The 52,500-nt window shown below is 42.3% G+C and overlaps 3 protein-coding genes across 3 annotated transcripts in view; 2 read left to right on the forward strand and 1 right to left on the reverse strand.

Moving 5' to 3' along the window:
* Window positions 1-18,403: 18,403 nt before the first annotated feature.
* Window positions 18,404-20,718, forward strand: irx5b (iroquois homeobox 5b; the record flags this gene model as incomplete). Its single annotated transcript, XM_080544932.1, has 3 exons — window positions 18,404-18,649; window positions 19,280-19,688; window positions 20,024-20,718. The coding sequence occupies 3 exons, from the start codon at window positions 18,404-18,406 to the stop codon at window positions 20,716-20,718; spliced, it is 1,350 nt and encodes a 449-aa protein (XP_080401058.1).
* An 8,447-nt stretch (window positions 20,719-29,165) lies between these two features.
* On the reverse strand, window positions 29,166-37,476 carry adpgk (ADP-dependent glucokinase). Its single transcript, XM_080545098.1, has 8 exons — window positions 37,355-37,476; window positions 35,382-35,619; window positions 34,920-35,145; window positions 33,714-33,776; window positions 33,484-33,604; window positions 32,968-33,164; window positions 32,166-32,264; window positions 29,166-31,578 (listed from the first exon to the last, which is right to left on the reverse strand). Exons 2-8 carry the CDS (start codon window positions 35,600-35,602, stop codon window positions 31,018-31,020), a joined length of 1,488 nt encoding a protein of 495 aa, XP_080401224.1. The 5' UTR covers window positions 35,603-35,619; window positions 37,355-37,476; the 3' UTR covers window positions 29,166-31,017.
* Window positions 37,477-52,319: 14,843 nt separating this feature from the next.
* oaz2a (ornithine decarboxylase antizyme 2a) overlaps window positions 52,320-52,500 on the forward strand; it is a gene marked incomplete at its 5' end in the record, with an annotated part of 21,397 nt that continues 21,216 nt past the window's right edge. Inside the window, one exon of the mRNA XM_080544750.1 lies at window positions 52,320-52,500. This exon is cut by the window's right edge and continues 128 nt beyond it. Within this exon, the coding sequence (XP_080400876.1) occupies window positions 52,320-52,500 (181 nt within the window).

Raw genomic sequence — 52,500 nt, forward strand, 5'->3', positions numbered from 1 at the left:
CCCACCCTGGCAGGCATACACACACACACACGCACACACGCACACACGCACACACACACACACACACACACACATGCACAAACATACACACACACATGCACACACACAGGCATAGGCTCAAACACACACACACACACACACACACACACATACACACACACAGACACATGCACAAACGCACACACAGACACACACACACACATACACACACACATGCACATGCACACACACAGGCATAGGCTCAAACACACACACACACACACACACACACACACACACACACAGACACACACATACATGCACACAGACACACACAGGCACAGGCTCAAACACACAGGCACGGACACACACACACACACACAAGCAAACACTTTTTTTGAGTAATGTGAAGACTGTAGTTACTTTCTCAAAGCAGGAAGCACATAGCATACCGTACTTAGCATAGCAGGAAGCACATAGCATACCGTACTTAGCATAGCAGGAAGCACATAGCATACCGTGACAGAGGACGCGGTGACACTCCTGGTATCATCCTCTTGGCCCTCTCCATCACTCTACAACAGAAGAAGTATCGTTAGCATTATGATAGCATCAACGATGGACAACAAATAACATTGACAAATTCAGTCAGTGCTGGATGTATTGTGATAAATTACCGTAAACTGTTTTCCCATTGTCAATGACAAGGACTTTTCAACAATAGATCTCGCTACTGCAATTGTTCAAACTAATACATTATTAAATAAGAAGACTGAGTGTGAGTCTCTCTCCGGGAGAAGCAAAGGTCGACATTTAATGAATCCATGAAAATCCTAAAAAGACTAAATTCTCAAAGGCTTCCCCTAAAACCCACTTCAGAGGCCTCCCGAGATGAAGCTCGATCCTTTCATCTGAGAACTGACATCTTTATTTACAGTCTATTGTCAGACGAGGAGATGGTAAAGGTCTTTTCTTCTCTCAACTTTAATTAATGAGGAAGCTTGATTTCCTGGTTTAATTCTTTCATTTTCTATACCAGGCGGATGAATAAATCATTTTAATGTTTGGTTTCCATTGATCGTCTCGTGATTCCGACTTTCAAGCTCTCTCCTCTCGCAATTAGTATTTGGTGTGATTTCCTCACCAACATAAACAAAGTAGGACACAAACACGTGCTTTGTTTGGGTTATGTGAGCTGTGGATTGAAGTGGCAGGTTTTGTTTTGCTCACAACAGAGATGACTCCTTACAGCTCCAGTGAGCACAGAGGTATAAGGAGGTGAAAAGCCCCCAGGGGGATGGGAATCCAACATTTCTTCAATTGCCCCTTTTTCTCTAACACCCCCTCCCCTGTTTTCCACAGTAAGGGAGCATCATTGTAGAGACCCCTGGTGTTATGATGGACACTGCTTTGTCAGAGAAGGGGGTAACATTATATATATATATATATCATATGAAGGGACAAAAGAAAGGAGGGCCGTTATTTTTGAACTCATTAGCAATCTGAGTGTGAACATGTAATATTTCAGAGACCTATTAAAGGTAAACAAAGCTTGAAATAACATCAACATTATAGCTTAATTAATTAATTAACACTCACACACACAAATCAGAAAATGGAAAGTTCTAAATAATGTTCAATGTTCAAAGAGAGATGTTTTTAAATGAAAGAAATCTTATTATTTCAGCTGTCCTGTAGAAGAATGACACAGAAGAATGTCTTGAATTTGGCTTTTTCAAGGTGATGGGTTGTCAGGGGTACCATTGGACACCACCTCAAAGCAAAGGGAGATACTGTATTCACTGAGTTAAAGAATGTGGATATAACCCACTCAACATGACCTCTACCCCTCTCCTCCGTATACATCACCATCCAGCCTCTTCTCACCACCCAGCAAAGGAAAGCAATGAGATAATAAAATCAACTTTCTGTGTTGTTGAAGAGCCATGAATGGGCTACTCTACCCCCTCGAACAAAGTGGCCGGCTGTTAGCATAACAAAAGCATTTCCCAGCCTGCCTTGCACTTCCACTCCTCTATCTGTTCATCCTGTCAAAACACAGGCGGTTCGTTTTCCCCCTCTTTCTCCTCCCTCGCTTCAAACACAATGAGAACCCTTCAGATGCGCTGACAGCTCGAGAGGCGGGGAGGGCAGAGCTGATCTCCCCGCCATTCAGGAGTGGCCCTTTTGTATTTCAATCGCCCGTCCTAATTGGTTGTATTTACGGGCCACTCCGTCAAACCAACGGCGATGAAATTCTACATCCTGGTTGAGCAATTATGAGATATGCGTATGAAAGGAGGAACTTTGTGGAATACATAAGAAAGAAGAATAGTTGAATAGACCAAGAGCCTCGGCCCTTCATGTGTAAAAGTGGGGGTTATTAGAGTATGCGGTGTGCCCCAAAGCGAACATAGACATGACGTAAATTTGCACCTTTTTCTACAACAAAACCCTTCATCTACCCACTGAGGTCAGATCTCTGCTAACTGTAAGCTTTCTGACTTGGCCTCTTGTCAAAAACTGGTAGTAAATGCACACACTGTTTAAAATGTGCATACCATAATATATTTTATTGTTGGAAATGACTGGACAATCTTAAAGATTGTGACTATAAAGCCTGGTACACACATAAAGATAATCTGGCCGATTTTGGCCCGATTTTCCGACCAAGGACAGCAAATGCCTGATTATCGGATGGCTCTAAAGATTATCCTTCAAGATTATCCTGTGGTGTGCGGTGTGTTAGGAGTCAATTTCTCCCGACAATCTGCTCGGAAAATGGTCGGGCCGACGATCGTAAATATGTTGAATATTTACGATCAAAAATCCTCTTGTGTGTGGGCAACTCCTGAGTCCGATTGTGACGTGGATGGAATGTAGCCAATCAAAAAGCGAGCTGACTTTTCGTTCTTCAGAACTTTATTTGCCCTGTTGCACATGGCTGCCTCGTACAGGTCAGTCAGGGTACTACGTTAGGTCACGTTTGATCATGAGAGATTTCTGGCTAGGGGGACGAGACTCTAGACTGTTGTAGGACAGATCTTTATGTATGTGGTGTGCTGTATTGGGAATATCGGAGCACACCACACACAATATGATCAAAGAGAACGAGACTGCAGGGACAGAAAGTGGTCAGTATTAGCTCCAAACGCCTCAGATATCTGGGTTGGGGAAGTCACACTTTCAGCAATGACTGAAAAGGACAATATAGCATTCACAGGAATGTAATGGTAGTAAAAGAGATGGGTAAATGCTGGACACCAGAGAAAATGATTGTCATTAAAACATTAAAATCTGCAAATGTTTGCAAATGCGTTTCCTCTCCACTACATCTCTGAACATGATACAAATATTCATAAATGAAACCGCTATTGAGGAAAATTGAGTAGCGCTGTAAAACAGCCTTGAAGATCAATGTCAGGTCATTAGAGAGTTAATGACTGAGACGTCCATCCTCTGCTTATGAAAACAAAAGACAGACTCAATGAGATAATAATAATAATAATTCATTATATTTATATAGCGCTTTTCCGAGGCTCAAAGACGCTGACAATATGGGGAAAACAGAAAACACAGAAACAACAAGCAACAGATAACATGAGCACATAGAACACAGAGTGAACAAACGGGGAGGGCGGTGGCAGGGTTAGGGGAGATGGTTAGGGGCAGGGTTCGAGTTATGTGGGAGCCAATGGGAGCTGAGCTCCCATAAGGAAGGTCTGAGCTCCCATGAAAGCAGTAAAATCGTACATCTGTGGGGGTCGCTAATAATACATTACCACAACCATTATTTGATCAAAAATGTCAATGTAATGAGTATTATTTATATTTATTTATATGATAAATATTCTAAAATAAACACGTTTTCCAAAAGAACTACGCGCACCAGCATTAACCTCCTGTGAATGACAGTATGCCTTTGACTGCCTGCACTTTACCACCAAGACACTATGGGGCGCAGTAGAATATTGTGCAACAGCAGAATATGATCGTTGAGAGCTTGCGAACGTGATTATTGAGAAGAAAACATTCAGTAGCTAGCTATCATGCCGCCCCAAAAAAGGCCACTGCTGCCGACCGAGTCGACAAGCCTGGAAAGTTTCGGGTTTTCAACCAAGAAACCAAACTTGAATTCAGCTGCACCTGTTATGACACCTAACGTTGAAACTGTTGAAATAGCAGAGCTCAAACAAAAGCAAGTGCTTCCGAAGAAAGTAGCAGAACTCACCTCCAGTATGTATAAGGAGACAGCTAGTTCGTTCAGGGCAGCCTATACTGTCGCTAAAGAAAGGATGCCTTATACAAAACTGAATCCAATTATGAAACTTAATGAGATGAATGGCGCGACAGTTGGCCCCTGCTCACCGATCCGATCATTCATGTGCCCAGATTGTAGAGCACATTGCACAAGAGATGAAACAAATTAATTTCTAATGTCAAATCACTTGACTCACGTAGTAGCATAACATTAGATGAAAGCACAATTCATGGACGAGCATATACGAGCATAGCCTATGGCTAATTAAAACTTGTAAGTCCCATCGCTGTGTGGGCATGATTCGCGCGCGTGCATGAGAACATTTCGCACTGTTATTTTGGAGACCCCCACAAAGCTCAGCTTATAACTCGAACCCTGGTTAGGGGTAGGGGAGGTTGTATGCATGTCCAGGGGGGGAGGGGGGGTGGCAGGGTTAGGGGAGATGGTTAGGGGTAGGGGAGGTTGTATGCATGTCCAGGGGGGGAGGGGGGGTGGCAGGGTTAGGGGAGATGGTTAGGGGTAGGGGAGGTTGTATGCATGGGAGAACAGGTAGGTTTTGAGGTGGGATTTAAAAGTGGAGAGTGAGGGTGAGTCTCTGAGTGGTTGAGGGAGAGAGTTCCAATGAGACTCAAGGCACCTCCCTGCTCGTCTATGCAACAGTCGAAGAGAATCAAAGGGTTTATGGCAGTCAATAATTTAGGTTCCCCAAAGTTCACGTTACACAGAGAGCCTCAAAAGACAAGCCTTTGATCGTCCAATCAATTCGATAAGCCGTCTTATCAATTAAAGCGTTTCCGGCCGCTTTTGATTAAGGTTATTAACGACATTAATGGAAAAGTAATTCTGAGATAAAAATTAAGTCAGTTGTGCTATTGTGTGTGTCTCCTATAATCTATAAGCCTTTGTAGCCTTTGTTCCCCGTCTAAGGGATTTACATAGGAAAGATCTCCAGCGATAAATGATCCAAACGCAGAAGCCCATGAGGACAGTAAACGTCCCTTTAATTACTCTTCTCAAATCAAATGTTAGCCCTGCAGTCATGATTCAATAATTCAGGCTGGAAATTAAATGTTCCTAAACAGTCTAGTGAGATGGAAAGAAGTGTATTAAGATCAAGCAAGGAGAACTGGAGGGTCTGATAGCTGACAGTTGCTGACGTCAATTTTACTCAGGCATAATAATAATAATAATAATAATAATAATAATAATAATTCATTGTTTTTATATAGCGCTTTTGCAAGGCTCAAAGACGCTGACAATATGGGGGAAACTGAAAACACAGAAACAACAAGCAACAGATAACATGAGCACATAGAACACAGAGTTAACGAACGGGGAACACAGTAACGCAGCAATGTCCAGGGGGGGAGGGGGGGTGGCAGGGTTAGGGGGAGATGGTTAGGGGTAGGGGAGGTTGTATGCATGGGAGAAGAGGAAGGTTTTGAGATGGGATTTAAAAGTGGAGAGTGAGGGTGAGTCTCTGAGTGGTTAAGGGAGAATTCAAGCCTCAAGTGATTCCTCGAATGAGAATGATTCACTTACTTAGACAGATGTATTTATTGTAAATCGATTTGCATGAAGGCGTCGGTTAAATGTCAAGAAAATAAACATTAAATTAAAATCAAACCAGCAACCTTCTGATTGCAAGCTGGCTGCCTTAACCCCTGTGCCAGACAAACTACTGCTACTTCAGATGCAAGCTGATACACATACCTATCTTTTTATACCATTTTATTTATCAAACTATCTATCTATCTATCTATCTATTAAAATATCAAATTATCTATCTGCAGTATCTCGTAAAAGTTGGGAACTAATATTTCCAAAAAGACACTCGACGGAACTGTCGTTCGGGATTTAGTTTCCACCTGTTAGACATTTTTGACACACTTCTTACTTAAACCAGACCGTAAAACCTGGTCGCTACCAGGCTTGTTCTGAAGGATTGGTTGCATAGCAACCAAGCAGCGAATTATTTGAGCCACATTCATGGAACGGAACTCGAGCTGAAATGATGGCGAATTATCAAAATGAGTCTAGCTTAGCTCTAATCGCGCTTCGAGGAACAGGCCCAAGGGGGTGAGAGAGCAGAGTTTTGGATTGACAGGAGTTTTGTCAACAGCGGTAGCAGAGTGTTTGATTGACGGGGGGTAGCTTGCGCTACATCGACGGCAAAAGTGTGGCCCCCTCTAGTGGTTGTGGCCCTAAACAACAGCATAGACTGTTTCTGCCAGAGGCCGACCCTGGCACCAAGAAACGCTATGACAACAAAACACCAAAAATAGCAAAAAAAACTCTCTCAAAATGACACTAATACGTCTCCTGATAATGGAAATATCTAGCAGACATTAACATATTAATTGAGATTTCTACAACAGAGAGCACATTCAAATCAAGCTTCCGGTACAATGTAATCGGGGGGGGGGGGGGGGGGAATAACAGCTTTGTCAGGACTTACACTAGGGTCGTCCGCTTTTGGAGTAAAAGCACTTATCTCACCCAGACTACCCTGGGCTTATGTAATCTGCCCTCCTATTCAGAGGCTCTAGCGTATGATTGTTTGATAAATGAAAAAGCCATTTTGGCGAAGGCGGCAGGCGTGAAAGTGATCGCCTGTTCTGTAGCAGGCCCCGCGTTGTCGAAGGCTCCGAGGGTCACCAGAGGTCTAGGGAATTATGAATCGACAAGCGGTTGGGCTACCCGTTGTCTGAAACAACTATACAGCCTCCACGCTCATTTGAGAGGTTCCATATTCCCACCTGACCTCCTGATAAAAGCGGCCCTTTTTTGGCTGTAATGAAAGTCGATAGCTCTGGGGTTGAAACATGAACGTTTTGTTAAAGAGACGAATATCTGTGGTCGTTCAGTTATGGAAGGACACCTTGGGAAGATGGGGTGTTTTTGTGTAACAGCCTCACTTAACTCGTGTAGCTTTCTCCTCGCCGTGATTAGGCCAAATGGAGCCGAGAGTGAGAACCGAGCTTGTAAACATTCTTTCAGACCGATGTGGGTTGAGTCAAGCACTAAAGAGCATGAGATAGAACAGTAATGACAAGGGATTGTGGCCAACTTGTTCTTGTTCAAATACTGTATGTAGCATCAAGATTGTTAGCCTACTTTGAAGATTGAATGAATACTTCTTCCAAAGCAGAATGTTGACTTGCTACTCTTTTCTCTGTGTTGACATACACGATTTGGGGTCTTGATTTCCCAAATATTTCTTATGACATCCAGCCCCAAATCCGTAAGAGAGTAACAATTGCAAAATCAATGTTCAGTAGTCAATCTTCTGTACTTAAACTAACACATTTCATTGGATGAAAAACTTTGCTGGTATCGGGAAGAAGTAAGTCTGAAAAGGAAACTAAACTAAATTAAATCATTCGGAAAAAGCATAGTACACACCTTATATATATGCCTGTGTGCATGTGTGTGTGAGGGTGTGTGTGTGTGTGTGTGTGTGTGTGTGTGTGCGTGTGTGTGTGTGTGTGTGTGTGTGTGTGTGTATGTGTGTGTGTGTGTGTGTGTGTGTAGGACCACTCACCCTTACAGAGATGGCTGTCTCGCTGGCCATAGACATAGTGTCACTCCTCAGGGACAGATCCAAGCATCCCATATCGACTCCTTCACTGGGGCTGGAGGTGGGGCTGGGGCTGGAGGTAGGGCTGGGGCTGGGGCTGGGGCTGGGGCTGGGGCTGGGGCTGAGGCTGGGGTCTGTAGCCACTGGCATGGCTGGTGGAATCACCAGCTCTTGTGGTCTCTCTGACACCTCTGGTTTGGCTGGTTCCTCCAGGCTCTCTGCTGAGGAGGTCTCTCCTGGCTGGGGGTCCACTGGCCCCCGGGTCTAGACACACACCACAAATACAACCATGGTCACATGAGCACATGAACACACCGGAATGTGGGTTCAGATGACGTCTTTCTAGGATGTCCAGATGACGTCTTTCTAGGATGTCCAGATGACGTCTTTCTAGGATGTCCAGATGACTGACAGATTGGAAAAAGGAAGGGTGTGCTCTCTCGCTGGCTATCGTTATTCTGGCCTTGACACAGACAACGCTGGTTTGGAAAGGACTGGTGTTGTTTAGACCTTGTCGGACTGGCAATGCAGGGCTTAAGTCCCGTCAGAAGTTTAATTGTGTATAATGTTAACCACCTTAAGGGTGCAAGAGCAGGGTTTGGAGGACACATGCTGGCATAGAGTATTTCAATCTATGTTAGCACGACCATGACCCAATCAGTTTGCGAATACTAGGCTACATAGCCTATGTTTCTCCAACCAAGCTGTGGTAGTTTAAGGGCTGACGATAGGCAGGTTACTTACTATTTAGAGATCATTTTATACAAATATTCTAATCCTTCTGAGATTATTTGTGAGGCTAAGCAATACACAACGAGCTAACCATTATTGTGTTTCACTTGAATGAAGGCAAAGCTCCTAGAAAAAATCATTAACCAAAAATAAACAACAGACACCTCCAAGAGTCAGCACTCAACATGATATGAGCTACTTGCATCAGTTCCAATAAGAGTCACACGTTTCAAATGGCCTTAGCGTGTCACCGAATTACCATATAAGAGAGTGTTTACAACTCAACAAAATGTCCGTCAGCTTCTGTTGAAAGCCGTGTTCATACAGTATCTGTGTAGGTACAAAATGAAAACACCTGCCTTTGCCTGTTGCGTACCATTAGGCCTGACAAACGACAGCAGCAGTTTAACATCTCATAGAGCTGTGATTGTCCTTTAACTGTTTAAGACTGACGTCCCCTGAGACCTAATTATGCAGGCTCTGTTGTGTCGCACCCACACGCTCAGAACACACACACACACACACACACACACACACACACACACACACACACACACACACACATATGCTCACACCAACACATCCTTCAAGTGTGGCATAAATGCAAAGAGACACGATAAAGGAAAACACTCCAATCAGTTTGATTTCAGTAAATTATTATTAAGTGCTGCAGTGCCATAATGTGTGATAATTATGACACCATTTTACACGTTATTAAAGGAGAGGCCTCTGTCTGCCTGCTAATTCACATCTTATAAGCACATTAGGTAGAACAAACGCCGATTTCTAGGTTCCTATGTCAGGGAAACGGAACACAGTGGGAACACATCCACACTCAGTGACCTGGAGATATCCCGTAGAACTTTCTAGGGCTCAATAAACAATGGGAATTAATGTAGTGATGAGGCACACAAATATAACACTGTTGTCCATACTGTCTGTTATGAAAAGGGAATGGTAGGTAATGACTTTCACTTTGATCCAGTAGAGTTGTATGAAGAGGATGGAGGTGTCACTAGAAAAGAAAGATACTTCAACATGCGGTATATGACACAGGGGGGGACTGTAATTGGTGGAGACGACCGTCAAAGGTTTTCCATCAAAGTTGTGCTTAAAGTAGGAAACATCAGATGAGAGGGCAGTGTGGTGATAGAGCCGAAGGAGGAAGGAGACAGTTGTGTCAACCCAGTTGTAAACATAAGTCCCAAATGCGAGGAACAGAGAGCAATGGTGTGGCTCTGGCTTGACAGGCTGCTAGCATACAGAGAAAGAGAACTCACTGTGACAACATCACAAGCCCTTTCAGGTTTTGTGTGCATATCTCTCCTGCATATATTTTTACTTTCATTTTAATCACTTACATCTGTCTTTTCTATGTGTGCTGATAAAAAAAAGAATACATACATTTAAGGAGAAGCATCAGGAGAAGCATTAATGTCAGTAATTCTGTGTGTTGAAAACACCTTTGCTAAATTTGAGTTGACGCTTACAGTTGCTCTGTTTGAGACAACATTGAGGTTGCTGAAGACTTTTTGAAGTGTTTACTTTAAAAAACACATCACACACAATGCAAACATACGACTTTCACAACAAAACCAACTATTTTGTGTTCTTAGAAATAGTCATGATCATAATATGTCAACTATGCCTCGAACAGCTCATTTAAATATTACATACTTACTTACTATATACTTACATACTACATTTATGACACGGTCTGGTGAAAAGATCTGCATGCCGGCAATTCTCAAGTCATATTACTAAAGTTTTAGAGCCCACTCAATATAACAAACAACAGTTTTAAGATCACTAAATACTTTTTGTGAAGTGGATTCACTGTATCGTCCTGCTTCAGGCTACTGGGTTAGTGGTACATGGCTGCTTGTAAACGAACATACATTTTAGGACGTATTCAAAAGCAAGGACTGTGTGATCATCTAATGTGTTTTTATCAGCATGATGTGATGTGCTAAACATGCAGTTAGATGGTTATAGCGATGTTCCTTCTTAGCTGCTAACTAGCCACCAATGCGATGGTAGCAAACGCGTCTGTTGATTCAGAGCGAGTTTCTCCGGTATTTGGTTTGAGGTGTACCAACATTCAGATAAGCATATCTTCTTCAGCTATTTTCCGATTTCAATGAATGACACATAAATTGCACTTTCGCTGCACTTTCATAATCTGGAAAAAACTGAAAAATGACATCGCCCTACTTGGGGACTTTTTCATCAGACCCAGTCATATCTCCTATACGCATATACATTTTATATACATTTTTCATACATTTTTCATATATTTTTCATACATTATTCATATATTTCATATGTCATCTAGACAGACAATCCAACAACCATCTGTATCCGTATGTTTACTGTTTACTTGACATATATAGAATATCATTTAAACAATAGAATGTTAGGCCAAATTAGTGAATATCTAGTGTTGAGTCAAAATAGCACATAGCCTACTGGCAGAATGACAAGTGTAAATATTGCATACTAAAACGTACCAGTGTGGTCAGGGCTAATGATGCCAGGAGCTTAGGGGTTAATGGAGATAAGCAGAGGGAACGCTGGAATGGTCTCTCTCTCTCTCTCTCTCTTCTCAGTCTCTCTCTCTCTCTCTGTCTCTCTCTCTCTCTCTCTCTCACTCTCTCTCTCTCTCTCACTCTCTCTCTCTCTCTCTCTCTCTCTTCTCAGTCTCTCTCTCTCTCTCTCTCTTCTCAGTCTCTCTCACTCTCTCTCTCTCTCTTCTCAGTCTCTCTCCCTCTCTCTCTCTCTCTCTCTTCTCAGTCTCTCTCTCTCTCTTCTCAGTCTCTCTCTCTCTCTCTCTCTCTTCTCAGTCTCTCTCCCTCTCTCTCTCTCTCTTCTCAGTCTCTCTCTCTCGCTCTCTCTCTTCTCAGTCTCTCTCTCTCTCTCTTCTCAGTCTCTCTCTCTCGCTCTCTCTCTTCTCAGTCTCTCTCTCTCTCTCTTCTCAGTCTCTCTCTCTCTCTTCTCAGTCTCTCTCTCTCTCTCTTCTCAGTCTCTCTCTCTCGCTCTCGCTCTCTCTCTTCTCAGTCTCTCTCTCTCTCTCTTCTCAGTCTCTCTCTCTCTCTCCCTCTCTCTCTCTCTCTCTCCTCAGTCTCTCTCTCTCTCTCTCTCTCTCTTCTCAGTCTCTCTTCCTTTCTCTCTCTCTCTCTCTCTCTCTCTCTTCTCAGTCTCTCTCTCTCTCTCTCTCTCTCTCTCTCTCTCTCTCGATTGGCATCTTCCCATTTCCCGTGTGTGTATACCCCAGTGAACAGTGAGGCCTGTAAATTGTTTATCAGACACTAATGCAGGAGCCTAATCCTATTTGCATTCATATTAGTTCCCCCCATATCACGATCTGAAGGAATTACTTATTCGAATTCTTCTGAGGGGTAAATAACTTTATGCATGATATCGGTATCTTCATAATTCAGATCGGTAAAGTCAATTTGGTTTAAGTGCTCCTCCACCGCGTGTGAGAGCAGTTCTGAGGAAACATATTTGGAGGCTGCTCGGATCAGTAAACATGTACACACGAGGGCGGGTAATAGAAACCTTCATAGGAGAGCTGTAAGAGAGTTAAAGTCTCTCATGTTTACCCCCCTGGAATGCTACAGCATGGCTTAAATTCCTCTCAGATTCACAACTTCAGTATATGCAGTAAGTGCTTTGTGCCAGTGTGGATACCCATTTAAAAAGAAACTACCTCGACTCATTTGCACATTAATGTTTTTTTTTTTCTCCAAAATAATTATTACGTTATTATTAAATAATAATGCATTTACTGTATTCTGTATTGAGGATGCTGAAATAAATCTATTGAAATGTGGTGTTTTCATTTATGAATGTTCTTGAAAAGTGTTATAATATATCACAATTTAGTATAGATTCAAGTATAGCTGCCATTCATGTTTTTTGTAGAAAAGGCAGAGGACATTTTTCATATGGCAGGTTCATTTTGATGAATGTTGATGTAATACAAGTTCAAGTGATGTGAAGAATCTGTCTGCTTCCACCCCAGTAGATGGAATTGTGTTTTAATCTCACAATTCCTTTTCGTTAACTCAACCTAAACACACACCTATTAGCAGGGGCTTTGCGATTCTGTACACATTGGAATAGCAGGAACGGCTTATTTGTTTGCACATTGAGATCATCTCTAATCAACATTGTGATGTATGAAACTGGGACATGAATGCATAATTACCAACCTAAACCTATAAAACCCAGTAAAATATTAAAATTGAAATACACATTTTAGTGGAAAAATTGTTTGATGAAACAGAAAGTAAAGGGAAAAAAAAGAGAGAAAAGAAAGCTGTCAGGAAAGCTGGGCTTTGAACATGATCAGAGACATCGTTTAAAAAAGAACAAAGCCCGCAAATATCGAGAAGAAAGCGGTACCTGTGAATTGGCAAACAGAGGGGGCTGAGGAAAAGAAGACATTTGACAGTGCGAGCGCTGAGCGCTGAGTGGTGCAGAACAGTTGAAATCATGAATATAGATGAGGGAGAAAAGTACATATTTCCTATCAAGGCATTGTCTCTTACTCACCTCATCTGCCTGAGTGATCACCACCTCGGGGATGACACTGCCTCTTCGCTCCCCAATGGATTCTCCACAAGCCTCTTTTGTGACTTGATCTTGGTTTGGGTTGGGTGGGATGTATGGGAATGGGGTCCGGTCATGGTCCTGATCTGATCCCTGCTGTTGGTCTTGGTCTATGGAGACTGGTAGGTAGTCATGGTTTCCAGCTAGATCCTGTTCTGAGCCTTGCGTTGTGGTCGTGTGGTTCTCTGTTGACTCCAGCAGTCTGTTGACATCGTGAAGAATGTTCTGGACTTGTCTGTGAAGTTCTGAGTCCTGGCTTACACCGCCTAGCCTGTTCTTATTTTTGTGGCCTGGATTATGAACCCTGCATTGTTCCTGGGCTAGGTCCCCAACTTCATTACACTGGTTTCCCTGGTTTTCTGATGGATCGAGCTTGAAATCTTGGTCTAATTGTTGGAATTGGTCAGCGACCATGGAGCTACGTAGAGAATCCTGTCCCTCCAATGTGAGCTTATCTTGGCCTTGTGATTGGTCCTGGTCCTGAGATGAGAGGGTTTGATGTGAGTCATGTAAATCTACTTGGTCTTGTATTGGACTCTGGTCTGGACCATGCAGTCTCTCTGGGTCTTGTACTAGACTCTGGTCTGGACCATGCAGCCTGACTTGTAGCTCTTCCTTAGTGGAGTGCTGAGGCTGCCTGTCTAGAAGCTGTGACTCCCCTTCGGAGGCCGGCTGTGACTCTCGGAGAAGGGCTGAGGACTCTGTCATAGTGCACTGTGTTACCTGCCGATGGAGAAGAAACATGCAGGGGTTAACACAAGCACACACATGCCTGCTTTTCTGTAGCCAATTAAGAGAAAAAGCAACTTAAGTTACGCATACTTGCTGTTTATTTGACAAGATGTTCTGTGTGATCCAACAAATGGAGATACAATTAAAATTGAGTATGTTTCATTTGACTGATTTCAGCCATCTTACTCAGTCATTACTTCAAAGGCAACTCCTAAACTCCTATTTCAATTACAATCTGAATAAACAATAAACTAATCTCTTTTTAGAAGGCTTTGGCATTGGTATGCTGACTGTAACAGTCCAAATAAAATGATATGACGCACAATGTTGTCAAAGGTGGTTTGTTTTTTAATCAAAGCTAAAAGCCCTTTTCTTGAACACTGTCAGTAATGTCTTGGCATTTGAAGTCCTGTCGTCTCCTACTTGCTGGACTATGTTCTCCACTGGTGCGTCTCACTGATATATTGCATAGCACTCTTTTCTTGGCAATGCTGTCGTCATAACCATTAGCCCTCGCAGTGAAGTCCTTTCATTAGCAAAGAAAGTGCAGTGACATTTCTAATGTTTAGTATTTAACTCCCATGGGTGGTCATTATGTTTGAGTGCTGGTAACAAGGATGATTACATTTAATACTTAGATAACAACAATTAAAAAGGAGTACATTTTCGATCAAATAAGCACACTGTCTACAACTGACCTCTGGTCATTTGCTCTCAAGGCTAAGCTAATTTGTGGAAACAGTGTGGGGAGGGGGGGGGGAGAAAGGAGCATTGCTTTCATCTGCAAAGTTGTCTTCAAAAAAGAACATGTACCACAGAGATTATGGAGGAATTAGAAGATCAAATGGAACTGTTCATCTCAAACCCTGGCCTTTCAAGATGTTAAAACAGTACCGTGACAAAACATAAACACTATTGAGTGTAGTGTAGCATGTAATTTTAATGGCCATACAATCACCTGTGTATTGTAGCATTTGTTCCCATTTGTATGTTTAACTGCATTTTGCAGTAGCGTGGTTGTAGTTTAACTAAATACTAGTAGCGTTTATAGTAGTTAACTACATGAGTATATAGTGGTGCATTCGTTAAATGTTTCTAAAATAAAATAAAGAAAAGCCGTAGGAACTGTTATTCCAGCCCCCGTACATAAAATGGCCCTACTATTTCTCCCCCCGCTGCCTCTCCTCTCTCCACTTTCCTCCACCAGTTTCTTCTCTCAGTGATTTCAGAATGACTGGCCATCTTTCACTGACTGACTGTCATGTCCTGGATGAAGTTTCGATGTAGTGTATACTACGTTTTCCAACTATATTTCTCTCAAAGGGAGTAGTTCAACTTCTTCCTTTGTAAAGTAATTGCTACTTTAGTTAAATACATTTTTAGAGTCGCTTTCCCAACACTGTTATGACCCTCAAAAGAATTAAGAAGTGTCAGTGACAAACATGCTTGCATAAGCTGTGATATAAGTACCACACCGAGTGCTTTAATAAGGATGCTTAAAAGCATGAAAGTGCCATCTCTAATCTACTCAACACATCTCTAGTGTGAACGCTAAGAAACTGCATATGATCCACAAGCAATCTGCCCATCAACTGCACCATTTCACCCCAGCAGCAATAAGGAGTGCAGTCATGCTTATGATGTGCTTAGAGAGACTCCTTAAGGAGAGCGTTTTCACATTACTCAGGCTTCATTATGTCCAATCAATATTCGTTTAGCGGCGGAGATTATTGACTTCTGCTCAAGTAAAGGTACTCTCCTCTGCGCCCGCGTACTGCTTGGGTAATTTGTTGTGTCATTGAGAAGTGAATACCTCTCTCAGGCGTGAAGCGTCTACTGTAATTCATTTTATCATACAACGCTGCATGTTCTTTTACATATATAAAAGTTCTTATATCACTATTTACACTTCTGGTTAGATGCTAAACTGCATTTTGTTGTCTACTTGTACACTCTGCAATAACAATAAAGTTGAATCTAATCTAATCTAATCTAATCTAAAAAATAAAAAAAGATCAACTGAATCCCAAGGATCTGTCATCAATACATTAATGGGAGACAACTGAACCTTGGTTTGAAATATCAGAATAGAACCCCAATATCCTGTAAAACAGAGGGATGTCAATTCACAGTTAAAACAGTGTCTAGTGAGTTAATGCTGATATATACACTTGACAGTAGTATTACTAATGTTGTTATTATAGTCATTACTGCTGCTACTTACACTACACCCTTATAGACTACTACTGTCACTGTTTGTTATACTATATTTAAGCAATATCACAAGAGAGGGAGTGCTGTTATATGGCTGTGATTCGGCGGTAGGTACGAGACGCAGGCCTCAGTATAACAGCACAACCTTGTGTGTGATATTGCTTTTATACAACAGTTCTACAGCGCCATTTATTAGTTAACAGTAATAAGCGACAACAGATTATGATTTGTTTGTTTATTTAATCATTTCTTTTGGCTCCGCCAACAAAAAATAGGTCTGCAACTGAACTTCAACTGGACTGTTGCCTAGTAACCCGAACACAAACCTCCGCAGGCTAGCTACTTTGTATTAACGGTCATTTAATAGAACACCTGTGCGGCGGAGTGATACATATAGTTAAAAGTCCCAGTGCTGTTATACTGTATATTGGCACTCATGGAATGCCTCTTGTCCAATCAAATGACTTGGTCGGAACTAACTGTTGTATAATAGACTGTATTGAGCAAGATTCCAAAGAATGTCACTATACGTATCAGTTACAGCTGTAGGCTATGTGGTGTAGGTGACAGATAACTTTTGATTTGATTTGATTTGGTGTTGTTAAATGCTAGACATGACACAACAGGTGGTCATCGATTAAGCTCTCGACACCTGCTACTATCACCAACATAGTTTGTCCGTCTACTGGTTTCCACTTTTGGATCTCTGATCTTATTGTCACAAGGTGGAAGTTTAATGTGGCTGTCATCTAAAGAGAAACAGGTATCTCACATTTCAAGATCATGACTTATTATCAGGTCCAAATACATCTTTGGTTTGATCTAAGACGGTTTCCTAAATGATGTCTGACAACAGCAGATGCATCAGGGGAAAGACTGAAAGTGGTGTCAGTCTCTTAGGCAACATCTAATAATAGGAACCTCAAAGAGGCTTAGTTGTCCTGTCCACGAGCAGAGCTGTAAGTAGGGTTGTAGTGTGCAGTAGCCTGCCCTATACAGTAAAATGGCACTGGCCTTCTAAACTTACTGCGAATACCATGTTGAATACCATAAATACATGTTGGCCATTGCCTAAAAATATGTTCTATATTTTCTGTTGATATGGCATATGGATTCAATTCTGGTTCCACCGTTTTAGACGATGAACACTGTTTCGTTTCATTATCGAATTCAATTTCCATCTCAACATAAAAGTGGATGCCTTACCTGCTTCTTCACAATTACCAATCTGGTTTATTTTCTTGTCTCAGAAAAAGGCACTCTCCATTTTTTTGCTGATAAATGGATGTCAAACTTCCTCGGGCTCCATTGATGTCGACGTTCGCAACTGCCGTCCGACCTGCACGCTGAGTCTAAGCACAGATCTGCGGAGTGGAAGGATTATCTCACCAGGGTTCACTAGCCTTAATACAGTGTATCCTAATAGTCACAGATCGGTGATTATCGTCTGCCGAGACTGTTCAGATCTTGAAAAAGTGACGTAGGCATTTCAGAACTTGGACAGTTCCCGTGCGTGACATTCACCCGATCACAAGGATCACTCAGACGTTATTATAATGCAAATTATTACACATCAGGCTTCTGCTAGCAGCGTGGAGATTCATAGAAATAAACAAAACCCATGAAATTAAAGTTTATAGTCAATATGGAGAAGAAGATAATCTGTTATCTTAATGAAGAGTTTTACATGACAGTGATCCGAATAATGTCTAAAACAATGTGTGTGCGTGTGTGTGTGTGTGTGTGTGTGTGTGTGTGTGTGTGTGTGTGTGTGTGTGTGCGTGTGTGTGTGCATGTGCATGCGTGTGCGTGTGCGTGTGTGTGCATGTGCGTGCGTGTGCGTGTGTGTGTGCATGTGCATGCGTGTGCGTGTGCGCGCGTGTGTGTGTGTGTGTGCATGCGTGTGTGTGTGTGTGTGTGCATGCGTGTGTGTGTGTGTGTGCGTGTGTGTTTTGACGGGGGTGGAGCTGACAATCAGAGACCGAGGGAGCGCATTCCTCCGTACCTCCCCTTCGCAGGAGCAGCGGCTGGGTGGGTTCAGAACTCTCTGGGCTGCAGAGGTACCAACTATCCCATCCAACTCCCTGCAGCAAGCAAACAAACAAACAAACGCAACAGATTTTGAAATGTTACTACTTCATGGAATATTTCTGAATAAAACGCGCACATTGAGGGAAAAGCACTGATGATCAGATGTGATTTTTGTGCTTTTCTATGCGCGCGTCTTGGGTGAAAGCGCGTCTTGGGTGAAAGCGCACGGGTGAAAGCGCTCACTTTGGGAAGTCACCATGGCGTATCCTCAGGGTTTTTTGTTCCAGCCGTCGGTGTCCTTGGCCCTCCACTCTTGCCCCGCGTTCAGCTCCAGTGTGATATTGGGACCCAGGACGGAGGAACTTGGCCGCTCGTCTTCGGGCTCAGCCTTCGCGCCGTACGCGGGATCAGCGGCGTTCAACGGTTCATCATCTCCTAACTTCAACTCTCACCTCCAGTACGGCGCAGAGTCCAGGGCGGCGGGGACGTTGAACTCGTTTGTGGTGAGTGTGTAATGCAATGATGATGTCTTACAGGGTTGCAAACTTGTCACCTTTTAGCCGTTTTAGCCGTTGTTACCTCAAAATAGGTCAACAATTTTCATAAATGTTCTTTGTTTTCAGGCAACAAAAAAAAAAGTCACCTTTTTGGGCCATCACCAGTTTGCATCCCTGTACTTACCTGAAAGTAAAAACGTTCTGCTTCCACTATTTGGACAAGAACAGACTTAAGTTTGCTGTTGTATTTCCGAGGCGACTAAAGTCAAGAATCCATGCTGTGCGTAGAAGTCAGGTTCTATAGCCTAAAATCAGCTTTAATCATAACAAAATCTACCCATTATTTACATTGTATCTCTGTTTTGGGGGATTAAAATGTCAAATGTACTGTACTGTAAATGTACTGTATTTACTTAGTACATGCAAACAGATTGACGTCCCATAATCGATCATAAACAGATTTTCAACCCTGGGAATGTAAACAAGTTTCGTATCACAAATGTAAAATGTTTCACGAACGATGAATCCACTTTCTAACCCTGAATAATACATGTGGAAATAAAGCTCTAAGATAATCAATGCTTTCCTTAAATTGTGCGGTCCAAATATTAATCGAAGTTCTTATATTCTTTCTAGGGCTCTGCATATGACCCTTCGCCCGGGATCCCTGGCTCGCTGGAGTACCATCCGTTCGGTGGGGCCCTGGGACCCTACGCGTATGGAGACCCTGCCTACCGGAAAAATGCGACTCGGGACGCAACTTCAACTCTAAAAGCGTGGCTCGGCGAACATCGAAAGAACCCTTATCCTACTAAGGGGGAGAAGATCATGCTGGCCATCATCACCAAAATGACCCTCACCCAAGTGTCCACCTGGTTTGCCAACGCGAGAAGGCGGCTGAAGAAAGAGAACAAAATGACCTGGGCCCCCAGGAACAGAAGTGAGGACGAGGAGGAGGAGGACAACATTGACCTTGAGAAGAATGATGACGACGAGGAACCGCTCAAGCCAACAGCAGAAGAAATTGCATCAAAGAATGAGTCAGGTTCGTTTTCAAGTCATTTTTTCTAATTCAGACTATTCAGACTATAGGTCACATTAAAATGACAGCTCAGAAGAAGAATCATCGTTTTAATTTGATAAGATATTTACTTTGTAAAGCTGTCAAATAAAGGTCTATCGATGAAACTGTAGCCTATACAATAAACTGTATGTTTAACAAATATGTTGTTGTTAAACTGTATGTTTAATAAACTGTAACTATAACTTAAACTGTTTTGAGTTATGCCAATTGCAGAAATATCAAACTCTGTTTTACATAATATAGATTGTGGTTGGGTCTTGTTTAACGGTGAACCTTATTTATTTAATCTCCTTTAGCTGGACAGAATCCGAATTCGGTGGAAATCCCTCAGGAGAAATACAAAGACGAAAATTGCAGCAATGACATGGAATCTGTTGTCTTAACGGATCCGGATTTAAAAGACCACGGGGACCGGAGAGTACCCGAGATGACAGGGTCAGGGGCCGCCACCTCGTCTTCCAAACACGGTCACCTTGGAGCGGAGAGGTTCTCAGAGTCGGCGGAGACGCCAAGTCCCCCAACGAGGCGCACGAATGACACCGGTGTCTCCAGCAATGCTACGCCGGTCATCCATTCACCCCTCCCGCCCCCGAAACCCAAACTGTGGTCGCTTGCTGAGATTGCAACTTCTGCGGACAAATGTACTAGGCCTAAAGGATGTATCGAGCATTCCCAGACAGCGGGAATCGGACAGCGCACAGAAAGCTTGGCCCGTGCGCCATCTCCGTCGTTGGCCTTTCCCCACACGGCAGCCCTGTCTAGACATGTCTATTACGCGTCTCAGTTTTTCCCGGGTTACTCGAACTATGGCACTTACGGACACATTCACAATAGCCCCGGATCCAACGTCGGGTCAGCGACGCTAAACGGATTACATCAAACAATGTTACATAGAGCCGAGGCATTGGCCAGAGACAAGGTCAGGAGCCAAACACAACTAGATATTTGTAAAGACTTGTACGAACTAAAGAAAGGTATGACACATGTTTAGACTATTTTGTCCAGCTGTGGGTTATAGACATTTATTTATCATCAATGATTGGTCAAATAAGGGATATTTTCAGAGGGAAATGTTTTTCCCCCTCACATCTTCTGAATTGAAAATAAAAATGAAAACAAACAATTATTTGAAAATATGAATGTCACATTTCGTTTTGCATTTTATAAAGTTTAACCTTTGGATAAAGTAAAGTGCATTATTTTGTCGCAAAGCCTTGTGAATAAATATTCATTAAAGACGTATAGTTTTATAAATAGAAAGTTTATTGTTTTTTTTTTAGAAGAAAAACATGTTACTCTGTTTACTTTAATATTATACTTTTGATACGTTTTGTTATACAAACTGAATTTGTTCTGTGGACTTACCCATCAAATTCAAAAGTCCACATAGCGTCCAGTTATATGCAGTTTACATGTGTGCCTTTCAAATACATTTTCCTCGGTAAACACAAAAATAAATGTACTGGTAAACTCACGAAAAGGAAAACTGAAAAATGCAATGAACATAATAGTAAACACGTCTTACTGATGGTTTTAATCAACATGTTCATTTCAGAAAACATTTCACATTCAGTTTTCCTTATTTCCTTAAATAGGCCTAATGATTATCCCCAAATTACCTGCATGTAATTTCAAGGGTTCTAGCTAAAGAAACTATAGAAAAACGAATCCCCATGTATAGCAGAAAAGCCATGCAAACAGCTACAGTAAGTAAATAGCTGGAGGAAATTACATTTGTTCACACCAAAAACCATTTCCTCATAAATCTATCTGGACGCTTTCAATATAAATGCTTACATTCTCGGAGGTCATCTTTGAGGAATTAAATGTGTAAGTTCAGATCTCTGTTTTCCCCTGAAGGAGGGGGTTCCTCTTGATCCTGTATTTTATCAGGAATAGTAACAGTGAGAGAAGCATGTCAGAGTGTACTAGGCTCTGTGTACTTTGTTTACCATAACTTAAAACACTATGTTATCCTCTAAGAAAGCGTGTATTTTTGTTGTATGGTTCAGAGATCTTTTTATGTAGGACTAATATAGTCTGCCCGACGAAGCTTCTTTGTGTATGAGTAATACATTAATACATTGTGATGCGAACCGCCAGTCCAAACTGAAACATCTCATTATTTAATGCAGTTTGATGCTCCGTAAGTCAAAACACAAGACGGTACTGTTCATACATTTAGATCACTCTATTTGATGCTCCAAAAGCTCCAACATTTTGATCAGCTAGACAAAAATGTATCTCTATGTGATGAAGGACATCCATACAGTATTGGTTGGGCTAAATAATAGTGAAAGTGAGTGGAAACAGTGCAGTATTGATCACCGAAACTCTGCAAATAATTCTGAAGGATGTACTGGGACAACAGAAGAGATGGGACAACAATCAGATGTAATGGTGTAATTTCTGTAGGGTGGTCTTCTCAGTGCCTTGAGATGTCTGACCTTTTTTCTACAGAACAGGAAGTCATATTACAATCTAAAAACAGGGCTATCTCAAATGTTTTAATATATAATATAATGTATAGAATTGTTTAGATAAACAGAAGGTTCCGGCAACAATAACACCACAAAAAACAAAAACTAACTAACAGCTAATAATCCTGAAATAAACACAGTCCAACCTCACCACTCACACAAAAACCTGTGCCATGTTCCTGGATGAGGATATATGTATATATATAGAGAGAGCCAAAGCTAGGGCACCCTCCTTTACAATATACTCAATAAAGGGGGCCCAAAGATTGAAACATGCTGTATCTCCAGGTATGGAGTCCTCACACATTGGATCCACTGTAGCAATTGTGGGAGGCTTCTCATTGATCCACTAATGGCGCTTTTCCATTGACCAGACCGGGACGGCACGGCACGATACGCATTTGTATCTTACCCGTACCATACTTTTTGCGTACATTTGCCGAGAGCGGAATCTGTTGTGGTATTTTAAAATGACAGTTAGCGGTGAACTGGAACCTGGGATGACGTTATTGTGACGATTTCCATTAACCAATCAACGGTCAGCAGCGTCACATCGTAGCACAGATAGTACCTTTCGCTCCGAGTCGGGAAGGGTAGCTAAAATCAGTACGGGTACTACGGCCCGGTACGGCCCAGTTGGTACGGTACGGTACGGTAGTGGAAAAGCACCATAGAGTAAGATACATGGTCTGGCCACAAACAGGAGGACATTCTGTGATTTAGCAAAGTTAGGGTTCAGCTGTGTATAGATCCTAAGTTAGCATGTTATAGGTTTATTATCTAACTTTTCTCCATTATGACATCAGTCTTGTGACAAACATCATTCCAAAAAGCCCTGAGAAGAGGACAATCCTATATAGGCCACAATGGAAATGTATGACGCCCCTCGGAAACCTTACACTTATTACAATACTTTGACAAGTACCATAGATTGAAGAGGAGAGATCTGCATCTCTTTAACTCTGTTAGTAGCGAAACAAAGAGAGACAGCAAAACAAGATCTCAATAGTCACCACAGAGGGATAGATATTATATAGATATTATACCGTATACAATTGTGTTACTGTACCTGTCTGGAAATTCGGGAAAGTCTGTATATTGTTCATATGAGAAATGTGCACATAGAATATAGATAAACTGGCGATGAACCATTTCTGGACAGTGCTGCTAGATTGCACATGCTATATAATTAGAACCACTCCTATCTATTCATCGAAAACATCCGCAACAATGATATCAAATCTGAATTGACTGAGTGATTATCCATCATTCTATGGATGTGTAATAAATTGTCCATTGTTGAAAACATAACTTTCTGTGATTTCCTCTAAGAATAGCAGTTATTGTATATTGCGTTCGAAAGGAAAAACATAAGAACTACATTTATGGTGATCAGTTTTGTTTGACCTGGGCCTGTATGCTGTGCTCTGCCAACTGAGTGTTGGCCTGCCGCTCTACCAGTATGTGGTCTGCTCAGGAACAACCCCTAGGACTCTCATCCATCGGGGGCAGAGCTTTCAGTGTGGCAGCGCTGTCCCACCCTCTGGAACTCTCTCCCCACAGTGATCCGCAACGCCCCCCTACCCTGGACACTTTCAAATCAGCCCTCAAAACCCACCTGTTCTCCAAGGCCTTTGGACCCTAGTTTTGTCACTCTCGTTGTCTTTGTTTCTTTGCTTTGTTTTTCTGTTCTGTCTGTCTGAATGTCTGTCTATGAAATCTGTTAAGCGTCCTTGGGTTTGAGAAAGGTGCTATATATAAATCTAAGCTATTATTATTATTATTATTATTATTATTATTATTATTATCCAGTATGTGGCCCACCCAGAGACAACCCCTAGGACTCATCCAGTATGTGGCCCACCAGGGACAACCCTTAGGACTTCCAGATGTTGGCTGGTGATTTCACCTAACCCCCTGCCATGCAGTCCCTTCACTCTCTTCTCTCCCTCTCAGGATCTGTTCAGAGGAGGAAGACCAGAGTGAACTAACTCTGTCTGGTTGTCTTGGCCTATGGTAATGTGCAGCCTCAAAGCACGCACGCATGCACGCACACACGCACGCACACGCAAACGCACGCACATGCACACGCACACACACACACACACACACACACACCTCCCATACCCACACCAGCCTCAAAACACACACACGCACACCTCCCACACCCATGAGCAAAAGCTTATTTAGCAAAAGTTTTACCTCTACACTATAGCCTAATCTATAAGGGCCTAATCTGTGTGGTCTAATGAGTTAAGAAATCGATTAACATGATCTCATGAACCATACACTTAAGCCAACTTGTATGTAAAGAACAAGGGACAAAAGTGTCATAATGTATGTTAATACAGCATCCAAATCATTTTACAACTAACTGAGTTCTCCCCCCACTAATGGTTAAGGTTAGGATTCAGGGAGGACAAGTTAAACCTGATAAGGGTAACACAAAGACATCAGTCAGACTTTTCACTGGAGGTACAAATGGATGGCACACATTATGAATAGGCTATATCAGTATCAGAGGGAGACCTGGCCGCTTACCTTCACTTGACTCGGAGCGCCCTCTAGTGGAAGTAAAGAGAGCTCTCTCTCTCTGAGGCACCCAAGTTCAAACACACCATACTTCAGTTCCAGCACCTCAGCAAAGTCTGATCATGGATGAGCGGTGGTATTTTCACAAATATTATAATATATATAAAAGGGATGTCTCGTTTGCGTCCATTGCAAGTCCCCTGTCTTGTTTACTTTCGTTTTTCGATGTAGCCTACGCATGCTGGTCGTTACAAATGTTACCAGTGTAAGCACACAGGTATCAGATATGGGTCATTTGGAAAAAGTAGGTGTAAACTATGGAGGCGTTCAAAAAAAATAAAATCGTTTAAAGGCACCAAATCGGAACTAGGCATTACGACCTGCGGTGCTCATTCACCCAGCTAGACACGATATTTCAGGACATGCTGATATTTTCAAATGCCTGCTTCTTGTCGGGGGCATACAACATCACATACCTTTTCAATGCAATTTTCAATAAACTCTTACATGCTGTTGCTATGTCCTCCACTATTATAAAGCTTGCATTCAGCTCCCTCAATGCGTGTAAACATGTTTTGCTGTCCTCCCCCCCTCTGCTCTCTCCTCTCCTCTGCTCTCTGCTCTCCTCCTCTCTCTGTTGAAGGATGCGTTTTAATTCTCGGACTTTTTGTTGAACTAAAAAGCACAATGCCTATTTTGCTTAGACTTGGCATTATAGGCCCTGTTGTTGCATTCAAGTATTGACTGTATGTATTTCGGGACATGCTGATATTTTCAAATGCCTGCTTCTTGTCGGGGCAAACAACATCACAGTGTGAAAACATACTGTTTCCTCCGCTATTATAACGCTTTCCCTCACACAAACTGCTTATGCGAGTAAACATGTTTTGCTGTTGTTGAAGGTTGCGTTTTAATTCTTTGACTTTTTGTTGAACTAAAAAGCATGTAGCCGCCAATTCCACCATGTGAATGAAAACAGTAATAGTCTGGGTTGGATAATCACGCACGCCACGCTTTCCTTGTAAATTGTATACAATGTAAAAATATTAATTGTCCGAAAAGTAATCCAATGTATTCAAACGAAACGAACAGTCATAAAGCCAACGGTAAAGTATGTGATTATAGAAAAGAGTGATCGTGGTCAAAATAATGTTGTTGCCAGTCTAACCTATTTCCATCCACCCAGGTGCTGCTAATTGACTCCATAAATACACCTGTGCCCATCCTATCACCTGACCACGTGACACTCAATTACGACTAAAACATGAATACTTCTATAACCAAAAACATAACGCTATTCTTTACATAAATAACCAAAAACATAAAATAAACATTAATCATGAAATATAAATATAACTCAAAACATTAAACACAAATCATCCAAAATAAAAGCCGACAGTAAAATTGGCCATAACAAAGCACAATGCCTATTTTGCTTAGACTTGGCATTATAGGCCCATTAATTGTGTGAAAAGGGTATTTGTGTACATTTCACCATTTACATGGTCCAAACAACAACACACCTTCCACTATGTTTCACAGATGAGATGGGATGCTGTGAAAATAGTTATTGTTTTCTCAAAAATGTCCTCTTGCATTGCAATCACTCTGGTACATGATGTGTCATCTCTATCCACAACATCTCTTTCTAAAACCCATGACAATGTGAAAATGCTCGCAATGATATATATAATATTGGCTCCGTTAAAGACCAAGTATAAAAATTAGATAAACTTCCATGGACTGACTGGGCCTGTAAAAGTGGTGTGCACGGTTGACAGATGGTGCCGTTTGCTGACAGTCATTCCTCTGGTGACTCTCTCTGTTTAATGTCACACAGCAGGACATCCATGTGTTTTACTGGTGGCATTCTGTCAGGTTAACCTGTTTCACTATATCACTGACTGTTCCCAATCACATTCTTGAGTATCGACTGCTGGGCTTGGCCATAAGCATTTGACAACCAGGGCCGGCCCAATGCATAAACGGATTAAGCGGTCGCTTAGGGCCACAATCACTAAAGGGGGCCACAAAAGATATAATAAAAAATAAAAGTGTAACATCGCTACAAAGGTCTAAACTGTATTTTCACAACATGCTGAGAGAACATAGACATGCTAAAAACACATAACTCCACATAACTAGATGAACACACAGTTCTTGCTTTTGAACACATCCTAAAAGAAAGTATGTTTCCAAGTCATTATCACTTACCGGTAGCCTCCGACAAACGAGAACAGTGAATCCAATCCACAAATTATAAGTATTTAGTGATCGTTAAACTGTTGTTTATTATATCGAGTGGGTACTTTAAAACTTCAAGTTGGTGTTATGAAAAAAAAAAAAAACTAGATATTGTTGACACAATAAGTTTCACTTTCACTTTTTGACCCGTTCAGCATGTTGTTCGCAATTCCACTAGCACCGCTAAGTCATAGTGGAGGTGGATGGGGCTCCGAACACCTCTCTCAGTTTGAATACTTATAAACATCCCAACAACAAATACTACATCCATAGTATGTCTTTGTGGCCTATTCAATATGAAAACACTTAGTTATTTCCACTATTATAAGCATAAATGTATATTATTCAAACTAAGAACACTGATTTGAAACACAATCACTCGGTTTTGGAATAGTTCCAATAGTTGCTGTCAAATTGTCGACGTCTTCACTTACTTTGGATTGATAAAATGTTAGTCACTGCATAAAAACGATATAAAATCAACTTTTTCGGTTGGTGAGCATCTATAATGATAAATTAACTAGATAAAAAGTCAGGAAGGGTTCTCAGCTAGTCCACTTTTATGCTTGTTTATAGTGGAAATAAGTGTTTTCATATTGCATAGGCCACACTATGGCTGTGGAAGGAATTAAACATGCATAGCACATCGTAGCAAACATATGGGGGTGGCCAATTTTGGCTTTGGTGGATATTCCCAAAGATTTCTCCTCCCTGATGGAAGATTTGTTGCGGAAGCCACCGTGGTTGTGCTCACAACAACGGTCCCCCGCTGAGAACCAGACGTCCATAATGGCACCTGCCCTCAGGAAGTGGCCCTCCTGCAGCCCCTACATCCCCTAACCAGACGGCCGTGACTTGCTGCTTCACCTGTTCCAGTCAGGACCACGCTGAGAAGGCCCGAGGTCTGCCCGAAGGCCATGAAACACCAAGGCTCTGACAACATGTTGACAGTGTCGTACACGAACTGCCAGGGCAGTTCCACTCCCCAGAGCCTCCTTGGAGAGGCAGTATCACTGAGGCGGAGGCTCAGCTGTTGTCCCTGCTGGCAATGGTTCTTCTCTAGGCCTTCTTGTCACTTTGGATCTCTCAGGGAGCAAGGGACTGACTGAAAGAGAACATCCTTCTTCCTCCCTCTAGTGGTGGATCCTTAGTCCTGCCTTAATTTAAAGGGTCTGCCAGGGGGTGATTCCACTATATAAAATCAACTTTTTCAGTTGCTGACCATCTACAATGATAATACAGAAATACAACATTGGCTAATATGGCCTTGGGATATGACGTGATTTATCGCGGATTATCCTTACCCTAAAGACAAACACTTTCTTTGCAGCCATATTGGACAATGGTGTAGTTCTGTATTATTATTGTAGGTCATACATGAACTGAGTTCAAAGTGTGTTCTTAGTGAGATTATGTTGTTGCAATGACATGATTAGTGACTATTTTCATAAATCTGACTACAGACAAATTAGGAATAAAAATGAACTAAAATTTCACCCTGGCCACATGTAGTAACAATCACGCTGAAGCCGACTGATAGCAGTTATTATTAGCATGTACGTAGTAATTAGTATGTACTGTAACAGAGCTCACTCCTGCTGTTGTTAGTCCTCCTCTCTGCTGCATTATCTTTAGTCCAGCTAATGCGGTAATCATTGTGGTGTATGTGGTGAGTATACTCACATCTTGTGTCATTTAAGACAGTGTTGCATTTATGTTTAACTACGTATAGGCTAGGTGTTTATCCTTGCATATTGTATGTATTACTCCATTATAATATTGTCTCTTTTTCTCTATTACTTGTAGAACCACAAATTGGTTTTCATTAAAGTACCCCAAGCTCTACAAAGTGTGTGGTTGAGACAAGCTATTTACATCCATACTGTTCAAGCTGGAGGGTATTCATCAACATCACTAAAGGAAAATTCTGGCTTATTTTTTTTATAACTCTCGCGAGTTACTTTTCAGAATAAACCTGGATTTTCCTTTAGCAACGTTGATGGAATAACCCCCTGGACTGCCTGTGGAAATTCAACTATCCAACCTAGCAACATAGTTTCAAGTGATATTGTGTACATGTTTACACCCAGTAATTGTTGAATATAACTTCTAAATACGTAATAAGATGAGCACGACTGTTTTACCCCATCATAACCCAAAATATAAGGTTTTATTACTCCGTTATTTACAAACACAACAACATAAACAAACAATGTATAGCTATAAAATATATAGCTTTAAAACTATCATGTGGATGCCATGGACTGTTAATCCTTAGTTGCATCTGGAGTGCTGCATATTCATTTGAAAGGGGTTACACTTCCCTCTCAGATGGATACCAACACAAGTGGTGGGTTGGTGTTCTGATGAAAATCTAATCCCAGATTGTGTTTTTAAATAGACAATCTGCATTGAATGAATTTCCTACTGTTCAATAGTAGTACAACTAATGACATGTAGCTATTAATTCCCGAAGAATTATAACTGGCTCATGAGCATAGTAAACATCTCACCCCATCAAAAAAATTGAAATATAAGGTTGTTTTTTACTCTATCGTTTGTAAACAATATCTTTGTAAAGAAATCATGTTGTAAACTATCATGTTGATATCATGAACTGTCATTCTTGCATCCATACCACCATTTATTAATTTGAGTGTTTACATGTCATGGTTCCCCCCAGATGGATTGCTGGACCACCAGAGGCCGAGTTCAAGCCTGTTGGTCGTATATTTGGGAAGCTGAAGGAGAACTTATTTGGGCCCAAAGGAGGAAGTGACGGTACCCTTGTTTGCTACTGGACACGTCATCGGCAAAACAAGCTGCAGAACCTGATTAGCACTGAGGTGGGGGTCCCCCAGGGAGCTGCAGAACCTGACTAGCACTGAGGTGGGGGTCCCCCAGGGAGCTGCAGAACCTGACTAGCACTGAGGTGGGGGTCCCCCAGGGTCTGCCCTGGTATCTGGTGGATTGCGTTACCAAAACCAGACTCTCATCCCTAAAGCTTTATAGCATAACATGGAGAGGGGATGCCGTTAGTCTCATAACTAATCAAAGAGCCACAGCTTTAAACGGTAGACTCAGGATATCTAGACTGTCAATTCACTCGTCAGCCTTTTCGCCACGTAGCTATCACGTTGATTGCTGAGCTTGTGCAGAATCTGGCTTTGGCAAAACTGAAACATTTCTAAAGGTCACTCCTGTCCACTTCCCATGGTAACACCAAATCACGTATACATCTTTAAATTCCATTTCCCATTCGGTTATGATTTGATTGTCAGTAAATCAGATGTTGATTGACAAACAGTCTGGTTGCCAGAAATCAGGCCAGTCTGTTTGTCAAACACTGCATATGTATGACTCAGATCATATTCTAAATCAACTATTCTATTCCCCAATGCTGTGCAAGGAAATGTTTCAGAATTGTGGGGAAATATATTCTTTTCAACTAGGTTCCATTTGTTCACATTTTTTTCAAACTAACAAGTAGCCTTTTTTACACACACAAATATTTACATTGCATTTTCACACCTAAATTAGACATAATCCAGCACAATTTGTTGGAGTTCATGGAAATGGCTTAAAACCTGTGCCTAGTGCATAATAGAGTTAAGAGCGACCAAGAATCTGGATTTTAACCCCAGAAAAAGTCACTGTACAGATGAAGACATCACTGGTGGGGGTAGGTGTCACACACCACCTCCAATTAAGAGAAAGGGCTCCAATTTGCCTGAGCAAAAACATGCCAAAAAGTGAGCAAAGTCAGCCATCTTAACGGTAACATTTCTAATAGACATGATGGACGTAATCCAGTTGTGAGTTTTGAATATTGCAACTAGGCATGCATGATTCACTAAAAACAAATTGAATGATCACAGTTTCTCCCCCCAAAACATTGTTAGAGACGAGGTACAATAACAACCATGCTGTATTCGTTATTCGGTATCGTTAGGTCTGATTTTGCTCAGTTCAGCACCGTTTTTTTCTCAAACAAAATGGAGCCCGACAGTGGAGGAGTTCCACATAGGAGGAGTTCACAGCTCTTGTGGCCTGAGCTCTGAGTAGAGAAGTCCTTCTGCCGAGATGGCGTCCCCGAGCCCTACTGTCCGCAGCGGCTGCTTACACACCAGCACGGGCGTGAGGTGGAAGGTCACGTTGCCGCGGTGCCACACCGTGACGGGCTCGGCCGGGTTAATCGCCAGCCTCTCGTTGGGCTCCTGGTGGGAGCTGCGGAACTCCAGTGGGAGTCTGAGGGCCACCTTGCTGGGGTCGACGGTCTGGAGGCCGCAGGCCTGGGTGCTGGCCACCCGCGCCCCCGCCGCCACCGCCGCCGCCTGGTTGGCCCAGTGGCCGTCCACCGTGGCCAGGACGTGGTAGGCCAGGGTGTGGAAGTGGATCCTGGTGAGGTCCGCCTCGGACTCGGGGTCGCTGCGTCCGTGCCGCTCCAGGATCCAGAGGAGGATGTCGCTGACGCGGCCCACGTCGGGCATCCCCTCCCAGGAGGCCAGCTCCCCGTGAGGCCCGGCGCCGGCCTGGGAGAGGAACAGCAGCTCCTGCTCGTTCAGACCGATGGAGTTGACAATGGGCATGACCTGCTGAACAGAACACAAACAGGGAAAAACTGGGAATGATGCTGATGATGCATACATGATAGAAAACACAAGACCGGGTCAGAGACCCGACGTTCCACGACCATAGAAATACTTTAAGCCGGCTGGGGGGGAGCAAAGAACACAAAGGAGCACGAGCGAAAGAACACAAAGTAGCATGTGCACGTCAGAATGTCTCTCTGTCATGTAACAGCAGATAAACGTGTACATAGCCTTTATTTATGTAAACCAGCTCTTTTCCCTTCTTGTTTTTAGTTTTTTTTTTCCCTAGCACCAGGGGAGCCCCCCCTCCCAAATTTCGTTGTATGGTACCTGTACTATATCAATGAAAATAAAGACCATTCATTCATTCATTCATTCATTCATTCGATAATACAAAAACAGTCTAATTCTGAATTTGAGCCTGGCAGAACATCAAAACTTGATCATCATTGAATAATCTAAAAACAAGTGTATTCCACTAAGTAAAGCTTTAGCGCCTTTCGTACATGAAATGCAACTCAAAGCACTTTGAGTTGACAACAGATTATGCAAGACATAATTGTTGTCTTCTGTTGGACATACACTTATACCTCTTGCATGATGCTGTTCATGTAGTCTTTGTCCGTCATGCTGGCCAGTTCCAGGTGGATGGGGACCTCGTTGCGGATGTCGGAGATGACCGCCACTGCCTGAAGAAAGTCAAACAAACCAGTTGTTAGTTGCACATAATGTGTTTCGTCTCTGCTGGCAAGTCTTAACAGTGATAAGTAAAAGAACCATGCATCAATAGACCTATCGCTAAGCCACGCCCTGTTTGAAAACTTGGACAAACAAACAGCGCTCGGTCAAATTCTTCACTGACAGTGACTGACTGACCTACCGTGACTGAATGACATTCAATGACTTACAATGGCGGGAGTTCACATTTCTGATTTACAAGTAATAGACATGTTTTTTTAAAGACAAAAATGTTTAGTTTAGAAGCTTTTCACCATCAGATATTAGCGAGTTGTTTGTCCGTGTTTTCTGCCTGTAGTGACTTTTGCTGTGATATGATTGGACAATTTCTATTTTGGGGCGTGGCTTAACGGTCCATTTCAAGCACAATGTCACTTGGATGAACTATGGATGACGTCGGCTCTGAACCCTGAATGTACACAGTGTTTCCCACATAGACGAGACTGTGGCAATGCCGCCATAGTCAAGCTCGTCCCGCCACAGTCTCATAATGAACCGAAAGTATTTTTAGCTCCGTTTAATTTATTTAACATTTTTTCTCCACATTTTTTCAGCACTGCTGCTCGCACGGAAAGTGTTCCCGTCTCACAAAACCCTGTGGGGAAACACTGTGTATGTATGTACGGTGTTCTGGTTTGGCCTTGGGAAACGGACCTCTTTGAGCCTCTCCTCCCACATCTGCCTCCCCTGGCCCTCCATCATGTGCAGGCCGGACAGGACCACGAGGTCCGGCTGGAACTGGTCCAGGCTGGCGACGAAGGTCTCTAGCGCACTCATCCCCCCGTTGGACACGTCGTGGGAGAAGATGAAGCGGTTGGCTTGAGGCGCCTGTGTGGGACCCCACTGCTCACCTGGAGGGAGAGCGAGAGGAAGACACTGGGGATGTATTCAGGGTTCCCACACCTTCTGAAACATCAAATTCAAGCACCTTTCAAGGACTTTCAAGACTCAATTCCCTCAAATTTCAAGGACCCAACATGACATAGTTTGAGACAGATCTAGATGAGAATTTATATAATCGGAACTATCCGCTCACAGACACAACAATTAGAGGGTTGAATGTGTGAACACTAGATGGTCTCTTGCCTTCTCTACCACAGCACAGCAAAACAATATATTGTGAAATATGTGTAACACTGGCTGTCTGGGAGCTGCAAACCTGCTTCTTACCTGCTTGGTACTCCAGAATGAGGTGATACTCATCCGTCTCCTGTAGGGACTCAGGAGGGACCACGATCTGCTCATCCAGCATCTCATGCAGTTTAGGTCCAACAGGGCCACACAGTAGAACCTATGACAGAAGCCTCAATGGTCAAGTTCCAGAAAGGAAGACATGTAAAAATGTTGCGCATATTGTCATAGATTTCATTTAGGAGTGTGCACAACGGACATCAACTTACCATCACCTGAGGATAGGTGGCGAGTTTCTGGCCAATGAGAGCAGCGTTTCCTCCAACATAAAGCTAAAAGCAAAAGTGAAGTTAGAGTGCATTCGCATGGATAATGTATGTATACTAACTGTCAAAGTCGTTTTGTGAGTTTCAACCATTACCATTAGTGAGGAGCACACATGGCAGTCAAATACATTATACATTTTCATATCAGTTTTATAGCTCTAAATGCTGGTGTGTGCGTGTGTCTCCAAAATAGCAAATGGCATTCTATTGTACCAGCGTATTGCACCAAGGCGTACTCCAGAAATGAAGTAAATTAATTACTGTGGATCATGTTGAATTAACTTTGACACAGACACTCAATCCTCCCTGGATGCAACCTTTATTTAAAATGAAAACTGGCTCCTCTTCAGGGGGTGAAGTCAATTACCAGAGATGCCAGAATTAAATGTCTTTAATGAAAGCTGTACTATGAGCGAGAGACTATCAACTCACAAAACCTGTTCAACTTTTCTTGTTCAATCTTTCCATAGATCAGAAAATAACTACACCTAAGAATTTAAAAGGAGACTTATCTCACCCTGTGACGGCACGCAATAAGGCTACCACTTGGCAGTCATGGGACAAAATGGGCAAAATGGAGACTAGTGACAACATACCAGGGTTCCCACACCTTCTGAAACATCAAATTCAAGCATCTTTCAAGGACTTTCAAGACTCAATTCCCTCAAATTCAAGGACCCAACACGGCATAGTTTGAGACAAATCTAGATGAGAATTTATATAATAGGAACTATCCGCTCACAGACAACAATTAAAAAGAGAGGCTTGAATGTGTGAACACTAGATGGTCTCTTGCCTTCTCTACCACAGCACAGCAAAATAATATATTGTGAAATATGTGCCAAGTTAAGAAATACAGAGACTTATTTACTAGCTGACGAGTTACTAGTTGACGAGTCAAAGTAAAACATTTTTTAATATGTTATATATTCAATGGATTTTATATATATGTTTAGAGAGAGAGAGAGAGAGAGAGAGAGAGAGAGAGAGAGAGAGAGAGAGAGAGATAGAGAGAGAGAGGGGGGAATCCAAGCACTTTCAATGACCCATGTCTATTTCCAAAAACTTTTAAGATCTTGATTTCTTTTTCTCAAATTCACAAACTTTCAAGGATCTCAAGGACCCGTGGGAACCCTGGAGGTAACTCACCTGAGCACCGGGGTACTCTGCGGCAGCCCGCGCTATCCTCTGGAAGACCGCCTTGTCGCTGAAGAACCGCTCCGCAGCCGCTCCCTTCTCCATGTAGTGGATAAACGCTTCCTTCAGGTCCTCTTTAGAGTGCAGCACTTCATGGTCATATCCCAGCCCAGGGTCCACAGCTAACGCCTGCAGCAGCCCTACCCCCGACACCACAACGTCCACACAGGCATTTACCCTAAGGGGGGGACAGAAAGGCCACAAAGTCACACACAATAAGCAGTAAAACTTGTCTTGAACGACACCGCACCCCCCTTTCCAGGACTGTTTCTCCATGCAACCATGGTGGATGTGTGATCACCAGGCCAGCCCAGTACAAAGTTGTGTGTAAATAGCAGCTTGTGCATTGTTAAGAGGCGGCTCTTTTAGTAGGGAAAAGGGCACGGCTGTAGCTAAGTGATCGCTGAAACTCACCCAACTGCCACTCTGCCCCACTGGCGAGCTGGGATAGTGATGATGGCCTCCCAAGCCGTGGAGATCACCTGCTCAAAGGTGGGGGCGCTAGGCTCATCAACAGGTGAGGGATGAGGCAAGGACAGGTACTGGAGAACTTGTTCTGGAAGCTCAGGGTTGGCGTGGTAGAAGTACCCAACGACTATGGCCAGTATTGCAGCTGCCGTAGCCTTCCTCCACATGTTTCCGAAGACTTCTTCTGCGACACGAGACAACAGAACGCCAGTACGTCAGTTATGAACTGACCAATGCAAAGTCGTGCATGCACTCAAGAGATTATATATATATATAATCCCAGCATCTCTGACCCTGCTACATAGGTAGGTATAAAACAATACATTTGGGGTTATTTCATTCGGTTTCAGACACTCTGTCTCTGACTATCATATGATCATGTATATGAACATATGAACATGTACATGATACCTACAAAATAAACCAACTATGTAAAACCAACTCATATCCGTGAGAAGTCTGGATGACAGGAGCTACTCCCACTTGATTTCTCTTAGCCTCTCGTCAGAGTGTCTGAATCCGAATCCAAATGAGAACCCAAAATGTAGTGTTTTATACCTATGTAGCAGGGTCAGAGATGCTGGGTTGGAACCCCAGGCCTAACTGATGAGTCCTGAGGACTGTTCACATCTCAGACAATCATGCCTGGGAAAATAAATAATATAAAGTCTTCTTTTCTCTTAAGTAAAGGCTGCTCAACCTCTCCAGTGTGTGTCTGGTTTTAATGAAGTTGGTTTACATCATTCCATCGTGTTGTTTAATGCTATTGAATTTGGAAAACAAACACAAATAAGCCATAGGCCTATACATTTATGGATGGTTATTATTTAAAAATGTTTATATCTGTATTGTGTGGCTTAAGTGTTATTGAAGTTAAAACATAATAATACAAAATAATAATAATAATAATAACATCATCATCATAGTTGAGTTATTGAGATTTGAAGAGACGAATATCCCATATGAAACTGTTAGATAGATTCGACAGACAGACAGATAGACAGACAGACAGAGAGACAGACAGAGAGACAGACAGGTAGACAGACAGACAGACAGATAGACAGACAGACAGATAGATAGATAGACAGACAGACAGAGAAACAGATAGACAGACAGTCAGACAGATAGATAGACAGACAGATAGATAGATAGATAGATAGATAGACAGACAGACAGATAGATAGACAGACAGATAGATAGTTGGCCAGCTAACTTCGTAAAACTCAATTCAACTGATAAAACATGATGTAGCTTAGCTAACCTAGCTAAATGAGCTAACGTTATTATAGCTGTACAGCTCAACACAAGAAGCATAACATAAATTATTGATAAAGAAAGTAGCTGGTAAAACGATCTGGTTCATGACTCTTCTTACATGTAGCAACACGTGACGTTAGAATTATAAGGTTCTATCTCCATTTTTGTCAAAATGTCGTTTTTTACATAATCTGATCCATTAGGTGTTTATTAATGCCTGTGTGGTGTTATTTTTTTAAATGTTGACATTTTTGAGTTAGTAATTCATAAAATACAAAGGTTCCATCTCACAGAACATAATGGAATGTAAAAACTTTGACGCTCGATATCTCTGAACTACCCTAAACGGAGATAGAACCTTATCATTCTAAACGGAGATAGAACCTTATCATTCTAAACGGAGATAGAACCTTATCATTCTAAACGGAGATAGAACCTTATCATTCTAACCTCACGAACATGCAACATGGGCAGGTCTCACTCATTCATTCATTCTCTATCTATTTGACAGACCCTGAAATCAAAGATTAGCAATAAGCAAGATGGTTAGGTAACTAGCTAGCTTTAGTACGCTAGCTAAGGACAGTACATTCAACAGGAAGTAGAGACAAACTAGGTTCGTTCGATTTATTTGGAAATGGTGATAATTAATTATTAATTACCTCGCTAAGCTTATCCACCTGGATATGCGCTGATAGGTCTGTCAATCGCTCCTGATCATCCAACTTCAGAAGACCCTTAATGTGATGTTGGCAGTGATGATTCAGCCACGTCTGAACCAAAGACCAGAGAATGTACCAAGAGATCCAGGAAGAACTGATTTCTAAGTCACATCCCCCCGATCAACGATTAGTAGGAAGTGTCATGGCGGCGGAAGATCGCTGTGCTCATGCGCGGAGTGATGTGGGCGGTGGGTGTCAAGTTTCGGTGGTTTAAGGTGTTAAAGTGCACTGTCACTGTCTGGAAACAATGACATGGTCAATGGACTGACTTATGGCCATACAGTATGGAGGACCAAGTCTGTCAAAATTAACAAGAATGTGGAAAACAAAGAATGAAAGTGGAAAACAATGAATGAATGCGTAAAAGAATAAATAAATATAGAAATGTATTTCGTTATACTGTGTGTATTCATTCATTTATTTGTTCATACATTCATTTATGTATCTATATATTTATAGTTAATTTTGACAGACTTGGTCCTCCATAATACAGCACCTTATTCCAAAGACCTCTCATTCACCCATTCACACACACCAATGGCCAGTACTCAAGTTGTAAAAGAAAATCAGTACAGGGGGCATGGTGGATTTATCATATGGGGACAATTTTAGCATCCCCACAGCGTCAGTGACTTCAGGATCAGTGACTTGGTACCTACATTGCATGTGTGCATGCCCTGGCCTCGCCCACAGTATTTTACTCAATATGTGCAAAACTAAATTGATAAAATGACATAAGGGATGGAAATGTTTGACTTTTTATTTCAGGGGGGATGCCATCCCCACTCATCCCCCCTCAACTTGAGTGCTGCCAATGGCGGCAAGCTACCACGCAAGGCGCTGGCCTGCTCATTGGGAGCAATTTGGGGTTCAGTGTCTTGCCCAAGGACACTTCAACATGTGGCCAGCCGAGGTTCAAACCACCGATCTATCGACCTTGCAATCATTAAACACCTGCTCTACCTCCTGCGCCACAGCCGCCCCACAGCTGAAAAAATGAACAGTAAATCAGAAGACTGAATATGTTTGTCATAAACTGCAGAATGTAAACATAACTGGAGACACATTACTTTTAGTGTCCATATGTGAACTGTCTACAACCCCCTGGTATGAAGCGCTGGTACCAGAAGTAAGAATTTATACAGGAGATGCTCTATCAAGGCTTTGTACCATAAATGACTTCACTTAAATACAAACATTTGGCAGTTTGAAACTTCCCTGGTGTTATTAATGACATGACAAATGTTAAGGGTACAAGACTGTACGTACACACTATATGAACTACTGTACATATCCCAAGACCAAACACTGGCAACAAATACATTTGTCTAAGTAAGTTACCGGTAATCAGCTATCCATCAGTCATCATAAGAAAAAGAAATCTATGCTATGATCACAACCATTGGCACTTGCAATGCTAGAAGAAGGAAGAATGTTTATAGTAGAGAAACTGAACAGGGGGGTAGTGAGGGTGAGGAGGTCTTTAGGAGGGAGGTCTTTAGCCTTAAGGGGTTTGGAAAACTGACCATCACTTGCAAGTAGGGAGGGGCTGTTCCTTTTGCCGCCCGGTAGGCGAGCACCAGGGTCTTGAATCTGATGCGAGCTGCTACCAGGAGCCAGTGAAGGGTGCGAAGGAGGGGAGTCAAGTAACACCCTAAGGTTACTGGCTGTCTGGGAGGAGGTCATAGAGAGGGCATGCTTTCCATGGGAGGAAGAACAGGAAGAAGAACAGGAAGAACAGCTCAGCTCACCACCTCACCTCAGGTTGAGCTTGAGGTGGTGGGCTAACATCCAGGCTAACATCCAGGCAGAAATGTCCGCAAGACACACAGAGACATGTGTCACCACCTGAGGGAGGGAAAGAGAGAAAGAGTTGAGTGTCACCTGTGTAGCAGTGGTAGGAGAGGTAGGAAATTACAGAGCCCAGATTTGGTATTGAGGGAGAATAGTAAGGGCCCTAGGACGAAGCCCTGGGGGACCCCAGTGATGAGGGCTCGTGGAGAGGACAGCGATACAGATCAGGACACGACACAGATCATTTTTAAGGGAAAAAAAGTTTTCTTCCTCCGTCTGCCATTTCTTTGCACACTATTCCAAACAAAATTAATAATTTCAGCACTCAAAGAAGAAATGTTCCCTCTTAATTCCACCCCGCATTTCCTGTATAGTCCAGCCCCCTTCCTTGGCGCGCAACATAGACCAAAATAACATCTTGGAAAGATTCCAGTCAGGTTTTAGAGCTGGCCATAGTACAGAGTCTGCCCTGTTGAAGGTGAGTAATGACCTGCTCCTCTCGGTTGACTCTGGTGACTGTGCCAGTGTGCCATCCTGATTCTTCTGGACCTCAGCGCAGCGTTGGACACAGTAGATCACGGCCTCGTACTCCTACTTGAAGTATGGGGTTGGTGTTGGTGGCACTGCCTTCACCTGGTTCACATCCTACCTCAGCAAGTCGTGAATGCAACTTGTAGGAGAAAATTATTATTTCAATAAGACTATTTTTCTACATTTAAGACTTAAAACTCACAACATTACTGTCTGGAGCAAGATATAGAAACTGATTTCCTTTTGTATCCTACACAATGAAACCGGTTTCTCCCTGTACTAAACAATTAGATACATTTGAATATATGCAATTGCCTTTCTGTGTTCCTCCATGTACAATACCACACCCCTTGTTAGTGATTGGTTTGACCTTACCTAAGGGCGGATTTGTAATCTAAGTGTATAAAAAGAGATACCACATATTTTCGTTGGTACCCCGGGCCAGACCAGAATGACAGGTAGCAGGTCCTGATTCACATCAGGTGGGGCAACTGCCACCCCGTGCCCCAGTGTAGAACCGCCACACTAAGAAACACTGTAGGCTGCTAAATTGGTATTGGTAGGCGTTGAAACAAACAATCAAACAAGTCAAACCCCCACCCCATTTCCTCCCTTAGGTTCCAGGGCATAGAGCAGATTACCCTTCAGAGAGGGCGTTATGTTGACAGGAGGTTATGCCAGATAGAGCTTTTATGGATCCACACCCTAGAAAGTCGACAACCCCTAGGTTTGAATGAGGATTTCGACATGAGTGTTGTAAATTACTTTAGACCCTATATGTTCGATGCTATATGATGGCTACTGCCTGATGTCTGCATGTTGTAGCATTTCTCTTTTGTTTTTTGTTCTGTGTATTTATTGTAAATATTTGATGTATTTTGGTGTTTCTTGTCTCAGTGAACACTTGCGTATGTGGCTTTTGTAGTCCACTAAATCTAGGACTACAATTCCCTTGATGTCTAATCCCCTACCATGACAGCCAAACCCCCTACCATGACAGCCTAACCCCTACCATGACCCCACCCTACCATGACAGCCAAACCCCCTACCATGACCAGTGCGTCTACATTTCTGAAGAGCGAAACCAGGGGGGTATTCCATCAAAGTCGCTAAAGGAAAATCCAGGCTTATTTTGTCTGTCTGTGGCATTGTTGGTGCCAGACGGGCTGGTTTGAGTATTTCTAAAACTGCTGATCTCCTGGGATTTCCACACACAACAGTCTCTAGAGTTTACTCAGAACGGCACAATAGAGAAAAAACTCTGCTGCTGCAAGCTGCTTAAAATGTACGTTAAAATCCATTGGGGCTGACCTGCTTGTTCCAGGTCTATTGCAGCCTTCGTCCTCTCTGAGCCATTGACACATCTGACTGTTATCTCAGGTACTATCTATCCCCATGGTTTGTGAGGCAGCCCATGTGCTCCCCTCTCCATAACCGAGGTTAGACCTGGTCATAGTACCGTCTCAGCTGCAACCTTATTTATAGATCTCTCCAAGGCATTCGATATGGTCGACCATCACCTACTCATTCAGACGTTGTCTGAAATAGGCCCGGATCATGTAGCTGGTTTGAAAATTATTTCATGATGGAGACAGAACGCTGATTTCTGCATATGTACTTTGGGTGGTACCAGCTCGGTGGCCTTGCGGATAGAGTGTCCGCCCCTGAGATTGGGAGGTTGTGAGTTCGATCCCAGGCCGAGTCATACCAAAGACTATAAAAATGGTACTCGATGCCTCCCTGCTTGGCACTCGGCATTAAGGGTTGGATTGGGGGTTGTACAGGGGTTGTACTTGTACATCAAGCCGCCTCACGCTATGGAAACAGGAGATAGGCTCCTGTCGCCTAAGGGCCGTTAGGCTCGAGGACTATCGGTTTTCAAGGCTTACTTACTTAATTTGGATGGTGCCCCCATTGAGCATGTCACAGCTTAAAATAAAGACTTGGTGTTTAGAAACCATACGGAGGAGCTTTTTAAAAAGCTACGATTTAAGGTGGGCTCCTTTTATAGGAATAGTTATTGCCTTTCTCTGAACAGCAGAAAGCAGATTGTGCAATCAACCTTCATGCTAGTGCTTGATTATGGTGATGTCATCTACCAAAACGCAGCAGCCACTATACTCTTAACACTAGAAGAGCCGTGATGGGGTCACAGTGACCCCTGTGAGTAAAAAACTATTCTATCTTTGCACTTGATCAAATTTCAGGACCCTCCTTTCATGACTTTTACTAGATATGTGCGTTCTACCATCCAGTATCCTTACATTTTCAAAATCACTTCAGGATAAGATAGTACAAAGCTGTTTTGCAGTTTTTCTGTGTAGGAGGCAGGCTAAAAAAATAAAAAAAGAAGCGCCCTCTAGTGATCTCTGCGTGTAAATAGCAGATTTACATTCTAAAAAGGGGGTCTATTTGACCCCCAAGGAGGCTCTACTAGTAGGTAAAATAGGCACGGCTGTTGTAGTGTTAAGGTGTGCTTCTTTTATAGGAATAGTTATTGCCTTTCTCTGAACAGCAGATCAACCTTGTGCAATCAACCTTCATGCCAGTGCTTGATTATGGTGATGTCATCTACCAAAACGCCGCAGCCACTATACTCTTAAACCTTTGGATGGGCACAGATGAATGGGCATACCTGGCCAATAACCTGTTGTGAATTAACTCATTCATGACCTCTTCTCACCTTTCTTTTCTGCCAGGAACCTTTTCTTCAGGAAACATTTGTATGTATATCTTATACATTATTTATTTGTATATTTTATTTAGTATTTTCATGATTGTGTGATGTTTCTTTCCAGTGTATTTCTGATAATGCTCCAGAGAGGATTGCAGCCAAATGGCTGATCAGTTTATGTAGGTCGCTTGGAATGTAAATGGAATGTTATCTCCGGGTACAACTGATGACTCTGGGTGGAGAACACTGTTAATGATTTGAATACTTTTGTTATTTTATTGTTTGCCAGAAGGTTCCCCCCATTTGATAAAAGGTCCTTTGTTCTCAGTTTCGTCTTACGTATACATTGTGTTAAAAACGTGTTCTGCTTGTTGTGGTGTTAGCACATATACTGTAGTTTGCTAACCACAATATTGTTCTTTAATTTATTATTTTCTTAGAACCTCTAACTGTATGTTTATATTTTGTGTAATTACATGTTGATAATATATAATGTTAATGCATAATGTTACATTATTATTTGTCTAAATATATCTACTCAACTTTGATACTATGCATTCCACATTTATCATGTAATGCCTCATAGCGTTGTGTGCGAAGGTAAACTGCAACAAATCTAAGCCAGACATATGCTTGACCAGGTTAAGCCTAGACTTAATAATCATTAGTTGCACTGTGAACTCAAACATCGTCAGACGGCATATCTGCATCTGCGTTGCAGTAAATAGTTTCTCACTTATCAGAGATACAGTATTTCTGACACATATTGCATGACCAACTAGTTATTTGCACAGAGTAAAGTCTAATTGATATTCAAAGAATCTGGTGAAGAGCTCTTACTGAGAGCACAGCATTTAGGACTCTCAATTTTAAACCTTATAGGGTCATTATCTTAGGCTACTATAGTTACGCAAGTAGGGAGCCAATCTATCTATCTCTTTATTTATTTATTTTATTTTATTTTATTTTATTAATTCATGCTTGCAGTGGCGCCAAGGCCCCACTGAAAAACTGCAGAACTTTACAGAAATTCAAAGAAATTTATGACAATAAAAAGATAAGCTACATACACAACAATTTTAAGGTAAAAAATATTTCAGGGTGGCACAGCAAGGGCAGGTAGCAGTCATGGTAGCCATGCTGTGTAATTTGTGGGTCTATAGATACTGTCATTATACAGCCTAACTGCAGTATGCAGGGTTGAGTTTTTCAGCCTGCTGGTCTTGGCCTTTGGTTCAGCCAGCTTGTGCTGATTCCTCAATGTCAGAAAAAACTTGCTTTCCACTCCTTGACGATCCAAGATAAGCGACCTCAGGAGTGGGGGCTCCTGAGGTCGCTGAGCTGCAGACCCCCCCGCCCCACCATCCTCCCCCCCCCCCTGACCTCAAAGATATCCATTGCATGCTGAGTCTGCTCTGCTCCCTTTCCTTAGGAGTGGGCAGCACCCATCAACAGCCCCTCACCTCTCACCCCATGCTGACAGGGTTTGTATAAAATGTTTAAATATTTTCCCGTAAATCTCCCGTATTTTTTACCTAATGTTAACTAGTTGCTACTAGTGTTGTATCTGTCAGTGCCAATCAGCAGACAGGCCTGAGTTACTCAGAGTGCCGTGAGCTCTGATTGGCACACTAGGGCCTCGTACAGACGAGAAGGGACGCCGTACAATTGTATTATATTAAAAGTTTAAAAGATAAAAAACAATGATTTAAAAAGACAATTACTAACTGCACTGTGTTTCCTGTTATAACACTCCACAATCCACCACCTTGATATGGTCAAACCGTCACCCAAAACTGTATGTACCGGAAAGGCATGTCAGCGGTTGCCGTCTGCAGGTCATCTCTGCGCAGTGGCAGTATCGTAGCCGATGAGGTTTATCCGAGGCGCGATTATTGCTAGTTGAAAACTTTACCCAATACCCCGCAACGGCGACTTGCAATATAGTCGCTTTTGCAATTTTTGACGGTCTCTAACAAGACTGATTTACTTGTTAAAAATAAAAAGTAGTAAATATTTGGTGTCTGAGAGCGAGTGTCCTCGAAGTCTACGAGGCCTCGGGGGTTCTGGGGAACAGACTCGTCTAATGTGTTAGTTAATAGTCTGTGGCGAGCATGTAATGCAGCATCCGGCCTGTAGAGGGCGGTACAGGACTGGTGTGAGTGGAGCGTGTGGATAATGGATGATTGGTAGTAAGTATTGTGAGACTTGTAAAAAAGAAGCCTGGATTTTCCTTTATTGACGTTGATGGAATACCCCCCTGGTTTCTCTCTTCAGAAACTTAGACTCACTGGTCATGGTAGGGGGGTTTGGCTGTCATGGTATGGGGGGGTGGGGGGGGTCATGGTAGGAGGGGAGGGGGTCATGGTAGGGGGTTAGGCTGTCATGGTAGGGGGGCGGGGGGTCATGGTAGGGGGTTAGGCTGTCATGGTAGGGGGGGGGTCATGGTAGGGGGTTAGGCTGTCATGGTAGGGGGGGGGTCATGGTAGGGGGTTAGGCTGTCATGGTAGGGGGGGGGTCATGGTAGGGGGTTAGGCTGTCATGGTAGGGGGGGGGTCATGGTAGGGGTTTAGGCTGTCATGGTAGGGGGGGGGTCATGGTAGGGGGTTAGGCTGTCATTATGGGGAAGGTTTTCGGTGTAGCCCAGTGTCACTTGGGAATTTCTCTTCATTTGAATCTCTCATTTTTGCTTTAAACAAACAACACTACTACACTCTATGTCTATGTGTATTAATATATCGCCCTCCTGAACCTAACATTTTATCAAATAATTATTCTTCCTATCAATGATAATAGCTAAATATATTCTTGGAGATCTGAACATCCACATATGCTGCCCAAATAATACTTTAGGTCTTGAATGTAAGAATCTAATAGAGTGATTTAACCTTGTACAATCTGTCACAGGGTCTACACATAAACACAGCCATACTCTTGACCTGGTAAGGACATATAGCCTGACTCCAGACAGCCTGGAGACAAGGGTTAGATGTCTTGCAGACCATCTTGGTATTGGATATAGCATGCTGTGTTTTACTCCTAAAAACAACCTTTCTAATTGCATTAGTTCTCTCATCATAAACTACCACTGCAAATGTTTTCATACCTTCTTCTGCTTACTCTGTTTCAATTCAACAAACAGAAGAATTCATTGTTCCAATGTATAACCCTAACCCTAAGTCTATACATCATATAAAACCACAATATTATGTTACTATACTGTATATCGAGAGAAACAATGACTTCCTTCACCAAAGAGGTCCTCAATCAACACCCTAAATTGCCAAAGCAGCACCAGAAGAAACAACTGTAATGGGGTTTTTTGCAGACTGTTCCAGCAGTGAGGTGCACCATTTAAAAAAAAAAAAACTTTTATTTTCAACTGTGAGATGTTCTGACAATAACCTTCAACTGACAATGTTAAGAAAATGGCCTACATGGGCCTACATGTAGCAATGTTGGATGATGAGCATCAAATGGCAACCGTAAGTCAAGGTTGAAATATATCTAATAAATTGTTAATTCCAACCAACATGTGACTAATCAACAACCGTCAAATAACAATGTCAATCCACCATTGGGTTAGGGTTATACATTGGAACAACGCATTGGAACAATTAATTATTCTAGTAAGCAGAAGAAGGTATGAAAACATTGCGCAAAATGACTTGCAGTGGTAGTTAATAATGAGAGAACTAATGCAATTAGAAAGGTTGTTTTTTAGGAGTAAAACACAGCATGTTATATCCAATACCAAGATGGTCTGCAAGACATCTAACCCTTGTCTCCAGGCTGTCTGAAGTCAGGCTAGATTCTTCAAAAGCGACACAACCTTTGTACAACATTAGTTTGGTTCGTTTTTTACTGTTGCACAACGGTGACAGAACATAAAGTGCCTGTGGGTCTGTGTTATGGGTCATGCAGAGACATGCCGCCCTGCTCGTCCTGATGAAGTTCTAGCTCAAGGCCTACTTGTTTTAGCGGTTATTTTCATTCATATTGCCATCGATGTTTCACAACAAAAGTTATTTGTGAAACAGTAAATTGGAAGGTCTGCCCGCAAGCAAAACATTGGTTGCACCTTTACAGAAGTAGGCCTAATGAATTCATGGAAATAATAGGACACACATTATTACCCGAATAGATGGAACTGAATAAAAAAAGAAACAAAAAGACAAAAGCCATATACTGGACCGTAGCTGCCTTGCCTAGACACCTGTCTTTGAACTACTCTCTGCGTGCAAGGCAAGCATTACATTCAACCCCTGCTGGCTATAATACCAGTTATTCTTCATATAGACCCAATAATAATAATAATGCAACACTGTCTAGAGTCCCCTACGTGCATTCAGTCAACCACAAGAAAACAGAGTAAAATATAATTATATATAATGAGTGCATAGCACAGGTCACCTCATATAGGCCTACGTATCTGATCCTACATATTGACAACTAACTGACATGGAATGTACAATATGTCCAGTATGTACAATAGAAAGTATCTGCTCCAGGCTAGCAGCTGTACTTTTATGTTCCGAAACTCAGTCTGTATATTATTATTATTATGATATTATTAGTTAGAGTGAACCAGGACATGCTGCTTCTCTGGTGCCATTGCAGCACAGCCAGGTTGAGAAACCTGCCAGTTCAAGTCCAATCCTGCCTGACAGACAGGGGGGTCAGACAACACCCTTCTCTGCAGGCAATCTTTCAGAGGAACACCGTTCCAATGGGGTCCACACAGAATATCAGCTTCTCCCCTCATTATAGTGTCCGTCAGTGCAAGTTCCCTTGGTTACCATGTTGCATTGCTCAAGCGGGAACCAAGCCAAATGCTGGTGGCACATATTCTGTGATGTCACAATGCATTTTCCAGCACAGTCTTGGTTGTTAAAAGTTGCTCAGCTGGCCCCAGAACATATCTGGTACCAGCCTGCTTGTGTCCATGCTGAGGGTCAGGGGTGTCAGGCTGCCCAACCACGCCTGTCCACATGGTGGTGGTAATGCATAATGTTTGACCTCAGCTCTAACAGGGCTATAGTGGGCCATGTGAAATGACAGCCCCCCTCAAAACAACTATCAAACTATCTCAAGTATAAGCTAAGTCTATGTATTAAAAAATGCTATGTATAAAAAGTGTAATTTCTGAATGGTGAAACTTTTGTGAAATGTTTGGTGTACAGACATACCCAAAATACCCTAAAAGCTGTCAATCTCTAATTGAACCTCTTAATTTGAATTAATCCAAACTTAGTATCGAGCCGAAAGAAGAGTTGTTGTTTTTTCTCTCTAAAGAAGAGATTTTTTTATTTGTATCTTTTTTTATCTTTAATTTGTTTTTTAATTCTTTTATATTTAATCTTTCTTTAATTTTTGTCTTTTTTATCTGACATAACATGTTTATATTTAACAATTCCATATGGTGGTTTAGAGGAAATCATGATGTGTGTAGTAGAAAAGCTAAATTATAAAGAAATTAGTGCAGGAGCAAAAAAAGTGAACCCCAAGTTACATTGGTTAAATTAAGTAGGTAAGTAGAATCAGGTGGGTACATAATTGGTATCAAATGAACCAATCAAATGAGAGATCCTTAGGAAATGTTTTGGGGCGGGGCTAAAATAAATAAAGATAAGCAACCTGGTCACACACCATACATATGGCTTTCACACCGGCAAAGAACCGTTCCGGTTCGCGTTCGGTAACCTCCGAACCTTGGTGCTGTCTGGCGAACCAGCCCGCGTTCATACCAGTGTAACCAGAACCATTCACGTCATCAACGCTGGGTGATGAAGGGGTGGGATGAACAAAAATGTCACAACTAGATGGCAGCTACTGGAAATTAGGATAATATCTTCCACTACTACAGTATCTGAAATAAACACTATTTTCTAAGAAACAAAACATGGGTTATATAACATTATATTACAAAATGATGAAACGATGAAAATATATGATATTTTTAATTTGTGGTGAAAGGAATAAAGAATGATGCTCGGTATTTGAAGATGTATAGAAGGTTATATAGACAACATGTTAGAAGATAATAGTTGGATAGATAGGATGAGTTTGGGGTAGTTCAGTGGAGTGGGTAGAGGGTTGGTTGGTTGAGTGGTTGAGAGTGGTATAGTTGGTTGGTTAAGGGGTGTCAGTGGGGTAGAACTGGTAGCCAAGAGAGTGCATTGCAGTGTTCAGAGTGTTCTGCAGGCCTCCTGCTGTTGTTATTTAACACTAGAACAGCCGTGCCTTTTTACCTACTATAAGAGCTGCCTCTTTACAAACCCCTCTTTAGAATGCTACGCTGCTATTTACACACAACGACCACTAGTTGGCCGCTTGTAAATTAGCCTGCTTCCTACACAGATAAACTGCAAAATAGCTTTATACTAGCTTATCCTGATGTGATTTTGAAAATGTAAGGATACTGGGTGGTAGAACGCACATATCTAGGAAAAGTCATGAAAGGAGGGTCCTGAAATGTGATCGAGTGCAAAGACATTACTTTTTTCTTTACTCACAAATGACCCCTCATGGCTGTTCTAGTGTTAAGAGTCCTGAAAGTTCCATGACAGTTGCAGTAACAAGTGAGCTCACAGAATGTTGGCCACCATGTTAACCGGATGAGAGGTTTTGGAGTTACAAAAAGCTTAATCGTTTAAAAAGTGGTTTTTTATACCAAAAATTGGTATAAAAAATGTGAGATTGTAATTTGGAGTTGTTGGCACATTTTACAGTTTAAATTGTGCTAAAAGGTCAAGATAACATAATTCATTCATACATAAATTGTGCATTGCACTCCCATTTTAAGAACTAATCAAGTTTTTGAAAATAGACATGGGTCATTGAAAGTGTTTGAATTCCCGTCTCTCTTTCTCTCTAAAAAAAAATAATATATATATTCAAAAATGTTTTACTTAGCTCGTCGACTAGTAAATAAGTCTCTGTATTGCTTAACTTTCCACATATTTCACAATATATTGTTTTGCTGTACTGTGGTACTAGAGAAGGCGAGAGACCATCTAGTGTTCACACATTCAAGCCTCTCTTTTTAATTGTTGTCTGTGAGCGGATAGTTCCTATTATATAAATTCTCATCTAGATCTGTCTCAAACTATGCCGTGTTGGGTCCTTGAATTTGAGGGAATTGAGTCTTGAAAGTCCTTGAAAGGTGCTTGAACTTGATGTTTCAGAAGGTGTGGGAACCCTGGTATGAGACTTGATCATCATCGTTCATTATTCAGGCCCCTAGATCCACTGGCTCCGAAAAAAAAACTGAATCTGTTTTTCTGACACAGAAAAACACCAGTGGCCCAACCAGACCTGCACTGGCCCTGCTGCTGTCCTTGTTTTGCCCAAGCGCAGTCAGGCATACAATGACTCACCCAGAGGAAAGTATGGAAGGAATTCCCCAGAGTCGGCACAAACGTGGACTTGGCTAATTCCACTGTTGTGGTGCTTGGCCTTGTTTGTGACGATTGGGGATTGTTCGGTGAAACAGTGTTATTCTTCACTTGCGGAAGGGCATGACGGGCCGGACATATCTGGCATAGTTTCCTGAAAGTGGCTTTGTGACAGAATCACAGAGATTAAAAGAACATGGAGAGGGAATCACAACACACTGCTCGGATGGCCGTAAACGCATTGAGTCACACCACGATGGCACCGATGACACACTATCTCTCCTTCCTGTTCCACTGGGGGCACAGAATGGTTTCATTCAACAAAACCAAGGAAATTGAAACCCCACAGATCAGATATATGAAAACATACAGATGCAGATGTATCCCTATAAAAGGCAAAAATATGCAGCTGTTGCGCGATGCTTTTGAAAAGTATTTTGGTAAAACACACCAGACAAGACAACAACATTGCTGACAGTTAATAAGAACATTGTGTAACCTGTGATTGAGATTTCTAATGTAATGCTGACTCAGACTCATTTATCAAACGAGCCTACAGTATGCTAAAATCACATCATAGTTAATGTACGTACATTTCCACAGTAAGTTTGGGATTTATACATTTTCACATGATTGTATGGTGCACTCAAATAAATCTCATGTCAACTCTGTGGAGTTGATTGTGTGGAGTGTGTCTTTTACACAAATAGCTAAATCCATACAAGATTCCTTTAAGAATACTTAAATCAAAAAGGGTCTAGTCTAATATAGACAACAGCCATAAATAACACTTTCATCAACATAAGCAAACAGAAACAGACAATCCATTTTCCAGTGTTTGCCCAGTCAGTAAGGAAATGGATCAACAAGACAAATGTAAATAGAAAGCTTGCAGCTACCGTGGGAATGGTCACCGTGGGAAACTGGGCCTTTTTTCTTCCATTAGCTTGGATAACCAGACCCAGACCCAGACCGTAGTAGCCTACAGTGGACCTGCAGTCCCCACCCATATTACCAACATAAGGTCAGTGCCTTCTCAGACCGCCCTGGTCTGTTCCCTACTGGCACCTGGATGTGGCTCAAGTACAACTTTGTTCCCCCTGTCAGAAGTGGGCCAGCTCTGGCTGCCATTCCTAAGCCATTTCCTTGTCATGAAAAGGCCAGACCTTGGCCAGCATTTTGGATGCGGTCCAGTTATCACTTGATAAACGGGCCAGATATGGGGGTAGTGGTGGTCTAGTGGATAGTGAGTTGGACTTGTAATCGGAAGGTTGTGAGTTCAAATCCCGCCTGAAACCACACCACTACTAGTGTGCCCTTGAGTAAGGCACTTAGCCCTCAGTTACTCCAGGGGTAATGTCCCTGTAATTCGTAATTGTAAATCGCTTTGGATTAAAAGCGTCTGCTAAATGGCAAAATTAATTAATTAAAAATGATATGGGCCAGATGTGGGCCAGGTCTGGCTGTTTAGACGTGGTAACCGTATCTGGCCCATTTCTGAGCCATAATTCCAAGTGGTAACTGGGTCACGTTCACATGTTGGCATTGGTATTTTTAGATTTGGTATTTTCATGGTAATACTTGAGCTTAGGGCTGGCCACCAGAGCTGCTCCACTTCAGGCCCTGGGAACAAACAATCTGGCCCAGACTTGGTCCATTTGTGACAATGTTCTGACAGATCTGTTGTACTAAAATTGTGGTCAAGATTGACATGTGTATGGTAACAAAAATGTTGTTCCATTATTTCAAGTGGATTTACCGCTTACCAGTGACGTTTGATTGCATGTTAGAAATATGGCAATAAGTTAAGTCAAAAGAATTGTCCAAAAAGTTCAGAGATGAGACCATTGCCTTGCACAAACAAGGAAAAGGATACAAAAAGATAGCAAAAGCACTGAATGTTCCTAGAGATACAGTTGGAAGCATAGTTCACAAGTTCAAAGTTAAAGGAACAGTGGCTACACTACCTAGACGTGGCAGAAAGAGGAAGCTATCAGTGGCTGCCACCAGATTCCTGAGGAGGCAAGTGGTAAAAAAATAAAAAAAACTTGCACCTGCAGCAAGACTTGGTGGCAGCAGGCACTGAGGTTTCAGTTTACACAGTAAGGCACATACTACACACTGAAGGGCTCCATGCCCGGACTCCAAGACGTACACCACTACTGACCCAAAAGCACAAGAAAAGTCGGCTCCAATATGCTCAAAACCATATAAATAAGTTTTGGAATTCTGTTCTGTGAAAGCGGAATTCTGCGGAATTCTGTGAAAGCGGAATTGTGAATTCTGTTCTGCGATGAAACAAAACTGGAACTTTTTCGGCCTATAGATCAGCGGTATGTCTGGAAGAAGAAGACCCTTCTGAAAAGAACACCCTGCCTACAGTGAAGCATGGCGGTGGCTCAGTGATGCTCTGGGGCGGCTCTGCTGCCTCTGGCACTGGAAACCTGCAGCGTGTGGAGGGCACGATGGATTCAGTCAAGTATCAGGACATCTTAGGAAAAAAAACGCCATGCCGTCTGTGAGGAAGCTGAAGCTTGGGCGTCATTGGACCTTCCAACAGGACATTGATCCCAAGCATACCTCAAAGTCCACCAAGGCTTGGTTTCAGAAGAAGAAATGGAAGGTTCTAGAGTGGCCGTCACAGTCGCCTGACTTGAACCCCGTAGAAAATCTCTGGTGGGATTTGAAGA

This window comes from Nansenia antarctica, assembly GCF_963989245.1.
Source record: "Nansenia antarctica genome assembly, chromosome: 14".
NCBI lineage: Eukaryota > Metazoa > Chordata > Actinopteri > Argentiniformes > Microstomatidae > Nansenia > Nansenia antarctica.

What these genes read in the sequence shown, in the direction of transcription:
- adpgk (XM_080545098.1), bottom strand. Translation starts at nt 35,602, where the DNA reads ATGTGGAGGAAGGCTACGGCAGCTGCAATACTGGCCATAGTCGTTGGG. An exon ending in CAGAGTACCCCGGTGCTCAG is followed by an intron (nt 33,777 to 34,919) that starts GTGAGTTACCTC and finishes TTTTGCTTTTAG; the next exon opens with CTTTATGTTGGAGGAAACGC. An exon ending in CCACCTATCCTCAGGTGATG is followed by an intron (nt 33,605 to 33,713) that starts GTAAGTTGATGT and finishes CTTCTGTCATAG; the next exon opens with GTTCTACTGTGTGGCCCTGT.